Source organism: Brassica napus, chromosome C7 (assembly GCF_020379485.1).
Source record: "Brassica napus cultivar Da-Ae chromosome C7, Da-Ae, whole genome shotgun sequence".
Lineage (NCBI taxonomy): Eukaryota > Viridiplantae > Streptophyta > Magnoliopsida > Brassicales > Brassicaceae > Brassica > Brassica napus.
Genome location: NC_063450.1, coordinates 24,342,371 through 24,414,459, shown reverse-complemented (window position 1 = coordinate 24,414,459; position 72,089 = coordinate 24,342,371). Strand labels below are relative to the sequence as shown.

Genomic DNA, 72,089 nt, shown 5'->3' with positions numbered 1-72,089 from the left:
ATCCAGATTTCCGATTATAGTTTTGGGTAAAATTCAAATTATTTTGGGTATGAAGAAATGTTTTTAGGTATCTTAGGTTCCTCGTGTCATATTTATTGTAAACTTTGGGTTTTGGGGAATTTAAATATTTTTCAGGTATTTATTTGTGTTTTCGGATACTTTTTGGGTTTCAGTATTTTTTAAATTTTTGGGTACTTCGAATATTTTTCGAGTTTTAAACACCCCAAACCAATTTGGACCGTTACGTACCCAAAAATTATAGGTATTTTGTAGGTATTTGAATTATGGACTTTGATCCCAAAGAAATCGACCTGAATCCAAACCAAAAAGTTTTAAATACCTAAATGTTTAGGATTAGAAAAACTTAGACCGAAAGGAACTGATCCGTACCCAACCAGAAGACCCGATGCCAATACCTACTCTCTCACATTATATTTTATGTGCATTTTATAAGAGTTACATTTGTTGAACTTGTGAGACTTAAGATTTACATGGTTGATTTTGGCTAATTTAGTAGTATAGAATTGTAAATGTTTTTAATAATTTTTAATATTATATTAAATAACAAATTTTATTTTAAACTTTAAAAAATAATTTAACATAAAATATATAGTTTTATTTTTGTACATATGGTTTGTTAAAGTGTTTGTATTAAATTTGATTTTGTAAATATTTGGAACTATATAGATGTTTAGAAAAGAGTGTAATAAAGTATATAAACTATATTGTATGTTTAGAAAAGAGTATAATAAAGTATAAAAACTATATTGTGTATATCTTTGTGTGTGATATGGTCTAATAAATAAAAGTTTATTTGCTCTATAACTTTGTCATGTTCAAAAAGATGAAGTGTAATAAATTATTGTTAGAGAAATTTTAGCTTAGATATTGTTAGTCAAATATTATGGTAAGACCAAATATATTGCTAGATAATAAAAGGATCTAACAACTTTTCATAGTTAGATTTTTTAATATTCATTCTCTTTTAATAGTATAGACTAGATATTGATCCGCGCAATCGCGTGGTTGTTTGCTTTCATTTTTATATACGTAAAAGGTTATCTTTAATGGTAAATACTTTTAACATTAACCATATTTTCAAATGTTTATGTTTTTTTGAAACAAAATAATGTTATAGTCAACATGTATGGGCTTCTTCTTCCTTTACTTCTTATATCATTTTTGTAGATAATTTCATAATTTTTTAAATCATATATTTGTTTGCCCTTACTCCACAAAATTTTGTAGTATATATTTTAAATTATTTTTCGCAAACAGAAATGTATATCACAAAATAAAGTTGCACATTTTCTTCATAAATTTAGATTGAAAAGTAAACTATACAGTTATAACGAAAAGTACAATTCAAATTTTAATAAAATGTTATGATACAAATTTCAATTATTCATACTAAAACAGTATAGGATTGGGTCATAAATCTTTGTAATTTTAAAATTTTAGCACCCCTTAAAATAAATAAAAAAAATTTAGAAAATTTAGAATTATAATTTCTACTGAAATAAAATTTTTAAAATATTATACGCGTTGTTATTGTTTATTCCTAGAGTTTAACTTGTGACTGTCTGAATATATATGAAAACATTATACCAATAATTTATGAATAGATTATTTTATTTTAAATTTTATTTATATATTATATAAATTGATTATGATATGTAGTTTTTAATTTATTAGTTATTACTTGTAAATATCAGAAAACATTTAATACGTTAATACAAAATATATTAGGAAATCTATTGGAAAAATATTTTGGTTAAGATTCAATTAAGGAAATCTATGATTAAATTAGGAAAAGACAAGCATACTTAAATATATGTTCAATAAATATTTCAATGGTATATCATTGTAAATAAGTGATAAAACTAAGGGGTAATCTAATTTTGTACTCCCTTTTTAATATATTAGATTTTATAGCATCATAAAAAAGTCTTAGTAAATCAAAGCTCTCGTTTAATAGCTATTTTGCTTCAATTTTTTCTATACCAAACAAAAATAGTCGCGTAGCTACTTGTAGTAAAAAACAAATAAGGATAATTCCTCCTGGAAAATAAATAATCTTGACATGGGGAGGTTATTTCACCAATTTTCCCCTAAATAAAACCTCTGTTTTGTATGCCCAAAAACTAACTAATTTGCTCAGTTTACAAGATGCCCAGATTGTAATATAACCTGGCGCATTAACTTATTTTAACCTACCGTGGTTCAAAACCTTCAAAATGTCTTTTCACTTCAGTATCACTCTACAGTCGGGCATGAAATATGTATTCTTTTACGTCTATGATTCAAAAAAAAAAAAGTTTCAAAAATTCAAGTGGTGTACTGTATATTATTATGAAACATTGTTAATCTTGGATTGGCATGTGTGGCTATTAAATCTAAGCATTTTGCTCGGATCCAACAGTTTAAACCGGAAATGAACAGAGATAACCAACCGAATCGGAATTCTCAAATAACCGAATGATTCATGTATTTAACTGAATCGTGAATCGAACATGTACCAAAACATATGTTAATATTAAATTTAAACATATATATATATATATATATATACACACACATGCATGTAATATAACCAAATATATATATACTCAATTTAATAATCTACTAAAGGTATACAAAGTTATTTTAAAAAAATTATAAAAAGTATGTGAACTATCTGAAATTGTTTGAAAATGTCCAGATATTTTTATCCAAAATAATATAAATTATTTGAGATTTTTATCTGAATCACCCTAGTTAATTGATATCATCTGAAACACTTAATATTTATCGGAGTTATCCGGAAAAAAAGCAACTAAAACCAAATATGACCCACATTTTTTTGGGTAGTGGACGGTTCCTAGTTTTACTATCTGAACCGACTCGAACCCAAAACTATCCAAATTGATTTGAACCCAAAAATAAAAGAGATTTCTTAAATCGATACCCAAAATGCTCAGACTTAGTAGCTATGTATAGCTGATTTCCAACATGCTTGCTAATGAACTTTGGTAAGTGATAAATCAAATTATGACATATTTAAATTAGTATTGTCTAATAAATTTATCAACAAATAAGTTCAACGAGAAATTATTATCATTATAAAACATTATATTTGAAGTATTACACCTAGTTATCATATGCAAACATCTGGCTATCAAAAATATATTACTCAAAGTTATATGTGGAAAATAAGATTTTGCTTTTTCAAAAAGAAAAATTAATATCTTGGACACAAGATTATGTATTCACTCGCCAGATGAGAGGAGTTCTCCCGAAAGTTGGTTTCTAAAGTCCAACTTGGTTTCCGCGGTTGACAAAAGAATAGTACTGTTCTTTTTCTTGGGTCACTAAGAAAAAAAAATACTATTGAAAGTCCGATGCAATATGAAATGGCAACGAATGTTCATTTGCCAACTCTTTTAAAAAGTCCAAAAAATTGAACCACTATCCTGGCCTCATGCATCCCAATCCCACCTCTCTTTTAAAAATAAATTCTTTCTTTTGTCTTTGTTATTCTTTTTTGGAAAAATTGTTTTTTTAGAGCGAAAAAATGATAACTATGTCCCTTTAGACTAATCTCATATACTTTATGTCTCATTAGATTAATTATTTTCAAAATGACAATAATGTCCATAAAATTGTAATTTTTAAATATAATAAATAATGGCTTCGATCAAGCGGGATCGATCGATCCAAAATTACAAGGTCGAACGGATCGATCGATCCTAATCATTATGCAGAAAAAAATGCGGAGCATATACTGATCGACCTGGTCCATTTCACTCGATCGGCAAAGGTCAATTTCATACAGATCGACCGATCTCGAATTATAGACCGATCGTTCCCGTGCCCAGGTAAGTATTCCAAATTGATTTCCTGGTTTTCTTCGGTTATATCCGGTTTGATTCTCACTTGATTTGAACCGACCAAACACGATTCCAACTCTTTAAAATCGATTTCTTTGGGATGAAACCCATAATTTCTCATCTCCTTCACGAACAAAGGGGGAGAAAAACAAAGTCTCAAGTTCATAAACCTTAACTCACTCAATTTCACACTGATTTGATAGAAATAATGTGAAAGTTTTGTGAAAATTTTGTGAACAATCAATGGAATATAGGAGAGGGCGTGAGAAGAAGGTTATCACGTTTTTTTTTTCTTTTTTTTGTTTTTTTAAAAAATCGGTGTTTTCAAAATATAAGAAAGTAAATATTCCCAAATATTTTGTTTCCATAGTTTTAGAAACTGATTTCTTATCCGTAGAACACATCTAATTTGTAGAAATCAGTTTCTACAAGTTTTTAGAATTATAGTAATGTGTAGATTTTGATTTCTACATGTTTTAGATTTTCACTAAATCTGTAGAAGTCGGTTTCTAAGTGTTTTAGATTTATATTAATGTGTAGATTTTGATTTCTAAAGATTTTAGATCGGTAAATTAAGCGCGGAATGTGTATTCTAAATATTTTTAAAATACTCTTATTTACGTAGATCACGTATTCTAAACATTGTAGATTCAATGAAAAAAGTGGATTTCGTTTTCTACTTCGTAGAATGTCATTTCTATTTTATTTAGAACATAATCTGAAAATTATGATTTAAACATTGTTAGAACCGAAAAAATACCACTAAGTTCATATAGGTATTTTATCAATAGTTACTATTTTTTTATTTTTTTTTGTTTGTAAATCTATTTATTAAATTTATTTTCAAAAATATTAAAGAGTATTATAGGCAAAAATGACACAAAATAGATATTAGTATAAAATGACATAGTTATCATTTTCTTGCTATAAAAAACAATTTTCCCTTCTTTTATTTTTTACATCAAACAGCTGATCTATTACTTAAGCTTGAGGTGGTCTGGGAAACCAAACCGGAATAGAACAACTAATGTAATACAAGTCCCTATGAAAGGATCTCGCTATCTTAGCTAATGAATCAGACGATACATTTTCAGATAGAGGAATAAAAACAATTGAAAAATCTGGAAATCTGCTCTTCAGCTTCTGCAACTCATCTAATTCAGTTGAGAAGTTTGGCCATGCTCCTGGGTCATGAATCATCGAGACTAGATCCTTACAGTCGGTGCCAAAGGCCTGACACGTCGATAGCTGAAGCATGCCCTCCATCGCCCATAATAGAGCATCGAGCTCTGAGTGAAGTGGTGAAATTCGTCGTCGTTGGTTTCGGGCTCCCAATAGTTGAGTTGTTCCTCCTGAGGTTTTCCATGTCCATCCATAACCACTGTAGAGTGCGTCTTGTGTCCATGATCCTTCTATCATGCATCTCTCAGAGTTTATTATCTGCTCAGGGTTTTGTGTAACTACATGCTCCCCTTGTTTGATGTTTGCTTTGAACCAAGCATGACATTCTGATTCAGCATGTCAGACAATTTCCAACGGGTCCCTGTGTATTCCTCTGAATAGTTTATCATTCCTCGCTTTCCAAATATATCACATAATCGAGGGTTATGGGTCCTTATCCAGCTCAGGATCTTCTATATCGTTCTTTCTCCAAAAAAAGTAGTCTATGTTCCCTATGTTCGCATAGTGGCTCGCGCTGGGGAACATCGATGGTGGAGTTGGGGTTGCTGCATGTGCCCATGTCTGTAATGCTGGGGGACATTCAAAAATGGCATGGCGTATAGTTTCATCATCTGCTCCACATCTAGGACAATGGTTGCCGCATCGCATATGAGGATGTACTAGGTTGCTTGTTACTGCTAGTTGTCCAGAAATTATTTGCCAGATAAAATGTCTTAATTTTGGTGGAGCTTTTATCTTCCAAGCAAAGGTTGGAGTTTCGTATTGCTCGGTCCTCCCTGAGTCTCCACCGTCTCTCTGTTGAGAATGTTTCTGGCTACCCAATATCCTGATTTATCAATGTACATCTCATTCTTAGTATAGCTCCAACAATGTCCCCTTGATTTCCTAGACTTGTAGCCAAAGATTGAATCATAGGGATATCTTCCAGGTTGACGTAGTTGTCAAGCATCTCTGAGTTCCATGTTTTTGGATCCCCAGACATAAGATAAGAAGCTGAGATCATCGGGTGAACCACTGGTGCTAGTGGTCTTGCTGGTCTCGCTGGAGTCGTTGGTATCCAATAGTCTTCCCATGCTCTAATCTCATTCCCGGAGTGTACCTTTTATCTGATTCAAATATTCCTAATACTTAAAGATTGTACTGAAAACAAAACCTAAAAACTATAAGCATCTAAATCCTAGACATCTCGTTTCGTTCGTCTTTTCCAATTTTCATTCTCTAAATTATGTAACAAAGTTATTATAGGATCAATAAAAGCAAAAAGGTAGATGCAAATAGTCTTTTAGTTAATTGGTTTTGGAATGCTTACAAATCTTTGTTACGCTAATTAGACTACAAATAGTCTGCTCTTTGCTTATTATGTATTTCTCCCTTCGACGTAGTTAAGAATTTTGTCATCGAGTTTAAATTGTTTTTTGTTTCATAGATTTTTAAAGAAAACCAAACTAAATCTAAACCAAACCGAACTAAACCGAACCAAACTAAACCCAAACCGAACCCAAGCCAAAGCTACTTTGGTTTTAATTGGGTTGAGTTTTATAAAATCCAAATTAATCAAACCAAACCGAACCCAAACCGAACCCGAAACTAAACCGATATGCCCACCCCTAGTAAGTTGATGCCCCTTTTCTTGAGAACGTAAGTTGATGCTTTTCAAAATTTTATTAGGGAAAATTGCCAAATATGACTCACAACTTGATTTCAAACACAAAGGTAAACCCAAACTTGAATCAAATGCAAAAGTAACCTAAAAGGCTATTGAAATTACAACCAGCCTCTTGTGAACAAACAAAAAAATCGAAGTTTTTTTACGTTTCTAACCTCCGTAAGTCGTCTGGTCTAGTTCTACTTAGAAATAATTTAAAATTTTTGTAAAAAATATTTTGATAAGTGAAAAATTGGAATCATGTAATTAACATATGTTTTAAGAGATATAAATTAAAATATAACAAAATTTAATTGTTCTAAGGGTTAGATTTTGGAATGCATAAATATTTTTTTGAAAACTTTAAAATTTACCTAAGTGTGTTTATTTCTGTGTATAGTAAACACTATTTAAGTATAACTACGGCTTTATAACGTGGTTAGTTAGTTAATTTAGTCAATTTAGTTTAGGGGTTAAATTTAGGGTTTGGACGACTTTCCAGCTGGAAGACTTTCCAGACGACTTAATTATAAGTCTTCCAAGACTTCCAGTTTTATGTTCATATTTTCCTCAATCAATCACTCGACAGTAAGAGATATAACTTACCGGCGGCGGAGTTCAACGAGACGCCTCTGAGAGAATGCGCGCTAGGGTTTCCTCTCGGATCTTAAATAAAGCAAGCAGCTATGAGAACGGTGGTGAGAACGATGGTGATAACGGTGGAGAGATAACCGGCGGTGAGAACGATGGAGTAGAGAGAATCGACGGAAATTGCCTTCGAAATCTCCTTTGAGAGAAACGGCGTTAGGGTTTTCTGATTTTCGCAAAACAGTGAATAAAAAAAACACCTTATATATGGCTGGGACGACTTAATTATAAGTCTTTCAGCAGGAAAACTTGCCAGAAGACTTAATTATAAGTCTTTGATTGTTTGAGATGGTTGTCTTTGATTGTTTTGCAGGCAAAAAAAATGGAGATGCCAGAACTCCCCCGTAGGATATATACATTAGGGGAAGAGCCCCCCGCAGTGCATGCATTTCGTATCATACTTGTTGGACGTTGCATGCTGCTTTAAAGAAAGCTCTTCATGATGACGAATATGAAGAGCTGAAGGAGTCGAAGTTGGGAGTTTTCATCAAGTTCCAAGAGCTGGGATTTGATTGGGCTTCAAGGCTGGTTTACTACATGCTCGGTTTCCAGCTGGACATAAAGAAGAAGTATGAGTTGTGGAGTCTCGTTGGTCCACAACCTATGAGGTTTTCACTTTTAGTGTTTGAAAACCTCACTGGTCTAAATTGTGAGTTCATCGAGGACCTTGAGAGACCTCACTGTGTTGTTACAAAGGAGTTGACTTCTTTTTGGGAGATGTTGGGAGTTCATGTCGAAGCTGGGACATCTACTCAGGAGACAATAGCAGCATTTGAGAGATGCGAAGGGTGGTCTCGGGATGATCGCAAGCGGCTCGCGTACCTTGCCATCTTCACTGGATACATTGAAGGGAGAAAGTATTCAACCCCTACACGGGTTAGTCTGGCAAGGCTAGTGATGGAGCTAGAACGGTTTGAGAATTATCCATGGGGGAGAGTTGCGTTTAAGGTGCTGATGGACTTTGTGAACGGCGGAGATATTTCGGGTTGTTACACTATTAATGGGTTTGCGCAATCTCTCCAGGTCTGGGTATACACAGCTTTTCCGGAATTGGGTGCTACTTATGGTAATCCTCTCCCACACAATCCGTCTCCACCGATACTGGCTTACAAGGGTCGCAAAGGACGCAAACAGTTTAAAGAGGCTATTCTCAGTCAGGTATTTGCTTCAATCTGAACGACTTCGTCAAAGACTTATAATTAAGTCGTCTGATAAGTCTTCCAACTGGACGACTTAGTAGAAGACTTATAATTAAGTCGTCTGGAAAGTCTTCCAGCTGGATGACTTAGTAGAAGACTTATAATTAAGTCGTCTGGGAAGACTATCCAGACTACTTAATTATAAGTCTTCTACTAAGTCTTCCAACTGGAAGACTTTCCAGACGACTTAATTATAAGTCGTCTACGAAGTCGTCCAACTGGAAGTTTCCAGACGACTTAATTATAAGTCATCTGCGAAGTCTTTTCTTTCCATCTTTCTTAATCCGTCAAATATCTAAGTTTATATCTTCTATTTACTGCAGACTAGGGTGATCAACTTTGTGCAGAAGGACATTGGTCAAATGTTTCCAAAATGAGAGTTTGATGTTGAGGACACGCCCGCGGAGAATATATTTAAACTCATGTTTGTGAAGAAACCGTGGAAGTGGACCATGGATTGCTGGGAAGTCACCTGTACTTGGATCAATACAAAGCCGGCGGTTGTGAGTCCAGCGAAGAAAAAGATAGTGAAGGAAGACAGTTCAAGACCTCGTAAGAAAGCTCGTAAAGAGGCACCTACAGAAGCTAGTGAAGAGGCAGCTGCAAAGGCTAGTGAAGAGGCAGCTGTAGAGGCTAGTGAAGAGGTGACTACGACTGTTGGTTGGTTGACCAAAGAGGATATTAAAATCATGTTCAAGGACATAGCTGATGCCATGAGGGAAGGGTTTGGGACGTGCCTTAAGGAGATCAAGTATCTGTCGGAAAGGGTGGAAGCTGTGGAGAAGAAGGTTGGTATCACCACAAAACGGAAAGGGACATCATCTCAAAATACTACCTTTCCACCTAAACCGACGCTCCAACCCGGGGTTAGTAACGAATCCTCTCCCAACAAGAGATTGACTAGACAAAGTCTTAAGAATAAGAACTGAAAAGTTGCATTTGCTTTGTTTCTTGTATGTCAGAACATGTGTGCTTAGTTTATAGTGTATGGATTTTATAAATGTATTTTGTTTCATGTTTGAAGACACTCTTTGGTTATTATTGTTTGAAATGGATATTTCGTTATTATTGTATAAACCCATCTTGTATATTGCAGAGTGAAAGTGTTAATGAGACGAACGCGGGAAGGAAGAGCTTGGTGGAGGATAAAGGTCCAGATGTGCCCGCAGCTGTGCCCGCAGATGCTAGTTCCTCAAAAGATAAAGCTCCAGAACCGAGCCTTGTTCTATTGGAAAAAAATCAACTCACTGTTTCGGATTTACAGAAGGAGGATGCTAGATATCAGGAAAAGAAGGATGCTGCTTTGGCACTTTGCCGCGCAAAGAGTGATCGAACAAAGAAACTTGCTGCCTCACAGCAATCTCCTTATACGGCAAATATCACGGCCAAGGTGATCATTCCAAACAAAAAGCTTTATCCGGGCTATAATCCTTTTGCACCAATTGACAAGAAGAAGTTGAAGGAGCTCGCTGATTGGTTGAAAACTTGTCCGTAAGTGTTTGCTTTTCCCATAATAGCTTGCTTTTCCCATAATAGCTTGCTTTAGTCTACAAAAACTGATTGCTTTTCAATATTTTGTGTTTGTAGTCATTATAGAACACTTCTCGATAAAAAACCACGTAAAAGTAGAACTTGGTGGTATCAAAACCTCCGAACCTCCTTAGAGTGCCTGGAGGACTGTGTAAAGTCTTCTGCTATGACTTAGATGACTTACTGATAATTCTTCTTTGTAGACGACTTACCAATAAGTCGTCTACGAATTACTTATAAGTTATCTGGTAAGTCTTTTACGTAGACGACTTACCAGTAAGTCGTCTGATATCTTATGACTTGTACCCTATTTTATATGCAGCATATTGATGCTTGGATTAATGTGCTGAGGAAGAGGTACGACGCTAACCCACAACATTTCAAGAGCGAGAGAATGTGCTTCCTTGATCATCTCTTTGCTCAGCAATGGAGATTAAACTTCAAGGATTTTAAGGACTCGGAGCCCGATCAGAACGGTTTAGGAAGAAGACTCCCTGGTGGGGCGTGGAATTATTATACAGGCACGATACCATCATTTTGCCAATCGAACAAGGTTTGGGGGACAGATATTTGACAGCATTTGTTCCAGTATCTCCCCAGAAGAACTCGATGTGGTAATGGAGCATTTTCTCTTCATGGTCCCTTATCTGCTTGTTGAGTGCGCTTCCTCAGACGAACAACATGCCCAATACAGCCTGGAGCCATTCACATATGAGAAACCGACCAATATACCTCCAGCCCGAGCTGGTGATTGTGGCGTGTACACTATAAAGTACATTGAATGTCATGCTCTTGGGATAGAGTTTAGTAAAAAAGACTTTGCTAATGCCAACAGGAAAACTATGAGGGATAAGATGGCGGTGGATATATTTCAAGAGCTTCATGACGCGCATGAGTTCAAAAACAAGGACAATGATGCCAACCTGAGTGCGTATGAGGGGTGCTAAATAGGCTACATTAGATTTTTTGTATGATAGATTAGGCTGATGTGTGTATTTGAACTTGATCCATATTTTGTATTTGAACTTGATCCCTATTTTGTAACTATATTCTGAGCAGAAGACTTACAGTTAAGTCGTCTGGAATATTGGATGACTTAACTATAAGTAGTCTGGAAAGTCTTCTGAGCAGTGACCTTTTGTAACTATATTTCAGATAATATAGAGGGCAAGACTATCTCAAATTTGTTTGGTAGTGCAATTTGACAAAGAAGTTGACACAGATAAGTTCATAACACAAATTTTTAATACATAGACTAAACACTGGACGACTAACTTGACGGCCTTCTGGACGACTTAATTGAAGGTCTTCTGGAAGACTAAACACTGGACGACTAACTTGAAGTTCTTCTAGAAGAAAAAAACCTGGACGACTAACTGGACGACCTTCTGGACGACTTAATTGAAGGTCTTCTGGAAAACTAAACACTGGACGACTAACTTGAAGGTCTTCTGGAAGAAAAAACCTTGGACGACTAACTAGACGACCTTCTGGACGACTTAATTGAAGGTTTTCTGGAAGACTAAACTCTGGACGACTAACTTGAAGGTCTTCTGGAAGAAAAAACGTTGGACGACTAACTGGACGACCTTCTGGATGACTTAATTGAAGGTCTTCTGGAAGACTAAACACTGGACGACTTACATTGTGGTTTCGTATGGCCAGTTTCCTTGCATTTTGAGCATCTATAAACCATGTGTTGCTTCTGGGGTTTGCGTCCTCTCATCCTGGATAGCTCCAACCAAGATTGCCATCTTGATTTCTTCTGTCTTCCCGGACCACGCTTTACATCCGGAGGAAAGCATGTGCGTTCCTCAACTTGTTGTCCAACACAAGGATATATATTCTCTGAGTATCCTGCAAACAGAAAATCCTTTGAGTACACTGGACATACAAGTGTGGAGATATGCAAACCAGCCGATGTTCCAGTAGCTATAGCATGAGAGCAAGATATTTTCTCCACTGCATAGACACCACAATCACACTTTCTATGTTCCAAATCAACCACACAGTCCATTTTGCCACCTTTCACAAAGAATCGCCATCCATCATTTGGTTGTACTGTCATCGTATCTGCTATCTCCGATCGAACAGCAAGCAAGTATTCAACACCTTGACTATGTTGAGTTGGGAGACTCAATGCATCTTCTATCCTTTTCCAAAACCACTTTCCTAGCTTCTCCCTTATGAACTCCAACATGAACTGAACCGGAAATCCTCTAGCTCGCTTCAGAGCGGAATTAATAGATTCAGCGATGTTGCTTGTCTTTATGTTGTACTTGTCCCCCTGACAATAAACCCTTGACCATAGGCTGACGTCGGCATTCTCTAAATACGTTGCAAGGTCCGGGTTTGCACTCCGTATCTCAGCCATGTACCTTTCACCAAGTACAAGAGATGTTTTCCTTTATACTTTTTGACAATGTTATCTTGAAGGTGATAATAACATATTCCTCGGGTTGCCCAAGGAAACAGCTTATCACACGCACTTTTAATGGCTGCGTGCCGATTGGAGACTATCACCAGAGGCTGCTCATCAGATACACAACTAGTCAATTTTGTGAAAAACCATTCCCAAGAAGGTTCATCTTCAGCATCTACGATCCCAAAAGCCAATGGAAATATCTGAAAATTCCCATCTTGTGCGGCTGCAACTAACATAACACCTCTATACTTCCCACTTAGGTGAGTCCCATCCACCACAATGACCCTTCTCTGATACTTAAAACCTTTGATAGAAGCTCCAAAAGAGAGAAATAGATACTTAAATCTATTGATAGAATCAAGTTCTATAGCCGTGATAGAATCGGGATTTGCTAAAGAGATTTGCTCGAGATATGATGGCAGACGCGAATACCCATCTTATGCTGATCCTCTCACCAATGTTTGTGCATATAAAAGTGCTATGTATGAAGTGGTGTAATCAAGCGTCATGCCAAACACGTTCTTCATTGCATCAGTGATATGCTGCGGATTCAACCCATCAATGATTCTAACACGATCAATGAAAAGCCTACCAACATACTTCGGAGTACAGTGTCTCCGCTGAGCGAGTCGGTCTCTCACTGAGCATGTATGTTTTTCCACATACTTTGTTACCCAAAAGGTGTGTGTCCCATGTTTCACACTCGCTCTGACCTTCCATTGACAACCACTAACCGGACATGTTGTCACAAGGAGAGTTTTCGTTGACTTGTATATTCTGAAGGAGAACCTAAACCTCACTGCTGTCAACCGCAGCTCTGAAAGCAGTGCATCCTTGCTAACAAAACTCTGGTTGACATAGATACTGTTACCATTCGATCTTCCTTCTTCAATCTTTTTGATATCTTCAAAACACATATCATCATCTTCCTCATCCTCATCTTCCACCTTTCCATAAACACTGTAATCCTCACCATTGTCGTCCGCTTCAGCAACAATAGAGATACCAGCATCCTCCTCCCGTTCGTCCTCCTCCCCATCATCCTCCTCCCCATCATGATTTTCATCTTCAACCAAATCATCATCATCATCTTCAAAACATTCATCAGCTTCATCAGCTTCATCATCTTCTTCCCTGAACTCTGAAATCGTTTCCACCTTGCTACGGCTTGATACACAAAGCCGTACTCCATGCGTTTTGGTTATCTCGAGCAAGTTTCGAACTTGTCTATCACTTGTAACATGAATAGGAGGGGTGTCTGGAGCCTGCATCATTTCTGCTGGTAATGAGTAGGTTATCTCCACAGATTATGTGCTCATGTCCAGGTTATAATCTTCTTGAGCCATTGCAAGAAGTTCAGCATGTGTCGAACCTTCCCCCTAAAAAATGATTCTCGCTCCTTTCACATTATCAACCACAAAATCCCAACGGCAATCTTTCAACAACCATTCTCCATACACTGCATGTAACTGACGCATCATCCACAAAAATTCAAAATAAAACACATTAGTAAACATAGAGAAAATGAAAGTTTACTAAACATTGACGCAGACGACATACCAGTAAGTCATCCAACTTTGTTTGTTAAAAAAAAAACCCTAGACGACTTACTGGTAAATCGTCTAGGATAAACGGGTTAGTTTTGCATTTGACCGAGTTGTGTCAGATATTTGACTTTTTCTGGACGACTTACCAGTAAATCGTCTCCGGAAAAACAAAAATTTCAATATTTTATTAAAGTTAGACGACTTATTTGTAAGTCTTCCCAGGTTAGTTTGCAATTAGAAAAAGAAACTTAAATATTTAACTTTACCCAGACGACTTACTTGAAAGTCGTCCAGGCAGACGACGTACGAGAAAGTCGTCCGAGATAAGCAAGGTTTGACCATAATCTAAGAAATAAATCTGGACGACTTTGCTTATCCTGGACGACTTTCAAGTAAGTCGTCTTACTTGACGACTTCCGCGTAAATCGTCTGGGAAAAGTTAAATATTTAAGTTTATTTTCCAATTGCAAAAGTAACCTGAGAAGACTTACAGATAAGTCGTCCAACTTTAATAAAATATTGAAATTTTTGTTTTCCTGGAGACGACTTACTGGTAAGTCGTCCAGGAAAAGTCAAATATCTGACACAATTCGGTCAAATGCAAAACTAACCCGTTTATCCTAGACGACTTATCAGTAAGTCGTCTAGGGTATTCTCTAGATTTTCACAACTATTACAGTATAATCTTAGACTTAATCAACTTTGATATATTTCATAAAAAATCATTATCACACTACAACCATATGACTTACATCTCAGCCCAAGAAATTAGAATTTATTCAACCATGTATTAATTATTTCAAATTCTAAATGATTTACACAAATATTTAGTCTATTAATTAACAAAGCACATGATGTTAAAATGGGGTTTAAGTTAATTTTTAATAAGGGAGGGTATATTTTTCGATTTAATCTTTTTTTAAAAAATAATTTTTATATTTGTGTTTTTTTGTAATCGTATTTGTGTTTACTATTAATTTAATTTAATATAATTTTTAGTAACCAGTGAAGAGAAATTATGTGTTTAATATTAATTTATTCAAATCAATAAAGCACGTGATGTTAAAAATAGGGGGTTTAATTGGATTTTTAATAGAAAGAAATATCCATATCAATTCATTTCGTTTAACGGGTTTTAAATAGGTTATATGATTAAAAAATATTTATTAAATGTGATTTTACTTAAAGTTGCTGAGGTTCATATTAACTCATTTACATATATATATATATATATATATATATTAGAATAAATAGGAAAAATGATTGCTGACTACATGAAGTAATGGCCATCACATGGCTAACCATGCAAACTAAACAAATGTATATTTAGCTACATGAAGTATATATTATGGATGACAACATCTCTCAACTTTATGATGTTATGTAGTTAACATCACGAGTTTAATTTCATTCATCCAAAAAATTATGTGTATGTCGGAGACCACTTAAATCTCTCATTTCATCAATTGAAATGTTACGTACCTGACGGTAATTTACCTAAATTAGATTTTCACCCGTGTTTTAAAAGCGTAAAAATATTTTTTAACAAAATATAATTTACAAAATCAATATGTTCTATAAATTTTGATAAGTAGTGTTTTAACAATTTTATTTAGTGTATTTGAAAAAAATATTATTATATTATTTTTATTTTATTAAATATAAAAATTATATAAGATATTATTTAATTTAGTTTTTTTCTTAATTCTTTTAATCTGTTTTGGAATGAAATTTTAATAAACTTTATTTAATTTTTTTGATTAACTGTGTGATATATACTTATTTGATAAAAACATTTATTACAAAACTTATTTGATGTCAATTTATTGACTTTAATATTATATTTGTTTAATATGAAATTATTAAGTTAATGAATTATTTTATATATTTTTTCATAAACAAAAATTCCATTTATTTAAACTTAGTAAAACTTTCACATTAGATTCCTATTCTTTGATTATTTTTAGTCTTAAAAGTATATAATTTATAATTATATACACAAGATTATGTTTGGCTTAAGTTGACATCACATAAGTTTTAAGCAAATAAAATGTTAAAGTTAATAAATTGACAAAAAATAAGTTTCATAATTAAAAAATTATCTTTTTTTTTTACATCAACAAAAGAAAACAGACTCATATAGACTCTGTTAACCAAGAGGGTAGCTCTGCATCCATGTGAACGACGAACGACGGTTGAATTCTTGCACTCCGTACTAGTTTGTCCGCCTGTGTGTTATCCGTTCTTGGTACATAGATGATCTCTGAGCTCTGAAATCCAGTACTAAGGGTCTTTATATCTGTCAAGTAGTTTGCAAACGCTACATGGAGAGGTGAAAGACTAGCTCTGGTGTTTCTTGCACCCATCAAACCATCAAATCCTGGTAAGGTGCTATACCATCCTTGTCCCGAGAAGTTATCATTTGCCTTCCATGAGCCATCAGAGAAGCACCATCTGCCCGGTCTCACCGGTATAGGAGCCATATCTCTCTGGTGTGCGTCATGTGACTCATGAGTCACCTGTGCATCAGCCCACATAAAAGATTCTGTCTCGGCCTTCCCGAGAGTATCTCGAGGATCAATATCCATATTACTAAATACCATACTATTCCTTGCTTTCCATATGTACCAAAGTATCCACGCAAAGTGATGATCATCCATCTTTGGGATAACTCGCCAAAATAGATGATCCATGTTTGCGTAGAGTGATTCCGTTGGAAAGATTGCAGGATTAGATGGAATCTTAGAGAGCACCCATGTCTGAATTGCCGGTGGACATTCAAAAAAGACATGGTTTATAGATTCCTCTGGAGCACCACATCGAGCGCAACAGATATCTCCTTGCATCCCTCTTGTCTGCAAATTTTTCCTAACCGATAGACATCCAGATAATATTTGCCACAGAAAATGTCTTATTTTCGATGGGCATCGAGTTTTCCAGCTGAAGGACTTGAGTGAGTCTACCGTGGGTCCGTAGGTCTCTGCCTGAGATTGCTGATCTGGGTATACCCGCTCCACCTGATAACCTGATTTAACCGTATACCGTCCATTTTTCGAAAAGTGTCATCCATCTCTATCTGCCATCTGAGACCTACTCAGTGGTATACTTGTAATGATTTTCACGTCTTCAGGATCCACCAAAGTGTGAAGAGCATGTAAATTCCATGAGCGTGAGACTGGATCTATGAGCGAGTCAACTGTAAGGTCCGGGTAAAAAGAAGATTGATTTTGATTTGCTGGTCTCGGGCGAGTGGTTGGGAACCATGGGTCATTCCATACGGATATGGTTGATCATGATCCCACCCTTTTGATTAGTCCTTTGCTTACCAGAGATCTAGCGGAAATAATACTCCTCCACCCATAGGATGGGGAGTAGGAACGAATCGGATCCAGGGGTGATGCATTCCTGTAGCACCGACCCTTAAACACACGGGCAAATAACGTGTTCGGCTTTTCAATGAGTCGCCATAACTGTTTACCCAGCATTGCTGTATTAAAATCCGTTATGTCCTTAAAACCCAGACCACCCTGTTCCTTAGGCGCACAAACTTTATCCCAGGATTTCCAGTGCATACCTCTTGTGCTTCCCCCAGGGCTCCACCAAAATCTAGCCACAACACTGGTAATTTTCTTCGTGTTTGCTTTGGGCAAGCGGTAACACGACATCACATGATTCGGCATCGCAGTGACTACCGATTTAATTACTACCTCCTTTCCCCCCTTAGTAAAATACCGAAAAGAAGTATATATCACACAATTAAACAAACGGATTACAGTTTTTTTTTAATTAAAAGTTCATAACAAAAAGATTAATATAATTAAAAAAACAGATTAATAAATATAAAAATAATACAATTATATAGTTTTAAAATACACTAAAATAAAAAAAGGTTAAAACACAAAAATAAAAATGTTAAAACATTACTTATTAAAAGTTCATAACAAAACAGATTAATAAAACTAAAAATAATACAATTATAGTTTTTAAATACACTAAAATAAAAATGTTAAAACACTACTTATAAAAAATATAAAAAATATTGATTTTGTAAAATAGATTTTGTTAAAAATATTCTTACGTTTTAAAAATGTGGGTCAAAATCTAAGTGTAATTAAATTATAGTCAGATCGATCATATTTTAAATGTTGAAACAAGATATTTAAACGATCTCTAACATCCGCATTAGTTTTTAGATGAATGAAATTAAACTCGGCATGTTAACTACATAACATCATAAAGTTGAGGGATGTTGTCATGCATAAGTTTAGTTTGCATGGTTAGCTATGTGATGGATAATACTTCATGTAGCCACAAATCATTTTTCCGAATAAATACTAAAAATTAAAATTTTTAAATCTTTTTCGGAAAATTGTCGATTTTCGGTGCGGGTTGAGTTTGATATTGGTTTTCGGATGTAACACTTAAAGAACCGTTCGAATATATAAACCAAGTCTAATAGAGTATGAGATTTTGATTTTCGAATCGATTCCGAATCGGATATTTTGGGTACAAATATTCTTAACTTAATATGTTAGGTAAATATTTAGAAAATATAATATGTTGTAACCTTTAGGAATAAAGTTTAAAAATAATTTCTAAAATATATTTGCCATAAGTGTATAGTCAACATGACATATTTAATATACTTACCAAAATTATAATAAATTAAATTAATATTTAACACAAATATAATTTAATCAAACACAAATATAAAAATTAAAATTTTCAAAAAACTTAAAACAAAAAATATATCCGCCTTTTAAAAGGCCGATCAGAATCTAGTATTTCTGTTAAATTTAAATTATTTTTTTAAATGTAAACCTGTAAATAAATAATAATAAAATATTTATTAGTTAGGAATTTCTGTATATATATTTTTTTTGGTTTTTAATCTTTAGCGCTTCTGGATGTGAGTTGTCCTATATACAGTAACATGGTTCAGACTTTAAAGTATAATCATTAGCCCCATATTATTAAAAGTATTATATAACGTGTGATGACTATTGCTCCTTTTTAACATTATCAAACTATCTACTGTAATATTATTTTGTCGCTTATTTGGTGCATATTTATATCATTAAAACTGGAGTATCTGCAGAGAAACGCCAAAAATATTATATTCATATTATCATTTTTTATGTTTATACTGATTATTCTTTTTTCACTTTGAATGAAAGGTAAAAGATATTTTATACCTCTAAGATTAACTAATATAGACTTAAGATTTACAGTTGAAGGATAAGATAAGATTTTTGAAATGTAAAATTTAGGATTCTAATAAATATATAAATAAATACTTAAGAAATATAAAAGTATATTTAAATATAATTTCCAACAAATTTTTGATTTTCAAAAAAAATTGAAAAAATTAAAAAAAAATCAAAAATAAATTCAAAAAAAAAGTATACTAATATGATTTTTTACATTCGAGTTCTCCGTTAAAAGTTAGACATGTTAAATACGTAGTTACCCTTAATGAATTATTAATTTATTTTAATATAATTTTAATGTAATTAACCGTTAAACATGAATTAATTATATAAAAATATTCAAAATAATAAAAACAAATTTGACAAAAAAAAGATTAATTTCTATTTTATTATTATCCAAAATAATAATATTTTTCAGTAGATAAATTTCTGAACATATATTTATCAAAAATTCTGAATTAAAAAATAATTAAATAGTCTAAGTAATTGTAAGTTTATATATTAGCTACGTTTTGTTAAACATAGTTCAAAATCTTGATAATTAATGATATTTTTTAATAAAAATACAACCCTATTGTTTGCAAACTCATTTTCGCATTCGAGCTCTCGTATTAAAATTTAGACTTGCTAAATACGTCGTTAACATTAATGAATAATAAAATTTATTTTAATATAATTTTTATAATATTAACCATTACACACGAATTAATTATAATAACAATATTCAAAATAATAATAAAATTTGACAAAAAACAATAATGTATATTTTATTATTATCCAAAATAATAATATTTTCAGTATATAAAATTTTGACCATATATTTATTAGGAATTCTGAAATAAAAAAATTATTAAATATTCTCGATAGTTATAAGTTTATATATTAGCTATGCTTTGATAAACATAGTTCAAGATCTTGATAATTAATGAAAACAATTTCTACGTAAGAAATTATATATATATATATATATATATATATATTGCCAATTATGTATAAATAGTTTTATCTTAAATTTTTTATTAATTTTGTAAGTGCATGACAATAAATTATTTTATTGGTCTTTAAATTAATAATACATTTATTAATAAATATTAGTAAGATAATTATGCCCGCAAGGTGGGCGAAACACCTAGTTTATAAAAAAAATCGAATTTGAAAAATATAATTTGAAAACATATATATATATATATGTATTTATTTATTTATTTAAATAATTATTTAATATATATAGAGAACAAAGGTATAAGAGTTTTTTGCCACTTAATAAATAATGTATTTTTGAAAATGTCCTTTTAGTGGTGGTAAAGATGAATAATGGTACCTTGAAAGTGGTAAACATCAAATTCCCCCTACCTTTTACTACTGTTTGAAAATATTGATATCAATATAAATGTGAGAATTGTTTAGAAGCATGGATAGCAGTATAAAAAAGAAGTGTAGTGTCTTTTTGTTAATTCATTAATATAATTACATTAATTGTCTTTTCATATTTCACTCATTTTAACAATTTCATTAATTATATTACAGTAACAATATAACATATCATTAATTATATTACCATAATAATAATAGTGCACATTTTTATTTGTTAGTTATCAACATTAATTTTGTGCCAATTATAAAAATCAAAAATGTAAAATAAGTGCGTTTTGCATACGGTTAAACGTTCAGTTTAGTTTGTTTTACTAAAACATTTTTTTTTTAATTCAAAGACAATTTTTTGTGAATAAAATAATAATAACTTAAATCAAAATAATAAAAATGTATAGTTATTATTTTTTGTTAGTTATTGTCACTTAAGTTTTATCTGCATATATTTATTTTACTCAATAAAAAACTACTTCTATTTCATTTAATTTAGCCTAACACATAAAACAAATCTTTTTTTTTTAGTTTATAAAACCAATTCGGCATGACCATTGGCTATCCATTTAGGTATATGTTGTTTTTTTCGGGTATCATTTTTTTGTAATTAGGCTCCATTTGAATACTATAAATTTGTGTGTGGATTTTGAGTTGGGTCATTATGAGTCTGGATGAGATCAGTTCTGATGTATATGAACCTAAATATATGTAAATAACAAATGTATCTGAAATGAGTTCTGATATTTGTACCAAAAATAACTATATTACCCGATTCGGTCGAAGTTTTATGAATACAATTAGTTATATTACGACTCATCTAAAATATATAAAACTAATTATGAAAAACAAATATCAATGTATAAAAATGTAAGAACCAATGTCCACACGGATGCGCGGATCAATCTCTAGTAGATTCTTGAAACATGAATTGGTTCGTCTGGTTACTTCAACAAATGTAAAATTTGTAATTTGATTAACAAAATTCGGTAGACCACATTCAGTTGTGATGTTGCTGGTCAAGCCATTGCCAAAATCCGTATTGGTCATCGATACCACAGAACATGTTGCTGATCCTGTAGTACTTCACGAACTGATACAGAATATACATCTTCAATCTCTCCTTTTTTGACTATGCATGTGAACTCATCACCTTTGAATAGAAAAACCACGTCTTCAATCTCCCCTTATGAGTCACATCATGGTCGAAAACTAATATGAAGATCTATATCCTCCAAAGTGAAGAGGAAATCCCATTCCACCATCTCCATAGTGATCAAATCTCCTACACCACATATTCCTAAGCCCAAATCCTCCATGATTAGCTCCTTGAACAGACTTGAAACAATCACATCGCATATGCCCTTGAACTCCACAAGAATAACATATAGGACCATGATACCTCATACCATAAGATTGCTCCATCTGGTTCTTCTCCCTCAATAACTTGAAACATCTTGGCCTAATGTGTCCAACAACACCACAATGATGACAAACAGACCGAAACTTTTGTTGAGATCCACTCTTCAATCAAGAAACTCTCTCTGGAGCAGTCGCCGTATCAGTTACCGTAGCAGTACGTGTAGCAATCACATTCTTCACACCAGTTGCAGGCTTCACTGCAATCTTCCCATTTGTTGCATTCCCAGCAAACCTCTTAACCTCAGGCTTTGTATCAGACGTAGCTACATCCTTAGTTTTTCCTGCTGGTTCAAAAACACCTTCAGCTTTGAAACATTCTCCTTGATATTCAAGGCCACATCTATCACTTTGCCCAATACTGAGAAGATGATCTAGCTGATTCGTCCCATTATTCAGTATCCTCAAATTCTTTTGAGTCTCTGCAAGTTGAGCACCAGCCTATCGTGCTTCTTCTTCTTTCTCTGAAGCATACTTAAGAGCTTCAGCAACTTGAGCTTCTAGCTTGGCTTTCTCCTTAGCCAACTCTGAATTCATCTCAACCAGCTTGAGCCAATGCTCATACAGCTTTTCATAATTCCCAGCAAGATCAAAGCTTCCACCATTATCATCTTCACTTTCAGCATCATCATCACCTCCACATGAAGACCCTAGCACAGACGCTGAGGCAGATCCCGTCGCAGATTCTGTCTTAGAACCAGTCACAAAAGTTGTGAACTCCACAAAGTTCTTTAGCTTCTCACCATCATTTGAATCATCATCAGAATCATTCTTGTCATCCTTCTTCTTTTGCTTCAGTAAATTCGCACACTCCTTCCGAACATGCCTAAATCCATTGCACTCATAGCATTGTACCTTTGATGATGATCTTCCCAAATCACTTCTTCTTCCATTTTTTATCTTGTTTTCTCTTTGCTTCATATAGCTAGCATAGTTCCTTGACAGCATCGCTAAAGGATCTCCAAAAGAGGAACTCTTGTAAGCAATTCCATGTGGATCTTCTTTCTTCTTCTCATTTTCTCCATTTGATTTGCTCAGCTCAAAAGCTTGAAGAATCCCAACAAACTCATCAAAAGCTATCTCATCCAGATTGTGAGCTTCTTCTACATCAGAGATCTTTGACTCAAACTTGGATGGCAACAATCTCTTCAGCTTCTTCACTAGCTTCTTGTCCTTGTACTGCTTTCCAAGTGTAAAACATTCATTCGAAATGTCACACAACTTAGCACTAAACTGAGCCATGATTTCCTCTTAATCCATCCTCAGATTCTCAAACCTTGATGCTAACATATCCAGCTTGGTACGTTTGACACTTGTAGTACCTTCAAACATATTCTCCAATGTCTTCCATGCCTTCTGAGCTGAAGCACATTGAGAAATCAACTTGAAATAGCTTGCATCAATAGCATTGTAAATCGCAGTCTTTGCCTTAGAGTTGCAACTTGAAGCCCTCTTCTCTGAAGCAGTCCATTGATCTCTCGGCTTAAGAACTTCAACCTTCTCACCACTAAGCATCATTGGATGACTCCAACCAGCTTCAATAGAGCTCCAACAATCCTCATCAAGACCACTGATGAAAGCTTGCATACGTACCTTCCAATACCCATAATTGGATGAATCAAGACGTGGGGGTCTTGTCATAGACGTTCCCTCTTGATATGCCGCCATCATAAACTCTGTCCTTCTTCCTGAACCAATTTATGTCCTCACCATTCAAGATCACACCAGTAACTTAGGTGACCCGCTCTGATACCAATTGTTAATGCAGTGAGGTCTGAGTGAATAAAATGCAGAAAGTAAAAGACACATGTTTCTCTTTTCGAATTCACTAGAACAAGAAAGTCTTACACCAATCTTTTCTATTACAAGAATCCTTTAGGATTACCCCAATCCTAAGCTAAAACTCACCCTAGAGTCTAGACTTTTGTTTATCAGAATCACCCTGATCCCGAGCTAAACTCCCCCTGAATCTAGACTTCAATCTTCCAACACTCAGAAGTACTTCAACAACTACGCCAGCACCTAATGTAGAGCAGTGACACCAAATGCTTGATCACACAAGCACCAAAAATGATTTCTCGACTTTTTTCATTTTGCAGAGACAACTTCCTTAGTAGAGGCACGTCCCCCTTGAATAGACAATCAGAACTTACTCTCCAAGTTCTTCCAAAGACAACTTAAGCAACTTTCATTTTTCTCTTAAGGAATAACTCTCTTGCCTTTTCCTCTTCAAGTAATATCATTTACACTTAATGTAAATCTTCCAAAAAAAATTGCTTCTTCTCTAAGCTTAAAAGCCCACGGACATCACACAACACGAACTTCAACCAAGCCCATCTTCATGACACACGCATGTACTACCTCCTGTAGTACTTCACGAACTACTGATACAGAATATACATCTTCAGATGGCCTCCAGTGGATTGGTTGTCATCAATCTATGCCGGTCTGATGTCACCAGAGATGTTCTCACTTTTGTTACTACATGAACCCTCTGTTTCTTTGTTCAGATTGATTGGTTCTATTGGCTCTCTACTTTTCAATGCCTTTACCTGAGCCTCAAGCTTTTGATTTTGAGTTTGAAGAGTGTCGTTCTCATGTTTGAGACTCTCGACCTGACGCTTGAGCTCATCGTAATCTCTCTCGAGCTGTTTGGTCTTGGAACGAGCCCTTCTGTTTTGGAACCAAATAGCGATTTATCTTGATTGTAATCCCAAGGCACGAGCCAGCTCTAGTTTCTGTCTGACTCGAGTTTGCTACCACGCTCGAAGTTCTTCTCTAGCGTCTTCAACTGCTCCATGTTTAATCTCCTCTTCTTCTCTCCCAGCTTAGATCCATCGTTTGAGAACTCTTCGCCTCCGTTCATCTCTAAATTACAGAATCCTTCTACGTTTTGTATTGGCGATCTCTTACCAAGAAACAATAAAAACAGAGCATATTATGAGAAACTAAAAGAAATAACAAAAAATAAGAGGAATGGAATTTGAAAATAGTGTTGATGTGAAGTACCATGGAAGTCTTCAGAAGGGAGAAGAGACAGAGGATAATCTTCTTCGTATTAGAGGTTTTGGAGAGTGAAATTTGAAGGGAAGAAAGATAAGCTGTAATTACAAGACATGTCTCCTTTTTGATCGATTTTGTCCTCTCCACCTTGTCTCAGTTCCGAGTAGATTAGAAAAGGAGAAAGAACCAAAAATAAAAATAAATAAAGGAGTGTATCACAGGCTTGGGACGGATCCGGATATCCGGAAAATTTAGGATACCTGGATCCGGGTCCGTCGGATCTGTGAATTTAATATCCGGATCCGGATTCGTGGTTTCCGGATATCCGTATTTAGGATATCCATCTCTATATTCTATTACCCGCGGATATTCGGATCCGAATCCGTAAAAATAATTTAATTATTTTTTTAAAAAAATACTATTTTTTTAAATAATACATAAATTAAATATTTATACAAGATTTATAAATATATATAAATATATATCTCTATAATATTGTAAAAACTAAAATATAATGTTATAAAATTAATTTATGTATAAATATTAATATATAAAATTTAAATATTAATAAAATTTAAAAATTTAATGTGTTTTAAAAATATGGATCCGGATCCGGATATTCAGACCTAAATTAAGATATCCTGATCTGAATTCAGTTTGGACGGATCCAAGATTTTATTATCCGGATTCGGATCTGGACACCCCAGATATCCTATATTCGGAGCGGATCTCGGATAGAATCCGGATCTCGGATAATAAGTCTCAGGCCTAGTGTATGTTGGTTAAATGAATCGGGTTATACTTATAGACTATACACAACTTATAGGCCAGGACATATATTTGGTTTAAAATTTTCTTGTTATATAGTTTGAATAATTAAATAGGAGAAAAGACTCGAAGCGGACTAGAGAAGGAGGGCGATGCACTGATTCTGTTTGTTTTCTCAACTTCAGTTATGTTTCGGTAATATTACTAGTTGTATCAGACGTCTAAGTTAAAGGTATATCCAATACAAAATTTAAGGTGATTTTATTAAAATTGCCAGTTTGTAGTTATTCAAGTTTTTAAAGTTGTAGATATCAATGATATCGAACTTATCATTTTATGGAATATTTTAAATTATAAGTTTTGTAAGGTTTTAGTGATTTAGTGAGTTTATTGGTTAAAATAACCAAAATCAAAATTTATAGTTTTAGATAAAATTTTAATATAGGTTAAATAAAATTATATTTTTATAATTTATTAAATTAAATCATTCATTATTAATACTCGTCGATCATAACAGAAAAATTGAATCATTATATCTTCAAAACCTAAAATAAAATTTCAATTACAATAGAAATTATTTATTTTAAAATATATATTATGGTTGATGTATGAGTATTTGTTTATTTATTTATTTTCTGGAAATATATATTTATAAAAAATAGCTCTCTCTCTCAAAATAATCTGGAAACCGGCATTTGAGTATTTTTGGATTGCGAATTTGGTACTAAAATATTTTAGATTATCTGTATTGTTAGACAAGTGCTTTGGGTTCAACCGGTAGAAATATTTTATTAATTATAAAAATTCTGGCTCGGCCTTCATGCTATTAATTATATTTCTATGATATTTATTCAAAAGTAATTTCAGTTTTATACTCTCTTTATATAATCTCATATTCTTTTTATAAAATTATATGTTTTGTATTTATAGTTAATTTCCAAATGGTTGGTGGAATCCAGTTTACTATATAACCAACAGCTTGTAAAAGATAAAATAAAGTATATAGTAGTGCTGGTAGTGGTAGTATATCTGTATATAGCACGTATCCTAAAACTACAAATTTCTATGACATATATATATATATATATATATATTTTTTTTTTAACCAGGATGGGTTCAGACCTTTAAAGATAGGAATTTCAAGGTTCCTAATCAAATGTTGTAGAATAAAAGATGTCAAACCAGTTCTAAGTGATTTTAAAGCAAAAGGAATGCAAGATCATGCTTAATCTAAGTGCTATCAATTGGAAGATAATTTTTTGAACTAGAATGCTACTAAAATGCAATAAAGGACAAATCTTTCTTTCTTTCTAATGAGATAAGAAAACTCATGGGCTAAAGGAATTGACCTTGGATGATCAAGTTTCAATCTAAAGGTGTTAACTTTCAACCAATCTATCTACCTTAGACCTAGACACCATCCTAAACAAACTCTATCTCTAGATGAATGTTCATTTACTAAGATAACTCAAACATCAAATCTCTTTGGTTGAATGTTATCTAAGTAATCATTAATCTCAAGTCTACTAGCCATCTTAACACCTTTAACAACAAATCTCTTTGGTAGATAATGTTAAAAGCTTAGGAGAGTTGGTTCAGGCATTTCATCAAACATCTTTCAGGTATGAAATGCCTAGAGCTCAACTTTAGAGATGTCAACTCTAGAGCTGCATTAAAAGCACTCTACTAGCAAGGAACAAGATGGATCTATACTAAAACACCTTAGATCTAGCTTATTCACCCTTAGTCTCATTAACCCATGAATCCAAAGATGACTACTCACTACTCTTCATGATGAGCCCAAGAATCAATGATGATTTGGTGCTAATCATGATTAGTGATCCCAATAATCAGCCAATCACAAGAGAAAATGATCAAGATAAGATCTTTCACCTAAAAGTTCTTTGTGATTAGATAGAAAAACAAGATCCCCCTCCAACATTAGGTTTAGAGAGTATTTATATGACTTCTAAAAACTAATGGGCTCAGTAAACAACCTGAAAAGCCCAAATTAAACATAAATTTTAGACCATAAGATAAGACGCGGCGCGGGTACACTAGGTCGCTCCCATAGGTCGCTCCACATATTTTGCTTCATTTCTCCAAATCGCGCGCGGACACGTGACGTCGCTCCCCCCAGGTCGCTCTACATCTGGAGCGGGTTAATCACCTCGCTGTGGTACGTCGTTCTGATATGCTCGCTTCTTATCTTCAAACTGCGCGCGGGCATGGGACGTCGCTCCACCAGGTCGCTCCACATAGTGAAAGTTGTCGACAAGAGGCTGGGCTCAGAGCGGGTGCTTCACCCCGGTGCAAGAGGCCGCGCTGTCTTTGTTTCACCTGGAGCGGGTGTCGTAGGTCGCTCCCGTAACCCGCTCTGGTGCTCTGCTCGCTCAAACAACACTTTCCACTCCCTTTTTTTTATCCCAAATGCTTCCAAGTACCTCTAAGAACTCCAATGGAAACTCCAAGACCTGATAAAGACTTATGCAATGCAAAAAGGAGACTAAAATGCATGATCCCTAATCTAAATGATCAAAACATGCAAGAATAGAGAGTTAAAACAATGTAAATATGCAATATATCAACTCCCTCAAACTTGTTCTTTACTTGTCCTCAAGTGACTTTGTAAGAACTCATAAAGGAGAGAAGTTTGAAGGTGGGAACTCATAGCCAAAAGTAACACTTCCTAACACTCAACTTAACATCCTAAAGAAACATAACAAATAGCATGAACATCTTCCTTATTATACTCTAGCTTCTCTAGGCCTATCCATACTCTTTTGCCTCCACTCAAGTTGCAATACTCATCACCAACAAGTTCTTTCAACTAGTTTTCACATTGATTCACACACACACACACAAGGTGAATTCTCACAAATGGGCATATGATCTCAATCATTCGGCTAGGTAAGCAATGGTCTAATATGAATGAAGAGAGAGGTTCAAATGTTTTCATTTAAAAGTGGTTATCACTCAAAACAAGGAGCTTGATCATTATGCAAAATTTATCTAAGATTAGAAGCAACTCATGCATACATAGATTCATTCTCATCATTCTACTCCCTTTTGTTATAAGTAATCTCAAGTTCTACCCTCTTTGTCATCATCTCAAAATCAAAATAAACCCCTCACATCACTCACCCAATGAACAACTCTCTTTTTCTTTTGACTCAACCACTAGGGATTTTAACTCACTTTATACAAGCTCTAACTTTTTTTTTTTCATTCCCTTCCCCAACTTCTCTTTGATTCTTTTTTTTTCTTTTTCTTTTTTTTAGGGGGAAAGTTCTTTTGTTGCATAATCAAGAGCTTCATATTTTCTTTTTATCCCTAGAGTTTTCATTTCTATTTATACTCTTTTGCTCATCTCTCTCATCTTTCTCACCCCCCAAACCCAAGATACTGAAGTTTAAAACACACAAACCTCTCTCACCATTCCCAGATGCGAACTCATTGTGCTAGCAAGAGATGAGAATAAACCTATATCGCCTCCAATACTCTCAAGATTTTGCACATGACAAACTATCAAAAGAGGCCTCACTCATGCAATTAAATGTTTGGTCTCAAAGAATGGCTGGGGTTGTAGGGTATGGAGTGCCATTTGGGTTAACAAAGATTGGTATATAAAGGAATAAGATAACTCAAATGTGTATGAGATCCATGATCAAGTATGCAAATGCCCATATGGAAGAGAGATTAAGTTCATTCAAGCCAAGTTCAGGTTGGAGCTGATCTCAAGAACAATGCCAACATCAAGCAAGCAAACAAGTTTCAAGAAGAGTTTTCAAGGCTCGAAGCGTGCAAGGTTTTCAAGAGATGCTTAAGTTATTTGATATGTTTAACTAGGGTGTCATTTTGAGTTCTAGACAAGGGTTCTTTGCAAGGCATTTTAAATCATTGTTCCCAATGCAAGTGAATGCAATCTATATGCTATAGACTCAATCCTAAAAGTGCAAGTGATGCAACTACATGTTTATTTTTGTATTTTTCAAAATTTTCATTTTTTTTCTATGCATATATGTATGTACCATGCAATGCATGAGACTCAAATCATTAAAGAAAACATGATCAAATACTTGATACCTCCCCCAAACTTAGTTCACACAGTCTCTGTGTTAGCAAGTTGGAGGAGATACCGAAAAAGAAAACAGATGCAAAGAAAACTGGTATATACAATGGAAAGGTAGTGGAGTACCTGTCTAAGCATTCGGGAAGAAGCTCGAGGCCTCATATCCGGAGTCATCGGGGAAGGTAGTGTAGTATTCTTGGGGCTCGCTAGCAACTTCCTCGTTGTCGGTTTCTTCATCGGTTGAGGCAAGGGAAGGAGACTTATTCCCGGAGTTGGATTTATGAGCTTCGGGGTTTCGTGACGGGGTCATAGGACTGGGGTTGAGGAACAAAGGTATCTCTAGTGACAATGTCTTTGGAACTACATCCTCCTACTCCTCCTCTAACCAAAAGATCAGCCACCTTCTTCATGAATTGAGCTGAAGCTTCAGCTTGCCTCTTCACTGTCTTTTTAAGCTCCTTGTATTTGGTCTTTAGCTTGAAGATTGTCCTGTCCTGAGATTTGTTCCATCTTTGAAGCTTGTAAATGTGCTCATGAGCTTCACGGAGAGGGCCATGGGGTAGAGCTGTTGAGCTCTGAGTAAAGTGGTAGCGAGGAGGGCCATAGACGGGGGTAGCAGATCCCTCTTGTGTAGCAGCACTTGTTCCAGCCATTACATGACCTCTCGTTCCACCTCTCCTTCTCCTAGGAGCAGTCACAGGATCTATAGGGCCATGGGGTCCAAAGAGTTCTGATTTATCTATGTTGAAGTGGATGATCTCCGGCCTCTCTGTGTTTGTGAGCTCTCTATTTGGGAGCAGCAACTTAACCATATTTCTCTTGTGGAAGTATGTGTAGACAACTTTCTCTTGATACCTTCCACCAATGTAAGTAGCAATCCTCAAATAAGGGGCGTCAATGAGTGATGGTCCTTTGGGATCATTCCCCAAGTTCACACCATTTACTATTAGCAGTGGAGTTATCATACCACCAATTCCAAGCTGAGGAGATGAATCTGCGGTAGTCCAAACCCAATCCTTGTAGTACATGAGGCGTTCCACAAAGAGACCAACCATTCTGAAGCGTTCGAAGATGTTAGTTTTGGGAAACTTCATCTTATCAGTCTCCTCAAACTCCTCAAGCTGTTCAGGTGTGACATTGTCTCTAACAGCCCGGTAGAGTAGTCTCAGCTCTTCTTCATTGACTGTCCCTGGCTCCTTGCGAGGGTAGAGCGTGTGGACGAGTATCCTGTGGAGATAGCGCACTGCGGGATGTCTGATGGTTGAGTTCTTGTCATGACCAGTAGCATGCGGATTTCCACTTATCACTCTCCAAACACCGGTAGGGAGCTTTTTGAATCTTGGGAGGGTTGAATCTTCATTATCCTCAAGCCCCATCATTGCTCCAATATCCTTGAAACTCATGAAATGGTTCCTTCCATTGACCTTAAACTTGATTTTGCCCCACCCTTGTCTCACATGCTCAACCTCATAGAAAGATGCTTCAAGAGTTGCAAGGAATTGACAAGAAGGTTCCACATGAGTAGGATAAGCCATGGAATAGAAGCTCTCCATTTTCATGTGCTACAGCATTGTCCTAACATCTTCTTCGATTTCTAGCTCTTCCATCATCGTGGTGTCAGCAAAACGTGTTGGAACCCAAGAAACACCTTTAGCCAAGTGATGGTATAGCTCTTCAACAGTTGGTGTCTTACTCCTGTCCCTTTCAACAGCTATCCCCTTCCCTTTGGACATCTTGACTTTCTTTGAAGGAGCGAGCTCTTCTCCTTCCTCATCCCTTGAAGAATATGCCACAGCTTTGCCTTCTCTTTTCTCCCTTTCCGCTGCTTTCTTTGCAGCCAGGATTTGTTGCCTAGATGTTCTCTCTGCTCCTGGTTGGCCTGGTTCAGAAGGTTCTAAGGGCTTTCCCCTTAGAGCAATTTCTCTCATTGCAGCTGCTGCCTTCTTAGCTTCTATATCTTTTTGGTTTGTTTTTGCCATTGTACCTTGCTTGGATTAGAAATCATACCTGGGCGATGTGGAGCGACGTCGATACCCCGCGGTTAAACCCCGCTCTGATGCTCGATTGGCGTCTTCATTTAGCACGCGAGCGTCAGACCCCGCGGTCACACCCCGCTCTGATGCTCGATTGGCGTCTTCATTTAACGCGCGAGCGCCAGACCCCGCGGTCACACCCCGCGCTAAATCGTCATCCGAGATTCGAGTCGTGGCGCGACGTCCAGACCTCGCTGCAGCACCCCGCTCTGCTTTCCCTTTTTTTAATATATATATATCCTAGTGAAGTATATACAAGGATAGACATGGAACTTCCTCCCAAGTGAGCTGGTTTTAAGTCTCTAGCTTGACTTTGCTTCCCTTTGGCTAGGCGGTGATGGGGTCGGAGAGTGAAACCGAGATTCTTTTCTCCTCTATTGTGGTTCCCATGTAGAGCTTAACTATTTGTCCATTGACTGTAAAGTCTCCACCATTCTTATCCCATAACACAATTGCCCCATATGGTCTAACTTCCTTTATCTTGAAAGGACCGGACCATCGTGACTTGAGCTTCCCGTGAAACAACTTCAGTCTAGAGTTGTAGAGAAGCACTTGATCTCCAGCACTGAATTCTCTCTTCAAGATCTTCTTGTCATGAAAAGCTTTGGTTTTCTCCTTGTAAATCCTTGAGTTCTCAAAAGCATCCAGTCTATTCTCATCAAGCTCATTGAGTTGAAAAAGTCTCTTCTCTTTTGCACTCTTGATGTCAAAGTTCAGCAACTTAAAAGCCCATAATGCCTTGTATTCAATCTCAACTAGTAGATGACAAGCCTTTCCATACACAAGGTTGAAAGGTGTGGTTCCCAAAGGGGTCTTGTAAGCTGTCCTATAAGCCCAAAGTATATCATCTAGCTTGATAGACCAGTCTTTCCTTGTAGTTCCCACAGTTTTCTCCAAAATAGACTTGATTTCTCTGTTGGAGATCTCAACTTGACCACTTGTCTGAGGATGGTAGGGAGTTGCAACCTTATGCTTCACACCATTCTTCTTTAGAAGACTTTCAAACAGTTTGTTGATGAAGTGGGAGCCTCCATCACTGATAACAACTCTTGGAACTCCAAACCTTGGAAAGATAGTGCTTTTGAACATCTTGATCACCACTCTAGAATCATTGGTAGGACTTGCTACAGCTTCTACCCACTTGGAGACATAGTCAACAGCTACAAGGATGTATTTGTTGCCAAAAGATGATGGGAATGGTCCCATGAAATCAATACCCCACACATCAAACACCTCCACTTCTAGAATTGAGTTTTGAGGCATCTCATTCCTTTTGGTGATGTTCCCTCTTCTTTGGCATGAATCACACCTATAGACAAAGTCTTGAGTGTCCTTGAACATATGAGGCCACTAAAACCCAGCTTGTAGCACCTTTGAGACAGTCTTGAAAGTAGCGAAATGACCTCCATAAAATGATCCATGACAGTGTGTGGAAATCCCTTCAACTTCTTCTTCTGCTACTACTCTTCTATAGAGTTGATCTCTACAAAGGATGTAGAGGTAAGGCTCATCCCAATAGTATCTCTTCACATCTTTGTAGAACTTCTTCTTGGCGTATCCGTCAAGACCCATTGGCTCTCTTCCATAAGCTAAGTAGTTCACCAGGTCAACATACCAAGGACCTTTCTCTTCAGTTGCCTTCACCTCTTCAAGCTTCTTTCCAGTTTCACAAACCGCTACCACTGCTCCAATTGCCATGATCTGTTCCTCTGGAAGCCCTTCATCAATAGGGATCCCACTATCAATCTTCAGTCTAGACAAGTGATCAGCTACACCATTCTCGACTCCTGGCTTGTCTCTGATCTCAAGGTCAAACTCTGGTAGCAGCAAGATCCACCTCAACAGTTTTGGCTTAGCATCCTTCTTGGCCATGAGATGTCTCAACGCAGCATGATCAGTGTAGACTATGACTTTTGACCCAACCAAGTAGCTTCTGAACTTCTCAAAGGCATAGACAATGGCTAGCAGCTCCTTCTCAGTTGTAGCATACTTCTTTTGGGCTTCATCAAGAGTTTTACTCGCATAGTAGATCACATGAGTCTTCTTGTCCTTCTTTTGACCAAGAACAGCTCCCACAGCATAGTCACTAGCATCACACATGATCTCAAAGGAGAGATCCTAATCTGGTGGCTGCACAATGGGGGCACTAACCAGCTTGTCTTTCAACTTCTTGAATGCTTCCAGACATTCCCAATCAAAGTTGAATGCAGCTTCCTTGCATAAAAGCTTAGTCATTGGCCTTGCTATCATTGAGAAGTCTTGGATGAATCTTCTATAGAATCCAGCATGACCAAGGAAGCTTCTAATGTCTTTAACCGTCTTTGGTGGAGATAATCCAATCATCACTTCGATCTTGGCCTTGTCTACCTCAATCCCCCTTTCTGAAATCTTGTGTCCAAGCACAATCCCTTCCTTAACCATGAAGTGACATTTCTCCCAATTCAGCACAAGGTTTGTCTCTTCACATCTCTTGAGGACCCTGCTAAGATTGGAAAAACAAGCAGAAGATCCATAGACAGAGAAGTCATCCATAAATACCTCCACAACATCCTCTATAAGATCAGAGAAAATAGACATCATGCATCTTTGTAAAGTGGCTGGAGCATTACATAGCCCAAATGACATCCTTCGATAAGCAAAGGTACCATAAGGGCATGTGAAAGTCGTTTTCTCTTGATCATTTGAATGTATGGAGATTTGGAAAAACCCTGAATACCCATCAAGAAAACAATAATAGGGATGATTTGCAAGTCTCTCTAGCATTTGATCAATGAATGACAATAGAAAATGATCTTTTCTTGATGCTGAGTTAAGTTTTTGATAATCTATGCACATCATATGTCCTGTTATTGTTCTTGTTGGTATTAGTTCATCGTTATCATTTTTTACCACAGTAATTCCTCCTTTCTTTGGGACAAGATGCACAGGAGACACCCATTTGCTATCCGAAATAGGATATATTACTCCTGCATCTAAGAGTTTCAGAATCTCTTTCTTAACAACATTTTTCAAGTTGGGATTCAACCTTCTTTGATGTTCTATAGAAGTCATAGATTCATCCTCTAGATGTATCCTATGCATACATAAAGAAGGCGATATCCCTTTAATATCATCTAGTGAGTAGCCTATTGCCTTTCTATACTTTTTAAGTTCATTCAAAAGTTTAGACAATTCATCTTCACTAAGCTCACTACTCACTATGACAGGGTAAGTTTCATTAGGGCCAAGGAAAGCATACCTTACACCATGGGGAAGAGGTTTAAGCTCCACTTTTGGTGCCTTGAGTTCACTCCAATCATCCTCTTGGAGGTTCTCCTGTTGAGTGGACGAGGAAGCATGGTGAGCCTCATATGTAAGCTCCTCATTATGACCTTCACCACTAATCCCCTTGTGAGAATCCAGCACATAGGCATCACTTTCCTTGTTCTTAATCACTTGGACTTCTCTCTCAATTGTTAAAGCATGCTGTAGAGAGTCTTCAAGTGCCAACTCCTCTAGAAGCTCATCAGCTAGAGCATCCATTTCATCAATGTAGAAAACTTGGTTCTGGATGGTTGGCTTCTTCATCACTTCATTGATGTCAAAGTGGAGAATGTTCCCTTGTCCAAGATGAAGATCAATCTTTCCTTGTCTAACATTCACAATAGCTCCTGCTGTGGCTAAGAATGGTCTTCCAAGGATCAAAGGGTCTTGGGCTTCCTCCCCCATCTCCAACACAGCAAAATCAGTAGGGATCTCAAAGTTACCAACCATCAGGGGAAGGTCTTCTAAAATACCAACATGAATCTTCACTGATCTATCAGCCAACACCAAAGAGAGTTTACACTTCTTGTATTGAGTAAATCCAAGCTTCTTTGCAATAGACAAAGGTATCAAGCTGACACTAGCCCCAAGATCGCACAGACACCGTTCAAATACCATGGGTCCTAGAGCACAAGGTAAGGTGAAACATCCTGGATCCACTAGCTTCCTTGGAACATCTAACCTCTGGATAATGGCACTGCACTCGTGGGTAAGGATCATCATGCCCTCCATCTCTTTCTTCTTTGCAGCTACAGCATCTTTCAAGAATTTGCTGTATTGAGGAACCAGCATAAAAGCATCAATGATGGGCATTGTGACCTGAACTTCACTCATTTGTTTCTCAAAGAGTGCCTTGTACTTCTCCAATAGCTGTCTTTTGAATCTCTCAGGGAATGGTAGCTTTGGCTCATAGGGAGGAGGAACAAAAGAGGATTCCTTTGTTGGAGTAGCAGTTTCACCATGTTTCACTGTCCTCTTCTCTTCTCCAACATTTCCTTTACCCTTAGCTTCAACAATCTTTTCTAGAATTTCTTCATCAACCTTCTCATCTACAATCACCACTTCATCATCAATGTTGATAGCCACCTCCCCACCTTGCTTTTCACCATCCTTGGTGAGAATTCTTGGAGATAACTGTTTACCACTCCGTAGGGTGATTGCTTTCATAGTTTCCTTGGGATTTTGCTCTGGCTTTCCAGGTAATGCCCCTTGTTGGCGACTTGGTTGAGAATTCATTAAAGCAAACTGGTTCTTTAAATGTCTGATCTTGTTGTTGAGCTCATTGTAGCTTCCATCAATCTTGGAGTGAATGTTTTTGAACTCATACCCCATTGTCTTCTCATTCTTTGCCTGAAAACCCAAAAGTTTTTTGAACATTGCATCCACACTTGTATCTGAAGCTGGAGCTTGGGAAGAACTTTCTTGAGCCTGAGTAGACTAATTGTTGTTATTGTTGAAACCAGGAGGGGTGTTTTGTCTAGGTTGATAGCTCCCTTGCTGAGTGTTTTAATTTTGTTGGTATCCTCCTTGCTGGTTGTTAGAGTAGGACCTTTGCTGGTAGTTGTTGTACTGAAAGTTAGGCTCCTTCCTGTACCAAGAACCATTGTTGTTGATGAAGCACAACTCTTCTTGGCCTTCCAAACCATTAACCTCATTGATCTTGGGAGGAACCTCTTGAATAGGACCACACACAAAGTTCATCTGCTCTTGCTTAGCTTGGTTGGAAAGAAGCAAGTCAATCTTCTCTTGCAAGGACTTGATCTCTTTCTTTGTCTGTTGATCATCACTTCTGTTGACCCTATCATACTCCTGACTGTAGACCGAGTCACTCTTAGCCATGTTCTCTACCAGTTCCTCTGTCTCTTCCTCGGTTCTCCCCAAGAAGAAACCATTGCTGGCAGTGTCAAGCCTGTTTCTGCACTATGGTAGAGTTCCTCTGTAGAAGGTGCTAAGCAAACTCTCCTTGCTGAAACCATGATGAGGGCATTGAGACCAATAGCCCTTGAACCTCTCCCATGCTTCACTGAAACTCTCTAGACCTTTCTGTTAAAACCCAGAGATTTCGTTCCTGATCTTAGCTGTCCTTGAAGTAGAGAAGAACTTGTCTAGGAAAGCTCTCTTACACTCTTCCCAAGTAGTGACAGTGTCACTTGGAAGAGTCTTCTCCCATTGGTGTGCCTTGTCTCCCAAAGAGAAAGGGAACAGCTTCAACTTGAAGGCATCTTCAGAAACACCATTTGTCTTGGACAAGCCACAATACTTATCAAACTTGTACAAGTGATCAAAAGGGTCTTCAGCAGCAAGACCATGATACTTGTTGTTCTCTATGGTGTTGAGCAGTCCTGACTTGATCTCGAAGTTGTTGTTCTCCACTGTTGGTGCTCTGATTCCTAACCTATGACCATTAATGTGAGGTTGATCATAGGCTCCAATGGCGTGAGCTTGGCGCGGTGGATGTTGTGGCTGGCGCTGTGGTCGAAGGTGATCAGCTCTTGGATCAATGCCTCCTTGGGCATCACCATCTTGAGGCAGATTCTCCATATCAATCCCCAACCTTTGCAAGTGAGCTTGTTGCTCTACTTCTCTTCTCTGTCTTGCAATCTCCCTCTCAAGTGCTCTAATGTCTTCAACTCTTGGAACTAGGTTTGTTGGACCTCTGCTCCTTGTGTTCATACACCTGAAATCCAAAGGGAGAAAAAAAAAGAAAAGCAATAACACAATTAAACAAAAATTGACTTAGTCTCAAGCAAATGACTAAATCCCAATGTCACAATCAACTTAGAATTTGGCAACGGCGCCAATTTGATGATATGAATTTCAAGGCTCCTAATCAAATGTTGTAGAATAAAGGATGTCAAACCAGTTCTAAGTGATTCTAAAGCAAAGGGAATGCAAGATCATGCTTAATCTAAGTGCTATCAATTGGTGAGATGATTTTTTGAACTAGAATGCTACTAAAATGCAATAAAGGACAAAGCTTTCTTTCTTATGAGATAAGAGAACTCATAGGCTAAAGGAATTGACCTTGGGTGATCAAGTTTCGATCTAAAGGTGTTAACTTTCAACCAATCTATCTACCTTAGACCTAGACACCATCTTAAACAAACTCTATCTTTAGATGAATGTTCATTTACTAAGATAACTCAAGCATCAAATCTCTTTGGTTGAATGTTATCTAAGTAATCATTAATCTCAAGTCTACTAGTCATCACCTTTAACAACAAATCTCTTTGGTAAATAATGTTAAAAGCTTAGGAGAGTTGGTTCAAGCATTTCATCAAACACCTTTCAGGTATGAAATGCCTAGAGCTCAACTTTAGAGAGGCCAACTCTAGAGCTGCATTAAAAGCACTCTACTAGCAAGGAACAAGATGGATCTATACTAAAACACCTTAGATCTAGCTTAATCACCCTTAGTCTCCTTAACCCATGAATCCAAAGATGACTACTCACTACTCTTCATGATGAGCCCAAGAATCAATGACGATTTGGTGCTAATCATGATTAGTGATCCCAATAATCAAGCAATCACAAGAGAAATTGATCAAGATAAGATCTTTCACCTAAAAGTTCTTTGTGATTAGATAGAAAAACAAGATCCCCTCCAACATTAGGTTTAGAGAGTATTTATATGACTTCTAAAAACTAATGGGCTCAGTAAACAACCTGAAAAGCCCAAATTAAACATAAATTTTAGACCATAAGATAAGACGCGGCGCGGGTACACTAGGTCGCTCCCATAGGTCGCTCCACGTATTTTGCTTCATTTCTCCAAATCGCGCGCGGGCACGTGACGTCGCTCCCTCAGGTCGCTCTACATCTGGAGCGGGTTAATCACCTCGCTGTGGTACGTCATTCTGATATGCTTGCTTCTCGTCTTCAAACTGCGCGCGGGCATGGGACGTCCCTCCACCAGGTCGCTCCACATAGTGAAAGTTGTCGACAAGAGGCGGGGCTCGGAGGGGGTGCTTCACCCCGGTGCAAGAGGCCGCGCTGTCTTTGTTTCACCTGGAGCGGGTGTCGTAGGTCGCTCCCGTAACCCACTCTGGTGCTCTGCTCGCTCAAACAACACTTTCCACTCCCTTTTTTTTATCCCAAATGCTTCCAAGTACCTCTAAGAACTCCAATGGAAACTCCAAGACCTGATAAAGACTTATGCAATGCAAAAAGGAGACTAAAATGCATGATCCCTAATCTAAATGATCAAAACATGCAAGAATAGAGAGTTAAAACAATGTAAATATGCAAGATATCAACCTTCGGCCTTAATCCCCCTAGGCCCGGAACCAGCATTTGCATGTACCTATTACGGCCCTGGACACTCCTCCCCGCCCGATACTCGAACTCGTGACCTCTCAGACAAATGTCTGAGGTGTTACCAATTTATCTAGCTCATCCGGGTTATTTCTATGAGATATTTAATAATGTTCAATAGAATCTCAGTTCTAATCTTGAACAAAACTTGTAACTCTGTCGGCAATCACTATATACACATACAAAAATGTTATTCTCAGTAGTTTATGATATCATCAGACTTTTTCCTTTAATACTTGCGTTTTGTAAAAAGGACATGACCTTTTCTCTACGGTAGGCAAAGGCTTCTCTTTTTAACGGTCTACAAAAAAGTCTAGCTGTGTTATAGAAAGAAAAAGACCTCACATAGTCACGTATCAAAATATACTTATAATCTTCTTGCATTCCATTCATTTCTCGTATATGTACCACCACATAAATATGTACATATGAGAAGCTGCTTTCCGAATTTTCGCGAGATATGAAATTCATTTGATACATTTTAAAACAATCGTCTTTACATGTTAAAATAAGTTATATATTAAATACATCACGCTAGAAAGGGCTGAATTTTTTTTCAGTCAAAAAAAAAAAAAGATCACACGCGAAGAATTCTAATTTTACCACAAATTTGATATTAATTTTCAAATTTGTTTTTAAAGAATAATTATTTTCATAAATAAATTTATGAAAAAATACTAAACTAATTCTACTAAATAATTAGAAATATTTTAAAATTATTTATAAGGGTTTATAGTCCAGTTTCGCCCTCTAAATCTTAAATCTTAAATATAATTGCTAAATTCTAAAGTTAAATGTTATAAAAAAATATATTAAGTGTATTTTTGTAAAAATAGTATCTAACTTATGGTATTTTAATTTTCAAAATTATTTCTCATCACACATTGATGATCACATGCAAGATGATTTAAATAAAGTGGCAAGGCCATAATATACACCATAGATAATATTTATATTCATAGAGTCTAAACTATACGATTTCGATAACATCAAGATTTTCGTCTGTTTATGTCCATTTAAATTCAATCACAACTTCTCCACGTCTTTATATTGTATACATATGCATACTTCCAGGCAGAACTATATTTATTCAAGGAAATTCAAATACACACATGCATGTATAAAAGTATCTAAAACGAAAGTTTATAAAGTTGATTATTTGTAAGAAAAAAAGAGGAAACGGACTATCCCATTAATCATAAATATTAGAGGATCTCACGATACACAGGCTACTATACATCCTGGTCTGGACCCTCACAAACAATTAAGATGCATACATACTCATACATACATAAATTCATAAACCACATATTATACATAATATATGAGTTGGCCTAACAATGACCCGAAACCCTAGCTATATCATAATATTTGAAGTAGAAGGAAACAAAGACTCATAATGATAAGAAGATAAACCTCCCTGATGGAAAACGAACATTCGTAGTTCTCAGATTAACTAACGATCATTTTAATAATCAAGCAAGCTCCTAATGATGGCTGCTTCGGCGCTGTTGTCGTCCGTGGAAGCCAAAAATTCGGACAATCGGTCACTGAGATCATCAACCTCTCTGTGTAAGTTCCTGATGTAGTTGCAAGTCTCTTGTAGTACCTTAGATGCTGACACCTGTCCATTCATTTTTATATTATAAATATGAGTGCAATATAACAATCATCTAGCTTCTCATAAAGAGTACATGACGACATGTGCGACTGCTTTTTTATCCTATATAGCAATTTCATAATTCATCAAAATTTAATAAATAGAACGAAATTCTCATGATTACCACTTCAATGTTCAGAACGGTATAAACGGCCACCATTTAATAAATCCTATTTCTCATCTATTTTATGTCGAGTATTTAGGTAAAGAAGACTAATGAGGAGACATGGAGTTAAGGTACGTGGAAGTAGGAAGGGAACAAACTGAGTCCCACACCACCAACTTGTTAATTTAAATGCAAAAGACGTTCAAGGAACAAAAGAGATAGTATTCATACGAATAAACGAAGCTGTGAATTAATGTTACTCTATCTACGGATTGTTAACTGTAGGCCACATGTACTTTACACAAGACGCCGTTGGATTACATCATGCATATTAATTGGTTATATACACTCCACGGTTTGATTACATTTGAACTTTTCTAAGTCCATGGGCTAATTACTTGATTATATGTCATAGGGAACATAGGTTTTCTTATATTTGCAAGAGATATATAATTGTAAAAATGGATATTAAAAGTGTATATACCTTGTCAGAACGGCGGCGGCGGAGTTCAGGGATGAGGTGTTGAAGCTTGGTAACTAGATCGGAAATTTGATCGTCAGAGATTCTTGAGCTCCCGGACTGTCTTGAACATGATGATCTTCTGCTCGACATCTTCTTTCTTGATATATGTTAAATGTCTTTGTGTGTATGCGTGTGTGAGAGATAGAGATAGAGAGAAAGCAATGCAGGAAAAATAAGTAGTTGATGCGTCAGAGTGAGAAAGAGAATGAGAGTGGAGAAAGAGAAGATTGTCTTGAAGAGGGAGGAGCAATGTGGATGTGTTTTTATAATGCAAATTTATGAAGAGAGAGAGAGAGAGAGAGAGAGAGAGAGAGAGAGAGAGAGAGAGAGAGAGAGAGAGAGAGAGAGAGAAGAGAGAGAGAGAGAGATAAGATGAAGAAGAAGATGGAGAAGAGACAAGACAAGTGCATGGAGATAGTGTGGGTTATGTTTCTGTAATAAGAGTGTCCTTATCTTTCATCTATTATATTATTTGTTCTCAGTTATTTTTCATATCGTTTTTTGTAACACCCTTTTACATTTTCGTTTAGTACAGAAAATACTGTTTATTTGGGGTAAAAGCTTCTATTTTCTAAACTTACTTTCTCAAGAGACTAGAGTCTTTTTTTTTTGTTTTTTTTTTTGGTTTGCTAACTGAGACTAACGTCTTGATTGTTAACACATCATGATGCTCGTGGACTTTGTTCTACTGTAACACCTCTATATAGCTCGTAGTACAGCTATTTGGATCACCGGCAGAAACATCATATATGATGTCCTAATGTAAACATTTTTTGACATTTTGATTTGACAAAGGAAGTTGGGCTATCTTAGTAACAAACTTATCACAATCACATATTCAGATAGTCTACAAATAAACATTTGGTTTGGCTCTTAGCAAAAAAAAAAAAAAAACATTTGGTAAACAGTATTTTATCACTAACACTCAATAAGACTGGTAGCCTGAAATAAGAAATACTTGCATACAATATGTGCATTGACCCTTATCCGCATATTGGTTACTCATATTTTCAATATTGAGAAAAAGGAATCATGTACCTTTGAAATTCCAGCAATGGTTATTAAGTTAAAGTTGATGCTACACCATGTGAATAGCTCGATAGAAAGAAGGTTAATTAAGTGGAACAGAAATAAAAGAAGTTAAGAGAAACAAATAAAAACCCCACGTGGTTGAGTTTTACACATGTATTAGTAACTTAGAATCAGATGATCTTTTATTTATTTATGATTTGTTTTTATAATTTGAAGCCATCTTTGATTTAATCCACATATAGGACCAAATCAGTCAAGATGGAGATCATATCACTTAAAACCCCATATATATTCTTTGTGTCTAACGTTCGACAATGGACTAATCCGCACTTCATCTAAATTCAAAAGCAAAACAAAGATAGTCCATGGTGCTACAGAGCTTCTAAAATTTGGCCAAGTAGAGTTAACTCACTGCATAATTTTTGGTTCTACATATCCGAGTAGTATAAACAAATGAGAATACAATGAATTACAACGAGGGAAAGTGACGTAGAAAGAAGATAGGGCCAAAAATGGATCAAGTGGGGTTGAAAATGGTAAAATGTGTGTTTATCGCCAAACTAAACTGTCCCGCTTTGCTTCTCTCTCAGCCAGCCTCACCATTGCATTCCCACGTTATACGTATTACTTCCTTGTCCCCTTTAATTTTTAATCACTTCTTGATCCTTTTCTATTGTGTTTTCTTATTTCAAACTCTTACATTTATTTATGGATATTTCTATGGGTTTGGATCACAGATATTTATAACTACGTTCTTTGTACACATTTTGATGTAACATCCAAATACCTGAAAATATTTCACCTTAGACATAATAGACAGAGATACTTTGGAGCTAGTCTGATATGCAGAAAGCGAATGCCAAGCCTGGTTTAGTGCAAACGAGTTGATACCACCGGTAGTGCAAAACAACAACAATGAGGAAAACCAAGTCTTAAGCTTGGGCAATATTTGCCTCCTGGATGGATCATGGACAGCTTCCGATAGCTTCAGTGGATGCGGATGGGCTTGGATGGATAGCGGGGAGAACATACAACTTATGGGTACACGGAACTTCACTCGATGTGAATCAGCATTGCATTCTGAGATAGAAGCATTGCGCTGGGCGATGGAGAATATGCTTCAACACTCGCCATGTCAGAGCTTTGGAACAGACTGTAAGGAGCTGATTGCTATGATAAATGAACCCCAAAAATGGCCAAGATTTGCGATAGAATTGGATAGAGACGTTGCAGATCTGCTTTCCGAACTTCAAAATCATACATGTTCCACGAGTGCGCAATCAGTTTTCGGACTTTTTAGCTAAGACTGCTAGGACATTTCGGAGAGAGTTACTTTTTATAGGTTGTTCTATTCCGGTCTGGTTACCCAGACCACCTCAAGCTTGAGTAATAGAATGACCGTTCGACGTCAAAAAAAAAAAAAAAACTCGGAAGACTAGTAATCTATAGACTCTTGAAGTTAAAATACGGATCATGTTGGACGTTACACTTGACAACTCCGATTTCTCAAAAAATTCCGTCAACGAAAATTTAATTTTCAGTAGCATGTGGTATATATAGAGTTAGGTGTTTGATTATCAATTCCATTCCGTTTGTTGATTTTTATCATGTGCTAGATGTTTGATCACCTACGGTCTTATATATTTATCAATTATCACATAAAATAAACTGATACGTATATATTATACTTTTAGCTAAATAATGAAAAGATGTATTTTGTTTTATTAGTTAGGCTTGTATTGGCTTAATTTAATTTTTGTTTGATATCAATCCAGTTTGAAAATTAGTATACATGTTTGGTTAAAGCTACATGACATACTTGTACAAAAAACTAGATAAACATCTTGGATTGGTGTGAAAAGAAACATCTAACTGGAAGCGACCATTTTGGTACAGGTTCGGATATACAATATTGATACATACATGTGGCCTAAAATACATTGTTCAAACACACATTTAAAGCTCTAAAACACTATAGAAATTGGATCTCAGTTAGACTATTTTGATTCGTCCAAGTCAAAATTGGAACGAGATTTAAGGGTTTAATTGGAATAGGAAGGTATACGTATAATGCTGCGGTTAATTCCGGCGAAATGAATACAACGTGCATATGCTATTAATGAGACCTAGACCTACCCTTACACGCAATTCGATATCAGTAGCTTTCCTATTAATTAGGAACCACAACATCTCTTAATTTTACGCCGTTTGTGACTTTGGTTACATCATTAAAAACCACAACTTTTGTCCTTTTTCTAGACAATAGAGTATTCATAGAAACAATCGAAAAGATTATGCCTCGAATAAGTACATGAACTAATGATGTTAACTAAATGACTATAGTAAGTACTAAGATAGTAAGATGGGGGTATTTATTATTTCCTCTGTTCCATAGTTTCATAATATTCCCTCCACTTTCTAGAAAAAAATGTTGTTTTAAAAATATACTATTTCCGTTCCCGAAAGTAAGATTTTCTTCTTGTTTCACAAAGATAGATTGTCTATATTTTTAAGGTATTTTTGTATACTTTTGAGAAACATTAATTACAAATATTTGAATTGATTAGATTTAATTGGTGGAGAGTAATTGGAAAGTGTAAAAAAAAAATTAAATTGTAAACATTTATTATATTCTTAATATGCATGAAATCTCTAGAAAATCTTACTTTCGGGAACGGAGGTAGTACATTTTTTACTTTTTCGATGTAATGTTTAATGAAAAATTTCAAATTTCAAAAAAGTTAATGGTATTTATTGGATTTCTATTCGCTAAAAATTATGAAAAATTGTTATTCACAAAAACTATGTATTTTACAATCAAGTTTTATTGTGTTTTTTAATACGTGTGAAAAATCTAAAATATGTATTTTTTTTAAACGGAAGAAGTATAATAATATAAGATGTTTTGTTTGAATGTATCATAATTAATAAACAAACTTTTTTTAGAAGATAATATTATTAATAATATAAATTAAAAACAAGTTAACCAATTATAAAAAATGCAGTAAAATGTTATTGATTAATCAACATTCAATAAAATTAAAATATTTTATATTATGAAACAGAGAGAGTACTTATTTTTGTAAACATGTGTACTATTTTTCAGTTTGCTCTCTGTTTGTGGCAAAGGCAAACCCTAGACCAACCGATCTAAAGATTTTAATGAAAAAATGCTTATCATCACAAAATAGTTACGCGCATTTGATAGTATGGGTCAAAGGGTTTAAACAATTCGAGGAGCCGCACATTGTTGACAGTCAAAGACATATAACGATAAAACCAACCCATCCACCGAGATTTTAAAACATGGCGTTGTCTCGCAATCTCTGTTTACTTATTTCATTTACAAATAAATATATATAATATGTTATTATTTTATTACGATATACATATGGAGTACAGAGAATCAATGGTAGATAACGAGGATGCGTGTAACACGCGCATGTCCTTCGGTATTTCACTTTCTTTTTACTGATGATAGTTTTTTCTTATGTAAAGCAGAGCTCCGTGAATGTGAAGAAATAATGAAAGTAGTCAGAAAATATGGCAAATCATCTGACCAATGTATTAACTTTGACAAATCTTTTTTACTCTTTGATAAAAGGATTAATGCAGCTACTAGGCAAGAGATTAAAGATGTCCTTAGAATACATAATGATGGTGGGATGGAGAAATATTTGGGAATCCCAGAGGATATTATTGGCTCAAAATACAAACTCTTTACATTTCTAAAAGATAACCTGATACATAGGGTAAATGGTTGGACTGGTAGATGACTCTCAAAAGGAGGAAGGGAGGTAATGATCAAATCCATTTTGCTCGCTCTGCCAACATACGTTATGTCGACATTTTTGTTCCCATTGGAGATTTGTGAAACCTTGCTAGTGTCATTGCACATTTTTGGTGGAGCTCGAACCCACCAAAAAGAGGTATACACTGGGCAAAATGAGAAAATGTTTGTTTACCTAAAGAAGAGGGTGGGATTGGATTCCACTTAATTCATGAGTTTAATCTAGCACTATTGGCAAAACAATTATGGAGATTGGTTCGGCACCCTGATTCGCTGGTTGCCCGAGTGCTGAAGGGCAGATATTATAGGATGACCTCGCCGTTAAGGGCAATCTCGGCAAGTGGCCCATCATATGTGTGGACAAGCATTTACGCCGCAATTTTGAGTCTAGGGATTAGACAGAAGATTCATTCTGGTTATGAAGTCAAGGTATGGGAGGATCCATGGATTCCAACTACGTCTGCTAGACCAGCTACACCTGTAGCGCCAGTGATGCACCCGAATATGAGAGTTAGTGACCTCATTAACCAGGAAACGAAGGAATGGGATGTAGGGTTACTAGAGGATTATGTTCATCCTGAAGATATACCACTCATTTGCAGTATGGCCACAAGTTCTAGTCATCGCCGTGATACATTCAGCTGGAGTTACACGAGGAATGGACAATATATGGTTAAATCTGGATACTGGGTTGCTCAAAATCTATTGAAGCCAGAAGAGGAAAAGAAAGTGCTGGAACTAAGTATCACCAAGCTTCAAGCCTTTGCTTGGAAGCTGAAAGCGCCAAGGAAGATGTGTCATCTTATTTGGTAATTGATAACAAGTCAGGTGGCCGTGACAAGGAATTTAGTAAGGCGGAATATGAGGTGTGATAATTACTGCCCGAGGTGTGGAGAAACAGAAGAATCTGTAACTCATGCAATATTTGAATGTCCACCAGCTCTCCAAGTATGGTCCTTATCAGCAACTCCTACAAGTCCAGGGATATTTCCACTGCCGAGCGTCTACACAAACATGGATTATCTATTCTGGAGGAAGAATATTATCATAGAGTCAGACCAAGATAGGGATCCTTATCCTTGGATAATATGGTATATTTGGAAGGCTCGTAATGATAAACTTTTCAGGGGTATAGATAGAGATCCTTTGGAGCTAGTTCGACATGCAGAAAGTGAGTGTCAAGCATGGTTTAATGCAAATGAGATGATTGCACCACTAGGTCAGGCCAACAGTAATGAGGTGAAACAAGCCTTAAGTTTGGGTAGTGTTTTCCTGTTAGATGGATCGTGGACAGCTTCTGACAGATTTAGTGGATGTGGATGGGTCTGGATTGACAGCGCGGAAGACGTGCAACTTATGGGAACACGAAATTTCACTTGATGTGAATCAGCACTACACTCGGAGGTAGAAGCACTGCGACGGGCGATGGAGAATATGCTTCAACACTCGCCGTGCCAGAGCTTTGGAACAGACTGCAAAGAGCAAATCACAATGATCAAGGAGCCTCAGGAGTGGCCAAGCTTCGCGACAGAATTGGAGAAGATAGAGACGCTGCGGATTTGTTTCCCGGACTTCAAGATCATCCATGTGCCACGAGCGCGCAACCAATCCTCTGATTTTTTAGCTAAGACTGCAAGAACTTTTCGAAGGGAGTTACTTTTTATTGGTTGTTCTATTCCGGTCTGGTTATCCAGACCACCTCAAGTTTGAGTAATAGAATGGCCGTTTGACGTAAAAAAAAAATACGTATGGAGTACAGAGATGTATATATGGAAAGGGTTATTATGTAAATGGTGTTACCCTAGCTTTAGGTTCCTACGTGAACTATATATTGTAGTTTCCTATCATCTAATAAAAGTACATTCCACATTCTACATGGTATCAGAGCCCAGATCCTAAATACCCTAAACTCCTAATTAAAATTAAAATTAAAATTAACCCTTCCGACCGGGTATAAAGGTCATGATTAACCCTTCTAACCGGGTATAAAGGTTGTGTTAAACTCGCTCGACCGAGTATCAGAGTCGTCGCTCCTAAAAACCTAAAAAAAATTCTTCCAAAATCCTTTTCTCTTACGCTAAACACAAACACCATGACTTCTCCAGCACACTCCGAGATCACAGTCAACTCGCAAACCATTCTTAACATCAATATATCCAATGTTTCTAAACTTTCAGCCACAAATTACCTCATGTGGAGCCTCCAAGTCCATGCTTTGATTGATGGGTATGGCCTCATTGGCCACCTTGATAAATCTTCGGTGATACCATCACCCATGCTCACCATAAACTGTGAAACAACGGTCAATCCAGATCACACAGTCTGGAATCGACAAGATCGGCTGATTTATAGCGCTCTTCTTGGAGCCATCACTCTCCCCATTCAGCCTCTTGTCTCGAAGGCAGAGACTGCTGCTCAAATTTGGGAGACACTTGCCTCCACGTACTCTAAACCCAGTCGTGCGCATATCAAGAATCTGAGGAACCAATTGAAATATTGGAAAAAAGAAAACAACACAATTGATGTCTATGTCCAAGGTATAACGACTAGACTGGATTAGCTAGCTATTCTTGGGAAGCCAATGGATCATGAAGATCAGATCGATGCAATTTTGGATGGATACCTGAGGATTACAAGACGGTGATCGATCAGGTTGAAGGTCGGGAGGTGCCTCCAACGATCACTGAGATTCATGAAAAACTGCTTTATCATGAGGCTAAACTTGCAGCCGCGGGATCTTCCTCGATTCTTCCGGTCTCGGCTAATTGGTGCACCAAAAGAGTCAGCAGGGTCATCACTCAAACAAAAATAAGCACCATGGAACCTTCTACAACACGTCACCGCGACAGAATTTCAACAACAACAACATGAATCAGCAGCAACATAGAGGATCGAGACCTTACCTTGGAAAATGTCAGATCTGTGGTACTCAAGGGCATGGGGCCAAAAGATGTCCTCATCTCCAAAGCTACCAGGCGATAACACAGCATAATTCGTTTACTCCTTGGCAACCGCGTGCAAATGTAGCTGCAGCAACACCATACACTGCCAATAACTGGTTACTTGATAGTGGAGAAACGCATTACATCACCTCGGATTTGCAGAACCTGTCCCTGCATCAGCCATATGATGGAGGTGAGACAGTTATAATTGCCGACAGATCCAACAAGTCCATCACACATACTGGTTCTACTATACTACCTTCTTACACTAAATCTCTTCAATTATATGATGTTTTATGTGTCCCAAACATACATAAGAATCTACTATCAGTGCATGGCTTATGCAATACTAACCAAGTATCTGTTGAATTCTTTCCCTCTTCCTTTCAGGTGAAGGATCTGAGCACGGGGACCCAGTTAATCCAAGGCAAAACTAAGGGAAAGCTATATGAGTGGCCGACTATGAGAACCTCACCTACGGCCATGTCTGCTTCTCCATCACCTAAGGCTACACTATCCTCTTGGCACTCTCGTTTGGGCCATCCTTCTATTTCAATTCTCAATAAAAAAATCTCAAAATTTTCTCTTCCAGTTTCTCAAATTTCTCAGTTATCTTCTAAATTTATGTCTTGATCAGATTGCATGATCAATAAAAGTCACAAACTTTCTTTTTCAACTTCTAGTATTACTTCTACCCGACCTCTTGAAGTTGTTTTTACTGATGTCTGGTCTTCTCCTATTCTATCTAATGACCAGTTTAAGTATTACCTTGTTTTAGTTGATCACTACACAAAATATACTTGGCTTTACCCTCTTAAACTAAAGTCCCAAGTTAAGGAGATTTTTGTAGCCTATAAAGAGTTGGTGGAGAATCGTTTCCAGACAAAGATTGGCATTTTATTTTCAGATAACGGAGGAGAATTTATAGCATTGAGAGCTTACCTTCAAAGTCAGGGGATTTCGCATCTTACGTCGCCTCCCCATACGCCAGAACACAATGGTGTTGCGGAGAGGAAGCACCGGTATGTGGTGGAGACAGGGCTCATGTTACTGTCTCAGGCGTCGATGCCAAAGATATACTGGTCGTTTGCGTTTGCTGCGGCGATCTATCTGATAAACCGCATGCCGACTCCCAATCTAAACTTCAACTCCCCATATGAGAAACTGTTCGGGAAGGCTCCCAATTACGACAGACTTCGGATCTTCGGATGTCTATGTTTTCCCTGGTTACGACCCTACACGAACCACAAATTAGACGATCGCTCAAAGCCGTGTGTTTTTCTCGAATATTCAACGAGTCAAAGGGCATACCTGTGTCTTCATCACCCCCACTAGAAGAGTATATACTTCGAGACATGTCACCTTCCAAGAAACGAGCTTTCCCTTCTCGATTGCGTCATCGTCTCAAACTCCAATCAATTCTGAAGAAGATTCTAGTTCGAAATTGAGCTCTCATCCGCCGGTCACTCATGTCCCTCTACACAACTCGTCGGTCCCGTCTCTGTGATTGGATCCTCACCCGTCGTCATCATCGATTTCATCGTCTCCGGCATCACCACAACAAACTCAGGTATCGTCTTCTACATCTCAATCTCCTTCTTCTTCTCCCTCACATTCTGAGCCTACTGCTCCAACTGATAATGGGCCCAATCCCACGGCCCAGACAACACCCCAAACCAACATACAGCAACCCAATCCTCTTCAACCCACACCCAATATCCAAATCCATGATTCTCAGCCCATTGAACCACAAATTAGCTCACCACCAAATATTCAAAATACCCAAAACCCACAAAATCCTTCATCAAACGTGTCTACAGAACCAGTTCAAAATCATCATCCTATGCAGACAAGAGCTAAGAATCTGATTGTGAAACCAAACTCCAAATTCGGTTTCAATGTTACGAAGAAGTACTTGACTCCAGAACCACGGACACTCTCGCTCAAGCTATCAGAGATGAAAGATGGCGCAAGGCCATGTCACTTGAATATGATGCTCAGATCAAACATCAAACGTGGGATTTAGTTCCATCAAATCTGTCACAAAACTTGGTGAGCTGTCGATGGGTCTACACAACAAAATACTTACCCAATGGAGAGGAAGAGCGACCTAAGGCACGCCTTGTAGCTCGTTGACACACTCAGCAGTATGGTATTGACTATGGAGAGACTTTCAGCCCTGTCATTAAATCGACAACAATCATATTAGTTCTAGACATTGCGGTTCATAAGGGTTGGCAGATCAAGCAGTTAGATGTGAATAATGCGTTTCTTCAAGGCGAGCTTCAAGAAGAAGTGTACTTGACTCAACCTCCGGGATTCATTGACGGTGATAAACCAACTCATGTGTGTCGTCTCAAGAAGCCAATATATGGTCTGAAGCAGGCTCCTAGGGCCTGGTACTTGTCTCTCAAACAACATATGCTTGATATTTGTTTTCAAAATTCCTTGTCCGACACGTCATTGTTCACTTGCAACTATGGATCACATCAGACGTACATATTAGTGTATGTCGATGATATCGTAGTTACTGGTAGTGACACTCGACATATAGCATCTGTTCTTCAATCATTGGCGCATCGGTTTTCAATCAAAGATCCCATTGATCTACATTATTTCTTGGGGATTGAAGTCACACGATCTCCGCAGGGTCTCCATCTGATGCAACGCAGGTATATACTTGATCTGATAACTCGCACAAACATGGTGGATTCAAAACCAGTCTCCACGCCGATGCAGACAACTCCAAAGCTCACTTTACACGACAGTCCTACTGTCTCTGACCCGTCTCAGTATAGATCAGTTGTGGGTAGCTTACAGTACCTTGCTTTCATGCGACCCGACATCTCGTTTGCTGTGAATCGCTTGTCCCAATTCATGCATAAACCTACTGAAAATCATTGGCAGGCCGCGAAACATGTGCTCCGCTATCTTGCCGGTACACCGAGTAATGGCGTGTACATGAAGGTTGGATCGCCTCTAACACTTCATGCGTATATTGATGCCAATTGGGCAGGGGATAGCGATGATTATGTGTCGACAAATGCCTATGTTATCTACCTAGGCTCTACTCCAGTGTCATGGTCCGCAAAGAAACATAACGGCTTTGCGAGATCATCAACGGAAGCGAAGTATAGGGCCGTTGCGAATACCGCTTCTGAGCTTCGTTGGATCTGCTCTTTGCTTCAGGAACTTGGTATTAAGATCCCTGTTGCTCCAGTAATCTACTGCGATAACATTGGGGCAGCATATCTTTGTGCAAATTCAGTTTTTCATTCCCGAATGAAGCATATCGCTATTGATTATCATCTCATACGGAACATGATTCAACTTGGTATGGTCAGGGTGTCACACATATCTACAAGAGACCAACTAGCGGACGCCTTTACCAAACCACTCAGTCGTCAGCAGTTCCTGCTTGCAATATCCAAAATTGGTGTCACTATAGTGCCTCAATCTTGAGGGGGTGTATTGAGTATAGAGATGTATATATGAAAAGGGTTATTATGTAAATGGTGTTACCCTAGCTTTAGGTTCCTACGTGAACTATATATTGTAGTCTCCTATCATCTAATAAAAGTACATTCCACATTCTATAATACACATATGCAATTGCTTCTGGAAATGTGTAAGGACGATACTCCAGAGATTTTTTTATATTATGTACTAAACAACGTTCATGGGAGTTCGGATGAAGCACATGAGATCTCCTTAATTTTGTTTGAATATTTCTAATAAACTTATTAATTAGTGTAGGAATACGTACGTGTGTTGTATGTGGCATCCTTTTTTGGTAGTTTGGCCTACATATAACTAGTTTGGATTTAGGTAGGATCAGGATTCGTCGAGATCAAAACCGATTGCGTTCTACTTGTTTGTAAGATTAGGTTAAAGAAATTTATTATATAGTTGATCTCTTGTAATGATTTTCCACGAACTTGACTCCAGGTCGACCACATAGATCAAGAAAAAAAAGTAGAAACCTTTTTTACTTTAGATTCATAAAATCATATATGTATTGCTAAAACAAAATTAATTGAATAGGTTAAGTAGGTATTTTGTCCGCATGTAGAGGCCCAGTAAAGAAATTAAATTTCTCATATATATATTGATGAGAGGATTATATTAGAAAGAACTGCACTTTTTTACCAACAGTTTTGGGATATAGTCAAGGAGGATTTAACTCTTATGGTTAATAAATTCCTTCTTGATGGACATATAGCCAATGGTCTGAATGATACAAACATATGTCTTATCCCAAAAACAACTAAGCCTAATAATATGGCTCAGTTCAGACCCATAAGTTTGTGTAATTGTAGCTACAAGATCGTCTCTAAGGTCTTATGCCAGAGACTAAAGAAAGTCTTGCCAGGATTGATATCAGAAACTCAGTCAGCCTTTGTTGCTAGAAGACAGATTTCAGATAATATCATGATAGCTCAAGGAATGTTTCATGTCCTAAGAACCAAACCGAGTGGACGTAATAAGAGGATGGCCATCAAGACATATATGAGTAAGGCATATGATAGGATGGAATGGTCGTTTATCGAAGTTGTGATGCGAAAGATGGGATTCTCTGAAACATGGATCACTTGGATTATGAGGTGCATTACGTCGGTTAAATATAAAGTTCTTATGAACGGGCAGCCAAGAGGGAATATTGTCCCAGGTAGAGGTTTGCGTCAAGGAGATCCTTTGTCTCCTTTAATTTTTATTCTGTGCACGGAAGCGCTCGTTAGCCTTCTCAATCATGCAGAGAACCAAGGGAAGATAACAGGGATGCGCGTTACACGCGCATGTCCTTCGGTATCCCACCTTCTCTTTGCTGATGATAGCCTTTTCTTCTGTAAGGCGGAGCCCCGTGAATGTGAAGAACTAATGAAAGTAGTCAGGACATATGGTAAAGCATCTGGACAGTGCATAAACTTTGACAAGTCTTCTTTACTCTTTGGTAAGAGGATTAATGCAGCCACCCGGCAAGAGATTAAAGACACACTTGGCATACACAATGATTGAGGGATGGGAAAGTACTTGGGAATCCCAGAGGATTTTAGTGGCTCTAAATGTAAACTTTTTGCATTTCTAAAGGATAATCTGATGCATCGAGTCAATGGTTGGACTGGTAGGTGGCTCTCTAAAGGGGGAAAGGAAGTAATGATCAAATCCATTTTACTCGCTCTTCCGACATACGTTATGTCGACGTTTCTGCTCCCATTGGAGATTTGTGAAAACCTCGCTAGTGCCATTGCACAATTTTGGTGGAGCTCGAATCCACCAAAAAGAGGAATACACTGGGCGAAATGGAAAAAAATGTTTGTTTACCAAAAGAAGAGGGCGGGATAGGATTCCAATTGATTCATGAGTTCAATCTAGCACTACTAGCGAAGCAACTATGGAGACTGGTCCAATACCCTGATTCACTGGTTGCCCGGGTCTTAAGGGGGAGATATTATAGGACGACCTCGCCATTAAGAGCGACCTCTAGTAGCAGCCCATCATATGTGTGGACAAGCATCTCCACCACAAGGAAGCTTCTACTACTAGGGATCAGACATAAGATTCATTCTGGTTATGACGTCAGGGTGTGGGAGAATCTGTGGATTCCAACGACACCTGCTAGACCAGCTAGACCTGTAGCGCCTGTAATGCACTTAAATATGAGAGTCAGTGACATCATTAACCAGGAATCAAGGGAATGGGATGCAGGATTACTAGATAATTATGTCCATCCTGAGGATATACCACTCATTCGCAGTATGGCCATAAGCTCTACTCATCGCCGTGATACTTTCTGCTGGAACTACACGAGGAATGGCCAATACACAGTCAAATCTGGATACTGGGTTGCTCAAAATCTATTGAAGCAAGAAGAGGAAAAAGAAATATTTGAGCCAAGTATCACTAAACTCCAGGCCTTTGCTTGGAAGTTGCAAGCGCCAAGGAAGATGTGCCATCTTGTATGGCAATTGATAACGGGTAAGGTAGCAGTAACGAGGAATCTAGCAAGGCGTAATATGAGGTGCGATAATTATTGCCCAAGATGTGGGGAAATAGAGGAATCTGTAACCCATGCAATTATTTGAATGCCCTTCAGCATTGCAAGTAAGGTCTTTATCGGCAACTCCTACAAGTCCAGGTATATTCTCAGTGGCAAGCGTCTACACAAACATGGACTATCTTTTCTGGAAGAAAAATAATATCATTGCACCAGATCGAGACAGAGATCCTTATCCCTGGATAATATGGTATATTTGGAAGGCTCGTAATGATAAGCTTTTCAGGGGTATAAACAGAGATCCTTTGGAACTCGTTCGATATGTAGAGAGTGAATGCCAAGCCTGGTTTAATACAAATGAGATGATACGGCCACAAGTACAGGACAGTAATAATGAGGAAAACCAAGTCTTAAGCTTGGGTAATATCTGTCTACTAGACGGATCCTGGAAAGCTTCTGAACGCTTTAGTGGATGTGGATGGGTCTGGATGGATAGTAGGGAGAACATACAACTTATGGGAACACGGAATTTCACTCGATGTGAATCAGCATTGCATTCGGAGGTAGAAGCGCTGCGATGGGCGATGGAGAATATGCTTCAACACTCGCCGTGCCAGAGCTTTGGAACAGACTGTAAGGAGCTGATTGCAATGCTAAATGACCCCCAGGAGTGGCCAAGCTTTGCGACAGAACTGGAGAAGATAGAGACGTTGAAGAATTGTTTTCCGGACTTCAAAATCAACCATGTGCCAAGAGTGCGCAATCAACTATCTGATTTTTTAGCTAAGACTGCTAGAAACTTTCGTATGGAGTTACTTTTCATTGGTTGTTCTATTCCGGTCTGGTTACCCAGACCACCTCAAACTTGAGTAATAGAATGACCGTTTGACGTAAAAAAAAAAAAAAAAAAAGAACTGTATGTACTATCATCAGAACAATGGTTACAAAACCTACAATTATGTACGTGGCATTTAATTGTACCTATTTTGACACTAACGATATTACCAATTATAATATATACAAATATAGTTCTTTGAATTATATGTACTATCATCAGAACAATGGTTATATTTTCTGAAAACTTTTGAACCATTTTACAATCGTTATATTTGTTAAAGACTTGAGCTATAACGGTGTTAATTAAATAGATTTGTGGCATGATAAGGTCTTGACTGAAGGAAAAATCTCAAAACTTATACATTTATACTATAACCCAAAAAATCAAATTAAACAAGCAAAATTTTAGTATGGAAACAAGTTTTATCTTAAAGTTTTCTTTTTTAAAAGAAAAAAGTTGGTATCTTATTAGCAGTGTTCTAAAATACGGTCTAGGCGTCCGCCTAGAACGCGTTTAGGCGCTATACAGTAGCCGGTCGTACTGTTTTTATGTTATACAGTGTTTTATGCGGTTTTATATAATTCAGACGAATAATAGCGCTTAGGCGGACATTATGCGTCTACGCGGGCGCCTAAGCGAATTTTAAGCATTAATATTCAAAAAATAAACTATTAACATTATTATTATATTTTATTAATGTTATTATTTATATTAATTTTATGTATTTATATGAATTCAGATATTAGTATAATTGTTGCAAAATCATTTTAAATTTGTCATTTTTATATATTTAAAATGGCTTTAATTTTTATAATTTAGAACTATTTATATATGTTAAACTATATACTTATACATAAAAGTGGATTTAAAATATATTTATGTTCAATTTTTTTCAAAAATAATATATATATATATATATATATATATTAATCTTATACTTATATTTCATATAAAAGTATAGATCCGTATATACTCTGTTTAGGTGTCCGCCTATACAGGTAGGCGCTATACAGTCTATCTAACGCGTAATGAATGCTTAGTGCGTTTTAGAACCCTGCTCATTAGTTTGCCTAATACTAACTGATCTTAATATTGAAATTAATCGTCTTTTAAAATCCACCAGTATATGATTTAAATACTAAATACAAACAAGGAAATATATTGAAAACATTTCGTTAAAAATAAGAATAAACCTTAATTGGCCAAACTTTTTGTGAAATTTTGATACATATGATGCATGGAAGCATTTGAAGTGAAGATTACACTTGAACATGACCCAAAACAGTTGTTCTGCTACCGAATTGTAACATTTGGTGATCTGTGCAAATACTGACATGTTTACAAATTTACCTGACCGATCCAAACATTAACATTTGAACAATTTTATATGAAAACAGAAAATAAAATAGAAAAGCTAGGGTGTACGAAGCCTCATGTGATTCTGTTACAAATGCTCGTTGATGTGTGGACACATGTGCACTGTAATATTAATTGTTGGAATTTATCAACTACTGTTATATGAAATAACTAGATTTGGAAAACTGGCGATATAATATATGAAGGTGTATGTAACGATGCATTTATTTTGTCCTCAGCCATAACTATTTGGTCAGTACTCTATTATATTATATACGTTAGAAAACAAAACAAAACAAAACAAAACTTGTAGCTATTCAAATACCTGAAACAAACAAGACAGTTTTAAGTCACTGATACAAAGTTCCAAACAAGGGAGTAATATTCATTTTCTGACATCGACTTGTAACGCCCCACAAAACAAAATAAAAATAAAGATTGAACCAAAAAAAAAAAGATTATCCACTCAATATATCTGTTCTATTAAAATTTAATCTTCTTTTTTCTATCGAATGGTTTTTGAACTACCAAAAAATTATAACAATTCAACGAAATTTGATATTACTAATCATTGTCATACAATGCATTTTTAATCTAACCAATATAAATAATATTTTCATAATAAATAAAATTTCTTGATACGATGGGTATAATTAGCTCTGGGACGGATCCAGATATCTGGAAAATTTAGGGTATCCGGATCCGGATTCGTGGTTTCCGGATATCCGGATTTCGGATATCCGTCTCGATATTCTATTATCCGCGGATATCCGGATCCGGATCCGGATCCGTCAAAATAATTAAAAATAATCTTTTCAACAAAAAATACTAATTTTCTAATATAATATATAAATTAAATATTTATAAATATATTTATATATGTTTATAATATTGTAAAAACTAAAATATAATATTATAAGATTAATTCATGTATAAATATTAATATATCAAATATAAATATTAATAAAATTTACAAATTTAATGTATTTTAAAAATACGGATACGGATCCGGATCCGGATATCCAGACCTAAAAATTAAGATATCCGGATCCGGATTCGGTTTGCACGGATCCAAGATTTTACTATCCGGATTCGGATCCGGACACCCCGGATATTCTATTTTCAGAGCGGATCCGGAGTGGATCTCGGATCGAATCCGGATCTCGGATAATAAGTCCCAGGCCTAGGTATAATATAGATTCATGATTTTCCTTGAACAGAAATTAATATTTATTTTTTTAGCATCGAAGAGTATTTTTCAAAATCATTGTAGAAAACGGGGAACCACTTAAACTAACAAAAATTACCCCTAATATACAAACAAAAATCTATATTATAATGTTTGAGTTTTTGCTCTTTCCCAATGTTTTTAATCCCGACCCGGACACTGAACCGGACGACTTACCGGGTCGCTGGGTCACTAGGTCTACCGCGGGCGAACCGCAGGTTAATAAATAAATTAATTTTATTATATAATAATATATCAGCTATGTAAATAAAAATATAAAATCTAAAGTTTAATATTTTCTAAATGTTTTTATAAACATAAAATAATAGTTTGGATGTGTATATTTTTATGTTTAATAATATTTAGAAAATAGTTAACTTTAATTTCTATATTTTTATTTTCATTTGATATACAAAATATCAAAAATAGTTTTGACTATTTATAATTTTGTCTAATAAGGTAAGAGTTATGGCATCTAAAAAAATCAAGACATAAAATTTATAAATATTTAAGTATTTAATGTGAATAATAAATTAAATTTCAAATACAAAATAAACCAAAAGTAAAAAATCATTATAAAAAATTATCAATAACAGAAATAAACTAACACCAAATCACATCAACTAGTTTGGTTCTCTCTACCATTGTTCACTTTATTTTCTTCAAGTGACATCGTGAAATCTTCATTAAAATCTAAAAATCACAAATATAAAACTGAAAAGGAAAAACCTAACTTTTTTTTGTCGGTATATCACTTCTTGATTAGAAATTTAGAATATAAAACATAATCTAAAAACATAATTAAAAATTAAAAATGAAGTAAAAGTTATTTATTTGTTCAACCAGTGGTTCAACCGGTATCGGGTTCTGGGTTCTATTGGGTTTTTGTGGATTTTTGCGGGTTTTTAAATATTGGGTTTTTGTGAAAAACTCAAACCGGATTTTTTCAGGGTTGCCGGGTTTACCGGTTCAACCGCGGGGCCAGGTCGGGTTTCAAAACACTGCTCTCTCCTCAGCGCGCCACGTCAGCATTTTGTGGGCCCCACTTTTAAAAAGAGTAAAAAAATGTCCAGCACATGGTTCGAACCCGGGTTATTGAGATATAAACACTATCATTTGTACCACTAAACTAAAAGATACTTTGTACATTGATGGCCGAAACTAATATATATTTATGAAGGTAGGAAATCCTTGCTTCTTCGTTTTTTTCTGTGGGCCGGGCCTACAAGTGTATTATGAGTTTCATTTTTAAATGAGATTCATCACGTTATATGAAAAAAAACAATTATAGTTTTCCAATATTGTAAACTGTCTTTGTTTAACATGACTTAGGGTTCTTTTCATCATTGTCTTAGACAAGTCTGAGTTATAGAGTTGCGGCGTGTGTCTGTTCGTAATCAATTTTTTCACCGGTGAACTCTTCATCTCCCTATCTTAAATCGCTTGATCATAAATGTTCCTGATTTGTAGTCCTTCTCGAAACCCTATATATATGATTCTCATCTTTGAAGAACCCAATTTGCATCTCCACAAAACTCATTGATTCCTCTTAGCTTTAACCAGCTTCTAGAAAATGTCTCTTTCTGCCTCTCCAGTTCCTCAAATCGGCATCCCTGGGTCCGTCACTCAACCTTCGAGTCTCTCCGTCTTGGTCGTAGTAGTCAGAGCATAGCCTCTAACCTCCTCGCTTCTGGGATTCCTGAATTTCAAAAAAGACAGTGAGTTTATGGGAATCACGGTTCTCTTCCTTCATGAAAAGGTAAGTTAATCTTCGATTTATCACACTTATTTAATATAATTGTTTTTAATTAATTTCCTGATTCTTTGTTGAATAATATTATTTGCAGATTCCATGAGTCATGGGTTTATTCTCACCGGACGTGCTAATCATTACATGTCATCTTTGAAAGCCGGTTCCATTGTGAAAATCGATCGTTTTGAGGTTGTTAGGTGCTCAAGCATGTACAAAATAACTGATCATCCATTCCTCATTCGTTTCATCTCACAAACTATTAATGATGAAGCCATCACTGGTGCTCATGAGATCAATTTCCAGTCATAACTAGACTGTTCGACAATTTCCAAGTGATTGCGAACACAAACCTAGAACTCCAAGGTATATTATCATATTGCATCTGGGTTTATATTATGTTTCGATATCATAACTGATATTTAAACTCGCAGATGTGGTTGGGCAAATCCGTTATGTCCAGGGCTCTGACCTTACCAAAGAAACAACTCGGTCCTTATCCGTCTCCTCATTGATCCGTAAGAAACAATCAACACACAATTCTCTTTATATTATTATTTATATTGTGCTAACATTAATAATCAAAAAATATTTCCTATTCTGTGGTCGTCTATTTATCTCTCTTACTTATCAAACTAATTTTACACCTTAAAAGAAATCACAACAACCCAAACAATCAAAACACCAAAAACTATAATTCCAAAAAACACGGATCATTAATTATTACCTTTCTTTTTTGTCTAATCTCAGAAGTAAACTTCAAAACAAATATACCAATCCAATCACTTCAACTAAAACTTAACGACACATACATCAAGTCAGCTAAACAAATACAAACTACACGGCCAGCTATTTAACAATTTACAAACTACTTTCGCAACGAAGAAGACGAAAACGACAACCAAAATCAGTAAAATTACCTAAACAAAAAAAACAAAGTAAATTACGAACTCTGATAAATACTGCTAACAATGATTTTTGTTTACATATTACATGTCAAATAAAAGATAAACAAACACATCTACACGAGGAGAGACAAGAGACAATCCTGACAGACACAAAGGCAGCAACAACATCTCCACATGCTCCCTACTCTTGTCTTATAAAAATAGCTTACATGCCCAATATCAACATGTCAATGCTATTGTCTTCTTATGAGAAATGCATAAATTCGTTTAAACCCCATTACGGCCCAAATACTCAGAACTGTCACTCATTTTATAGTTATTTCTACAAGTCTTCATGTATTTGTTTTAAAGGTCCGGTAAGAGCAACAAGTTTAAAAATAAAATAAAAACATATAACAAACATAATAAGGATAATAAGGATAATAAAATTATTACTTACACACAACTAGACTGGAGAAAAAATATCTATAAACAAAAGGTACTCTCAACAACTTTAATATAATTTATGTACTCTCAACAGTACAAGAAACAAATTAAAAAGACAAACAAACAATAAGTCCCAGCGACATAGCAAACAACACCACGAACTATATCAATTACATTATTAACACAATTTAGTCCTTCATAAGTAGAGAACAATGCATACACAGTTCATCATCACAACTCTAACCCTATAACAATTAAAAATTTAAAAAACAAATCAAAATGCAAAATTCACAACTACAATAACCCTAGCAAGTATTGAGATGAAACAAGAACTCTGTACACAACTCCGCGCTTGCGCGGGGGCAATGCCCCTAGTATTAAGAGTTAGCCAGATTTAAAATGTATTATGATTAACTAGGGGAAGCCCTCCTTTCGCGCGGAAATTTGTTCCATAATAGTTTCTTTTAACATTTGTTTTTATTTTAATTATGTATGGAATATTGTTTGTAATTTCTTTTCATTTTTTATCACTTTTTCATTAATTTTTTTTTGTAAAAGAATTTAAGTATTTCTTGAAACATAACTAAATTTTCTAAGACGATTGTTGTAATTATTAATGAGGTTGTGTTCTATTTTTATTATGTCGCTATATATGTTTTAATCTGTTTGTTTTACTATAAGTTATCTAGTACCATTTTTGTTATTTTTTGTCTGTTATCGGGTTATTGTACATTATGTCTTTTGTTGGACTATGCAAGTCTATATATATATTTAGTTTCATAGCAATGTTAAAATTATGGTTGAGCTTTTTCTTTTAGTATTTTTTAAAAATTCCACATTTGATTCAATACAACAACCTTACATTTTTTATTCACAATACTTATAAAAAATATATATATATATATATATTTTGTCTTTAAAGCCAATTTAATGTATTCTTTAAAAAAATGTTTAATTTATTCTCAGTTATATATAGCATTAATTTTCACTATTTTATAACAACTTACACTTTTTATTTTATTATTGTTTTGTAAGTTATACATATACGATACTGATTAATTTTTTAAAATTTTTATAAAATAATTTTTAACATTGACCTCATTAATTGTAATTTATTTATTATATATTAACATCTAAATAAATTTATTCTTATTTATTAATGTCCTGATTGTACTTAAAACTAATAACTGATATATATAATGCTAAACCTATTATGAAGTTATAAATTTCTGTATAGCAATAATGGTTAATGATTATATGACTGTTAGATCGTAGTGATGGTGGTTGCCTGGTTGGAGATTAATACCATCGAATAATTTGTTACGTGTTGTATTTATTTGTGTGTTTATATTGCATATGTTTTTTGTGTATGAGTGTATATCTCAATGGTTAATTGTGTTATGTAGCGCGGGATATGCCAAAGTTGTTTTTTTTTTTTTTTTTTTTTTTTGACGTCGAAAGTCATTCTATTACTCCAGATAGAGGTGGTCTTAGTAACCAGACCGGAATAGAACAACCAATAAAAAGTAACTCCCTATGGAAGGATTTCGCAGTTTTAACTAAAAAGTCTGAAGTCTGATTGCGCGCTCTTGGTACATGAATGATGCTGAATTCCGGGAAGCATATTTGAAGCGTCTCTATCCTCTCCAGTTCCGTCGCAAAGCTTGGCCAAGCATGAGGTTCTTTTAACATTGCGATCAGGTCCTTGCAGTCTGTCCCAAAACTCTGGCATGTCGAGTGTTGGAGCATATTCTCCATTGCCCACCGCAGTGCTTCAAGTTCCGAATGCAGGGCTGATTCGCGTCTAGTGATATTTCTTGTCCCCATAAGCTGTATGTTGCTCCCATTGTCCATCCACACCCATCCACATCCACTGAAGTGATCAGTAGATGTCCATGATCCATCTATCAAGCAAATATTCTCCAAGCTTAAGACTTGGGGTTCCTCAGTGTTGCTTTCCTGTATCACTAGTTGTGGCACTTCATTCGCATCAAACCAGGCTTGACATTCACTTTCTGCATATCTAACCAGCTCTAATGGGTCTCTGTCTATACCTCTAAAGAGTTTATCATTCCTGGCCTTCCAGATGTACCAGATTATCCACGGATAAGGATCTCTGTCTTGTTCTGGGTCAATGATGCTTTTCCTCCAGAATAGATAATCCATGTTCGTGTAGACGCTTGATACTGGAAACAAATTCGGACTTGTTGGAGTTGATGATAATAACCAGGCCTGCATAGCTGGTGGACACTCAAAAATGGCATGGGTTACTGATTCTTCAGGTTCTCCGCATCTTGGACAGTAGTTATCACACCTCATCTTGCGTCTTACTAAGTTCCTTGTTACTGCCACATGACCTATTAACAATTGCCATATAAGATGACATATCTTCTTCGGCGCCTTTAGCTTCCAAGCAAAGACTTGAATCTCAGTAATACTTGGCTCCACAACTTCCTTTTCTTCCTCTGTTTTAATAAAGTTCGAGCCACCCAATATCCAGATTTGACCGTGTATTGTCCATTCCTTGTGTAGCTCCAGCAAAATGTGTCCCGTCGGTGGGCCGAGCTTATGGCTAAGCTCCGTATAAGAGGTATGTCATCCCGATTGACGTATTTCTCCAAAAGACTCACATCCCAATCCTTCGACTCCTGATTAATGAGATCGCTCACTCTCATGTTGGGGTTCATAACTGGGACCACAGGGTGAGCTGCTCTCGGCGGCACCGTTGGAATCCACGGATCCTGCCAGATCTTGACTTCATATCCTGAGTGTACCTTCTGTCTAATTCCCATCATCAATAACTCCCTTGCCGCCGAGATACTAGTCCACACATATGATGGGCTACTAGCTGGGATTACACTTAGTGGTGAGCACAACCTATAATATCTTCCTTTCAACACCCGGGCTACCAAAGAGTCAGGGAACTGGGCAAGCCTCCATAGCTGTTTCGCCAAAAGAGCCAGATTAAACTCATGGATCAAACGAAAGCCAATCCCACCATCCTCTCTTGGTAGACAGACTTTTTCCCATTTCGCCCAGTGCATTCCTCGTTTCGGTGGATTTGAACTCCACCAAAATTTAGCAATAGCCGCTGCTAGGTTTTCGCATATCTCCAAGGGGAGAAGGAACGTACACATTACATAAGTTGGAAGCGCTAGCAAAATAGATTTAATCAGTACTTCCTTGCCTCCTTTTGATAGCCACCTACCTGTCCAACCATTCACTCTATGCATGAGCTTATCCTTGAGAAACGCAAAGAGCTTGCACTTAGACCCACTTATGTCTTCCGGGATACCAAGGTAGGTTCCCATTCCTCCTTCATTTTGGATTCCAAGTACATCTTTAATCTCTTGCCTACTATTTGCACTGATTCGCTTACCAAAGAGTAAGGATGATTTATCAAAGTTGATACATTGACCTGATGCTTTACCATACTTCCTGACCACTTTCATTACTTCTTCACATTCACGGGGCTCCGCCTTACAGAAGAAAAGGCTATCATCAGCAAAGAGAAGGTGGGATACCGAAGGGCACGCGCGTGTTACTCGCATCCCTGTTATCTTCCCTTGGTTCTCTGCATGATTGAGAAGGCTAGCGAGCGCTTCCGTGCATAGAATAAAAATGAAAGGAGACAAAGGATCTCCTTGGCGTAGGCCTCTACCAGGAACAATATTCCCTCTTGGCTGTCCATTCATGAGTACCTTGTACTTAACCGACGTAATGCATCGCATTATCCAGGCGATCCATGTTTCCGAGAAGCCCATCTTTCGCATGACAGCCTCAATAAATGACCATTCCATCCTGTCGTATGCTTTACTCATGTCCGTCTTGATAGCCATTCTTTTGTTTCGTCCACTTGGTTTGGTTCTCAGGGCGTGGAACATTTCTTGAGCTATCATAATATTATCTGAGATTTGTCTTCCTGCCACAAAAGCTGACTGAGTTTCTGATATCAAGCCTGGCAGTACTCTTTTCAATCTCTGGCATAAGACCTTAGAGATTATCTTGTAACTTACATTACATAAGCTAATTGGCCGAAATTGGGTCATTTCATTAGGCTTTGTAGTCTTCGGGATGAGACATATATTCGTATAATTCAAGCCCGCTACCACAGTCCCCTCAAAAAGAAATTTATTAACCATATGAGTTAAATCATCCTTCACAATATCCCAGAATTTCTGGTAAAAAAACGCAGTCATCCCATCCGGGCCTGGAGCCTTCTCGGGATGCATGGCAAAAAGCGCTACTTTGATCTCCCATTCAGTGACCGGGCATGTCAGATTGTCATTCATTGCTCCAGTAATCGTCGTAGGAATCTGAGCCAATGCTTCTTCAATATCCTCTGGATTAGACGATTCAAAAATCTGTCTAAAATAGCTTGTAGCAATGGCTACTAATCCTTCTTCATCCTCTACAACATTACCATTTACATCCCGGAGCTACGTTATCTTGTTCCGGGCCCGTCTTTGCTTCGTCAAAGCATGAAAGAATTTTGTATTTCTGTCCCCTTCACGCAACCAAAACACTCGACTCTTCTGTTTCCAGAGCATTTCTTCTGCTTTAAGAGCATCAGATAGTTCCTTCAGAGCTGCTGCAATCACTTCAGTTGTAGCATTATCATCAGCATATAGGCCCTCCACTTTCTCCTTAAGCTCCTCCACCAATTTCGCGGAATTAACATTATGTTGTCTCCTCCATTCGCTCAAGGCTTTGCGGCAACTCGAAATGTGTTCCATTATAGTCGCATTAGGAGGGAGATCAGGTGATTTCCATCCCTCGAGAATGACTTGCCTTAACTCCTCATTATCCAGCCATCTTTTGTCAAACTTAAACTTTTTTATTCTCCTCGTTGGCTTTGTGAGTATGTCTGCAAGAATCGGACGATGATCTGATCCCCATAACCTCATATACTTAACCCCCGTATGCGGAAATTTCTCATGCCAGTCCGCATTTCCTACAGCTCTGTCTAAACGACATCTGACAGTTGTCCCTCCTGCTCTCTTTCCTACCCAAGAAAGCATGTCCCCCGTGAAAGGAAACTCCAGCATACCACAATCATTGAGCATTTGTTTAAAAGCCAGGAAAGAGCTATCAGGACGTTGTCTCCCTCCTTCTTTCTCATTATGACCCGTAATTTCGTTAAAATCTCAAATCATGAACCAGGGGCCAGTTCTTATTGTTGAGAAACGCGTAAGACGTTCCCATACATGATCCCGTCTTTCTAATACAGGATCCCCATAAACAAACGTCATATAGACTTTTATTCCATCAATGACTGCCTCAATGTCAATCATACGGTTATTTGAAAACAAGACATTAACTTGAAATTCATCCATAAAAAATAAAGCTAAACCTCCGCTGAGGCCAAGTGGCTCAACGGTAAACAAATGATCAAAACCTAGGTCAGCCTGAATGTTTTGCAACAACGGCTTCCAATTCTTCGTCTCAGAAAGGAACACAAGTCCTGGGCGATGCTTCTGACACATCTCCGTAAGGCGTCGAACTGTGAGGTCGTTCCCTATCCCTCTACAGTTCCAGCTGATTGTCTTCATGGATGCTTTCCGGAGGAGTTTTTGGACCCCTCCAGACCATTCACCTTACGTGCACTACCTCTCGAACTCTTACGCGACCCTGATCGTTTTTTTCCTAGATGTGCGTTGTCTCTTGAAGACGAGCGACGCACCTGCGGGGATCCTCGACGAAAGAAACCCGCCTTCTTATTCTGTAATCCCAAAGGGAATCCAGATCTCCCACCACTCTTATAAGAAGATGATGTTCTCAGCTTTACCCGTGCATTTACGTCTCCCACTCGCTCAACCTGTTGCACATTGCTCGTAGATCCTGCCTCCATGTCCATCAAATCCTCCCCCAGCATGTCATCTTCTTGAATTTCTGCCAGCATCTCTTGATCATGTAGCTCCTCCTCTGTGTTGATTGGATCAACAATTTCCATGCCATTTAGAGCTCCAATAATCTGAGCATCAGCTGGCAAAGCTTTCTCCGTAGGAGAGAAAGTCAACAATCGGGGAGAGACGCGAGGACGTTTTGTGACATTATCATCATTGTCATGCCTAGCCGGTGTCACAATTTGACTTGCAATCCTCTTCCCACTGCTCTTATGGACCAATTCATCATCAGAATGATGCACAGAAGGCTCACAAGTAAAACGCATATGCGTTCCATGGGCGAGAGATCCACTCATGTCCTCATTATACACCTCGCGTGCCGGGGACCTTTCCTTTGCCCTCCATACCGTCGGCCTCTGCTTCCCATAAGGCGCATATCGCGAGCTCTGACGTGTGTATTCTGAAGCTAGCTTTCTTACCTTGCCTCCTTGTTGCCTTGCATTTCTATCTCCAGAAACATCACGGCGCGAGTAAGCTACCCTAGCATCATTCATAAAACCACCATCTGCCCTACGCTCCCTCAGAGGTGATCTACTACGGCGATCTCTTCTGCCATAGCCATCTCTGCCATACCTACTATCTATCTCTTTATCTCGCAGCAAAGACTGTCGAGATTCTACATTTGCCGGGAGCTGTACCCTGGAGAAAACATCAGATCGCTCTCCTTGGACTGCCAAAGGCGTTACCTTCGTTGGGCAAAGAGCCTCCTCATGAGTAAGCATTTGACATGTCTTACAATACTTGAATAGCCTCTCGTAATGTATCTGAATCCAAACTTCATCACCTTCGATGCAATCTTCCTCTTGAAAGTGAGAGGCCTCCTAGTATCAACATCAATAAGCATGCGTCCTGCAGACAGTTCCACCGTATCAATATGGCCTAGTCTTTTCCCAATGTTTTTGAGGTTTCCAATCGTCCAGAGATGTAGAGGAATGCCCGTGATCTCGACCCAAAACGAGATGATCCAAGGGTATTCATCGTGAACCACTGGCTTCCAACGAACTAACACAAACATGCAGAAGTTATAGTGGAAGAGACCTTGCCTAAGGACAGATTGTAGATCCTCTTCTGTCGCAAAGTTCAGAAGAAACTTGCCATTACCAAGATCATTAGCAGTGATCTTGTCCTGCATCTCCCACTGCGCTGGCATGGTCTGGATGAGCTTCACCACAGACTGTTTCTTAGGGTTCAGTACCTTGCCGATGAGAGAAAGCCTGTAATCGCGGATGGTGGGAGAATCTCCCTGATCTGTTAATTGAATGGGCTCGTCATCTTCCTCGTAGCAAATCCCTTTCCCTTTCAGATCCGCCAAATGAGCAGAACGTGGACGACTCATCCTCCGTTAGGGTAACAGAGTAGTTGTCTTGTAGACGGTCACCTTAACACCAGCGATCAACAAAATGCCAAAGTTGTTATGTAAGTATTTCTTGCATCATATTATTGTTTATTAGATTGATTAGTACTTGGAATTAATGAATGTGTAAATACATTTGCTATTTTTCAACATGTGGCCTCGTATAAATGTTAGGACTACCGGAAGAACTCCCGTAATTTTAATGTTGTTAGTAAGTTAACTGGATTTTGTAGTTTATATATATTAAGTTAAGATCCGCGCCTAACGCGGAAGAACATTATATATAAAAGTTATTTTATGTATTATATATTTTTACATATTATAAAATAATAAATATATATTGAATAATTAAAAATCAGTAACTATCCTATACACTTAAATTGGTACGAAAATGTAAATCAATTTTATTAATCTAAACAATATTTTCTTTTTGATAGGATATGTAATTAAATTTAAATGATATTAACATACATAGTATATTTTTAATATTAATGCCTATAAATGATATTCTCTACTCATATGGTGTTTTTGATAATTTGTATCTTTAATAGGTAAAACTTTAAATCACTGATAATTTATAAATTTTTTAAAAAAGTAAATTTGTCATTTTTCGTTCAAAGCTTTTATCAAAAAAAGTGTTCAAAGCAAATTTCGAAACTAAAATATTTATGTATTCTATAGGGTTTATAGTTTAATTTAAAATGATATATATATATATATTATAATCTTAATAATTAATTAAATTAGAATTTTTATTTATGTGATTTTGAAATTATTTGTATTTTGTCATAAAAAAATTTAAACTATGGATCACAAAATTTGAATGTGAGACTTTTAACAGTTTTAGTAATTTATAGTCGTTTTTAAAAATTCAAAAATATAGCATATACAAAAAATCTAAAATTTTATTATATGGTTATTGTGATTGTTTAATTTATTTTAATATTTTAAAATTAAGCAAATATGATAGAAGATACACTAATTTTTATCAAATCTTCAAAATCATTCATTGTCATATATACTTTAGCCACATTAGGAAATTCCGTAACTTTTATTTAAAGAAATAATAAATAACATTAATAATGAATTTATGGTTAGCTTAATAAAAAGCTTATTATATAATTAGAAGGACCAACTTATTTTTCTAATGATTCTAAAAATCAACCTAGTGATGACACGTGGTTACAAAAAAGTTGTAATGTTTCTCAATTAATATATAGGGGAATTTGGAACGATGATCAATTACATGTACATACTAAGGAAAATAGTGGAGGAGAAACATATTTGAAAAGGTTTTGAGAAAGTATTTTAATCTCGTGAAATAACTTTGTTTCAATAGACTTCTCAAAGTGAATTGTTTTTTTTTTGTATTCGGATTAGAGGACTTTTTTGTGGGAGGTCGGGAAAATAACCGTGCGAAACATATCTTAAAATAATGGACTTTTTTTTTTTGATAACCCTGGTATCCGAAGACCTCGTAAGGCTCCGACAATCAACCAAAGACCGTCCACCGGAGCTAAGCCGGGGAGCCCGCCGAGGTCTCCAGGAGGGCTGGTGATCACCCCATTTAAATCCCACCAGTGGCCAGCGTAGTTGGAAGTGTCTGTATTGGGCCCGAAGGCCCTCAAGAGCAACATCCGCCAGCGGGACTCGAACCCATGACTTCCCAGGTCGAGGATCGCCACTGGACCACTAACGCGTGGTTTAAAATAATGGACTTTGCATGGTGGTTTATACTGGTGGGCACTTCGGTTATTTTCTCGGTTCGGGTTCGGTTCGGTTCGGTTAGTCGGGGTTATAGTATTTTTCCAAGTGAAATAAACCATAGTTAGTTTGGTTCGGTTCGGTTTGGTTTATGTTCGGTTTGGTTTATATTCGTCTCGGTTTGTATTTGGTTCGGTTTGTTTTTTTTGGATCACTTTAATTAGGTTTTTCTTAGTACAATTTTTTTAAGACAAATTATGTTTTAAAACCTAAATTATGTAAACATAAACTATGTGAACTACATTCAATATAAAACTAAAACAAAAACTTTTAAAAAATCACAAAATATATATAAGAATTAAAACAAATGAAAGTTAACTAAAAAAAAAATTACTAGTAATGTCTCTTATATCATTATTAAAAAAAACATGCAATGAATCATTTTCCATGTGACGCTGTGGGAATCATTTTCCATGTGACGCTGTGGAGAAGAACTTTTGTTTTTAATAAAATTTGCTTTAGGTTTTAGGTTTAGATTTAACATCCACGTTTACATATATAAGAATATAAAAATACATACTTTTTTTTTTAAATCAAATATTTTGATGATTATATATTAGGTTAGAAGATATATGTTAATGAATGAAAAATGGAAAATATGTGGTTTGGTATTAGAATTTTAGTATATTAGTATTACTAATATTTTTAATTTAAATAATTACAAAAACACATCGGTTTCTCGGTTCGGTTCGATTTTAAACCGAACCATTCGATTGAGAAAATCTTCAACCAAATGGTTTGAAATAGACTTTGGTTCGGTTTGAATCGGTTTCGGTTCGGCTGGTTCGGTTTGACTTGGTTCGGTTCGGTTTTTTTGCACACCCCTAGTTTATAGTAGCAGCTAAGGTTGGAAAGTTTCATTTGTGCAAATATTGGTTTGTGGTGGTTTGGACTTAATAACACGATGACTGTTATTTATGATAAAGAGTTCCAGTTTATTGGTTGAAAGCATGTAAACTCAAACTTATGTCGTTTTTTTGGT

At 36.5% G+C, this 72,089-nt stretch overlaps 1 protein-coding gene and 1 non-coding gene across 2 annotated transcripts; one reads left to right on the top strand and one right to left on the bottom strand.

Annotated features, from left to right (window-relative positions):
- The first annotated feature begins 37,184 nt into the window (after positions 1–37,184).
- Positions 37,185–37,291, top strand: LOC125591064. Its single transcript, XR_007327046.1, has one exon. It is a non-coding gene; the product is annotated as a small nucleolar RNA R71 (small nucleolar RNA).
- Positions 37,292–40,700: 3,409 nt separating this feature from the next.
- LOC106394760 (transcription factor PRE6) lies at positions 40,701–42,221 on the bottom strand. The gene is made up of 2 exons (XM_013835314.3): positions 41,780–42,221; positions 40,701–41,153 (listed from the first exon to the last, which is right to left on the bottom strand). Exons 1-2 carry the CDS (start codon positions 41,906–41,908, stop codon positions 40,998–41,000), a joined length of 285 nt encoding a protein of 94 aa, XP_013690768.1. The 5' UTR covers positions 41,909–42,221; the 3' UTR covers positions 40,701–40,997.
- Between the last annotated feature and the right edge of the window lie 29,868 nt (positions 42,222–72,089).

Bases quoted from the DNA above. Each gene is read 5' to 3' on its own strand.
- LOC106394760 (XM_013835314.3), bottom strand. From the start codon at position 41,908: ATGTCGAGCAGAAGATCATCATGTTCAAGACAGTCCGGGAGCTCAAGA. The intron at 41,154-41,779 runs GTATATACACTT...ATGAATGGACAG, and splicing joins GCCGCCGCCGTTCTGACAAG to GTGTCAGCATCTAAGGTACT.